A 63,337-nucleotide genomic window follows, 5' to 3' on the forward strand; every position below is an offset into this window, starting at 1 on the left:
ATGCAGCCGCAGAAGGAAACTGATTTGTTTGTGGTACGTTCACTTATCTCTAGTCCGCGGCCACTACTGGTGAATGTTCCAAAAATGGAACCGTACTAAAACAACAATATAAATAATAAAAAATTATAATATAAAGATAAAGAAATGGGTTATAAAGTGTTATTATTTAATAGTATAGTTTATAGCTCCTGTGACAGCAGGCGCTTTTTGGGGAGGAGGGAGTGTTGTGTTGTGGTTTGCGCGTCGGAGCGCATGACGCGCGGTGCGCTGGACAACAGGTTGGATAGGTTTTTGGGGGAAATGACATGTGCTGATAAATGAAATTAGATGAGGCAAAAAAAAAACAAGAACTTTCCAAACAAAACTTTGGAGCAACCGTGATTAAATGTATGGCCTTAATCCTTCTGACCTTTGTGGAATTGCGCCTTTGGACGCATCCAAAGCAGGGTAATTTTGGATATCTAGACACCAGTCCGTCAAAGAAAATTGTGTTTTGTTACTAGGCCGGTTGAAGCAGTTGGGATTGTTGAAATGGTGCTGTTTCTGTCTCTCTCTCGCTCTCTCTCCCCCCACCAGTTCACGGGGCTCAACTTGCAATCAAGGAGGAGCCGAGAGTCCTCCGGGGTTTCTCCTGGAACCCGCTCCACAAATATAAAGCGCTTCCCCTCAACCAGTAGGAAAGACCGAATCACAAATCAAAAGGAGGAGCGGCAGCAGGAGCGCATGTGGTTTCTCTTCTGGTGTCTGAGAGCAGCCTGTGGTGGTTTTAGTGATCTTGTCAGAGTGTCGTTTGGATTTTTTAATTTATTTATTTTTTAATAAATAAGTTTTTTTCTGTGTTCTGAATAGTTTTAAAGTAGAGTTTGAGCGAGAAATTCAACTTTGTAATTGAGAGAGTGAGAAGCGCGTCAGAAGTTTGGAGAGGAGAAAGAGAGAGACAGAGAACGCGCAGATGGCCGCCCTCATCAGCGCGTACTCGTCGTGGCCGGAGTCCTTCGAGTGCCCTCCAGGAGACGGGGACGTGCCCGACGGACACGGCGCCCACAGGAATCCCGTGGACAAAGTGCCGGAGCCGCGCATCAGGCGACCCATGAACGCCTTCATGGTCTGGGCCAAAGACGAGCGCAAGCGGCTGGCGGTTCAAAACCCTGACCTTCACAATGCCGAGCTCAGCAAGATGCTGGGTGAGACCAAAGTTCTTGGAAATTATTATTATTGTTATTATTATTATTGTTATTATTATTATTATTAAATTTATTCTAAAGGCGAGTTTATCCTAACAGGCCTCGGATGTGAAAAATTAGATGGAAGAATCGAAGAAGTGAAAGACTCCTAAGTTGACCTATAGATTATGTTTTATAATTACAGTGAAATAGTAACTTGGAAAAACAAACTCCAAATGTATAAAAGAAGTTAATTGTGAGGAAAACGGGTTAATCAAGAGAATTGAAAAAAAAACTGCGTCCTGCAAATGCAATTTCCAAGTCAGAAAACCATTTCATTCCTGGGTGAGATGAGGACAATGGTGATTAGAATATTGTTAACTTAGGGATATAACTCTTAATTTTCTCTAAATACGTCGTCTGAGGTAGTTATAAAGGGGGATTTAGTGATTTCCAAAATGAAATCTTGAAAGCAACATGCAGTTTGTTTTAAAAAATGGATATTAGAAAAACACAAATAATTTAAATCCGTCCAGACAATCTGTTCCTTTGTAAATGAAAGGATACATTTGTTTTGAAAATAACTTAATGTTATATATTCATCGTACAATTTTTTTTTCTTTATTGCATGGGAAACATTAATTCCTTTTTTGATCCACCTTGTTATTCAGCACTTATTATTAATTTGTAACCGACAATTTCTAATTAAGTTCTAATTTAGTAGTTTACAGATAATTAACCGCATTGCTCAGCTTTTTACAACTGGCATAAAACGGCACGTAAGAAAAAAAAGGAATCTTTATTTGAGTTAATAGTGTGATACATTGCAAACCGGGAATAAAGAAATGGTACAGGACTGAATATTAACAAAAACGTACGGGACCTCATTCATGTTTTAAAACCCTCTGCTTTCTCTTCTTGGCTCAGGCAAGTCATGGAAGGCCCTGACTCCCCCTCAGAAGAGGCCTTATGTCGAGGAGGCAGAGAGGCTTCGGGTCCAGCACATGCAGGACTACCCCAACTACAAATATCGCCCTCGCCGGAAGAAACAGTTAAAAAGAATCTGTAAGCGTGTGGACCCCGGTTTCCTCCTGAGCGGCCTGGCCCCGGATCAGAACACCCTGCCGGACCAGCGCGTCCTCTGCCACCCCCTCGACAAAGACGAAGGCAGCCCTAACGGTGTCAGTGGTGGGTTTTCCAACCCGAGCCCCGCTCTCCCCGGTGTCCGAAGCTTTAGAGATCCCGCCGGTTCTAACAGCAGCTTTGACACGTACCCCTTCGGGCTTCCCACGCCCCCTGAGATGTCACCCTTAGATGTCATGGACCACGAGCACGTGCCGGCCTCTTATTACTCTGGAAGTTCTTCTGTCTCCTGCTCTTCCTCAGCTTCCATGTCAGACGAGCACCATCAGAATCAGACACACATGGGAAGCCCGCCCCCTTATCACATGGACTATACCCAGACCCAAATCCACTGCGGGGGCACGCATATAGGTCACATCCCTCACATGTCCCAGTCCGGTGGAAGCAGTGCGCTCATTCCCGGCCCTCCGCTGACTTACTACAGCACCGCGTCTTTCCCCCAGATCCACCACGGGCTCCACCAGGGCCATCTGGGCCAGCTGTCCCCCCCACCGGAGACGCAGGGTCACCTGGAGACGCTAGACCCACTGAGTCAGGCCGAGCTACTGAGCGAGGTAGACCGAAATGAGTTCGACCAGTACCTGAACTCCACCGGGACCGGGTTCCAGTCTGAGCAGGGCGGCGGCATGACCGTTATGGGACACATCCAGGTATCCTCCACCGCCTCCACGGCGTGTCCCAGTAGCACCACAGAAACAAGCCTCATTTCAGTGCTGGCCGATGCAACAGCGGCCTACTACAATAACTACAGCATCTCATAAGCTTTGCTGCACTCAGGACTGACAGACGACAGGGTTCAGGTCGTGTGAAGTCAAATCGGAATGATGTTGCACTTGACAATTCATAAACTCCTTATTTTCGGCAACTTCATCCCGCGACACTTAAAACCCGAGAACGTCACTGAGCAATAGGATTGTGCGGAGCGGAGGGAAGAGCAAAGAATCAGAGCAATATGAACGAAGGGAAACGGACACCTCAGGGATGCAGACACAAAATACTATTGTACGGCACCTCCAGCTGTCACAAAAAAAAAAAAAAAGAACAATCATAAAAGACTTTTCGTCCACTTGTAAATGTCACCGCTTACTTCTAAGGCCTGTATAGACGCTCATTTGAAGCTAATTTAATGATGTTTTGCAAAAGTTCTGTAATGCTATTATCAAGACTTTCCATTTGAATGTTTGTATTATTATGTTCTCGCTCTCATTCCCATGGGAGTCTTACCTCAATAGTTGTAATATGAATGAGGTTTTAGTTGGACTATTCTTATGCAATTTAGCAAGCACAGTGTATAATGAAGAAAGAAGGCGTTTATACTTCTTATCAAATACTTAATAATATATAATCATAACCTCTACACTGGAAAATAATAATGGTAACTCTAACTGTATGCTGATTTAGGTTTGTGAAAGACAATAATTTAAAGATAAAGCTCAATTTTTATATTGTGACATTTGCTACTTGGAAAAATGCATCTAACGACAACGTGCCGCAAGATGAGGATTTCTTCATATTTCACAATTAAAGCTAATTTAGAAAATGGAAAAATGCATTTTGAAGTAGCAGATGTTACTATTCATGTACATAATTCTGTACAATCAGATACTGAAATAAAAGCAAACAAAGACGGTTGTTCTGTAGTTTTCCATTATGAACAGATGGACCAACACAGTTTGACTTGCTAAAGAGATCCCAAGTGTCACACCGTGTATTATTCTATTTCAGGCTATGTCGAGTTGTTGTAATGCAAGCAGTCCATTCTGACACCCACTCCCCTCTTTGCTTTCTCCACACTCCATCATCCCTTTTTTTTCCATCCATCTTCTCATCCTTCTTTATATCCCAGTTCAGAGGATTAGTGTTGAACAGGCACAACCATTGCCGGCCGCCTCCATCTCTGCCGTTCCTTTGTTGTCTTATTCTGGGGTGCCATTCTTAGGTACTCTGGACCCCCTACCCCACCCCGTAGTCCTACTACCCCACCCCCTCACCCTGTGTTATATCTTGCTGATGCAGACCTTTCATAATCTGTACAAAATAAATTAACAAAAAAACAAAAAGAAAAAAAAAAAATCCCAGGGCCTTGTTAACTATTTTACTCCTCTCCTCTCCTCTCCTCTCCTCTCCTCTCCTCTCCTCTCCTCTCCTCTCCTCTCCTCTCCTCTCCTCTCCTCTCCTCTCCTCTCTTTTCCCACTTTTTTTTCACCTCTTTAGGGCTCCTCTCCTCTCGGCTCTTGTGCATTTTTGTTGTTCAATAAAAAGGAATTCATGGGGCTTTTGACAAATCCTGAAGTCTGGCTGGTCTTCCTGCATTTTTTTGGGAACGGTTGAGTCGTGCTTCTTGTAAAGAGGATGTAGCGGAGGAGCAGTGTTTCCTGACTGATAAGGGAAAAGCCTCTCTCCGTCAGGATGTTTGGGCCTGGCTGGGCCCTGCATTAAAGAGCCAGAGAGAGGGAAGGGAACCCTCTGTTCAGCTAGAGGGAGGAAACACTGCTGCACTGATTAGCATCTTACTTACCCATCTTTTTACTTACCCGCCAGTTGTCAGAGGAGGTTTTGTAAACCTGGCCTATTGTACCTCAACCGCAAACATGAATAAACACTATACAATAAACAACCATTATGGTTCGCATGTGTGTGGCGAACCTCTCAGCATTTCCTTGGTCCCCATCTTAAACCCTGATCCTGTGCCTCCACAACCCTGGCTATGAATGTGATTAAACTGACCAGAATGACAACATCCATCACTTGCAGTGTAAGGGATGTTGTGGACATTCCTCCAGGGTTACATCATTACCATTTGTGGCTGTGGGAATTGGAAACGGTGCAGAGGGTCCATTTGACGTCTGTGTTTTGGATGCAGGCGTAGGGCAGGTGCTGCCCCAGGCACGCTTGGGTAAGAAAGTAGTCTGCAGTCTGGCACCGGCCCGCGGGTCGCGCGGGTCAGACTGGGGGTTTTCGCTGCAGACACCCAACATTGTCACATTGTCACCTCAGGGTAGGACACTGTAATATGGACAAGGACAAGGAATGAAACATGCACTTGGCCTTATCATATCAGAGAATCGTGCACACAATTCATGCCAAAACATCTTAAATATAATTATTTAGATAGTATATTTCTTACTGCGCACAGAAAAATATAATAAAATTATTAAAAGCAAATAAACTAATATTGCACATTGTATGTTATTGTTGTAAATGATGCTGTGAATTTATCCCTGACAAATATGTAACACAATTTAAATATTGCAGTTAATCTAAGCAACACCAGTTTTGTCTTTAATTTGTTGTACAACAGTTGTCCTGATTAATAGAAAAAGTGTTGTGTTATATTGAAGTTGAAGTCTATCATATAGTTATTTTTTGACGTTCCGAGACAATGTCGGTATATACAGAGGATATATATGGATTTATGTAATGTATTAAGAGTTAGTACATCCAATTGGATGTCAAATAAATCACTGCTTTCGAGCAATGATAATCCACTTGTTTTTGTTCGTTTTTCTTTTTTTTGTCAACAATTTATTAAAAAGGAGTTCTCATCGACACATCCAGCAAAACTTCTGAGATTTGAGCCTCCTCTTACTGTGACATATCAAGCAATTGAAGGAAAAACTGAAATTGTCAGCCTCAGTCCTTTTCCTCCCCTGGAAGCCGACTTGTCATTGAAACCGTTGATTTGAGACTTCTTCTGAAAAGCTATCGTTCTCTTTTTTTTTTTGCTCCAATAAATAAACCTAAGAGGAAAAAATAAAAAAAACATATCAAATAAACCGTGTCGTGATACCATTTGGCACTGCTTTATTATAGCACTTTATGCAAAGAGAAGTTCAAACGTCTTCAGTGAAAAGAAAGTGCATTAATTTTTCAAATGAATCTTGAACATGCATGCAGGATCACAAGATTGAATTTGTGAATATGAGGATATAGAGGCTGAACAAACAAGCCCCCCTTGTTTTTTTTTCTCTCTGATTGCTGGCTGGCCGAGTTCCAGTCTCAGGTCAGGCCAGTGGAATGAGTCTGTCAGGTAGTCTGTTATGTTTCCTATTTCCTTCTTTGCCGTCATGTCACTTCCCTGTGCAAACAAACAAGTCAGCGGCCCAACTCAACACCAACTGTCACGGTAACAGAGTAAGTAAGGCTCGGTGAGTGTGGATGGTATCAAGGCTCGCACAGCTGTATAAAGTATTATCCATCTGCTTGGGATGGAGCCTAGTGATCACCTTAAATATCATGTCCTCCAGACGCACGGCGGAGGCTGACTGTCTGGTTGGTCTAGTGTCCATTGTGTAGCCGGCAAGGCAGCGTCCAATCACGTCACGCTTTTAGAGTCATCTATTTGTAGCGTATGAGAGATTCTCTACGTACATACTGTAGGTCAAGAGGAAGGGGCTGATTTGTATTACGTGACTAAGGCTTACTAATACCTGAGGCAGACATTCTCTTGAGAGCAAAATGCAAAGCCATGTGCGATACAAAATATAATGTCAACTGATTCCTTCGGTAATTGCAATATCTAAACCCAACAAAGCAGCGGTTTGAAACTCTTATTTACACCGTTATGTGTTGGCCCAAGTATTTCTGATACGTCTCATCTTGTCATGATGAAAGAGAAAACTTAGATCCAAATGATCAAAATTCATGTAACTTTATTCCAATTTTTAAACTATCCTGTTTGTTGTGTGGATATTTACATCAGTTAATTCGAAATGTTTCTAGAGTGCATTTCCAATTGGAGTGTGTTACAGCAGCATAATAACCTGTTTACAATTTGTACTTGGCCCTAAATCTGGCCAAAGGAGGAAAAGAAGGGGGAAACACACATCTCACAGCAAGGGATTATGGGTGAAGCTATTCTTCATCTCATTGTGGCTCAACAACAGGCAAAGTATGGGGTGGCAGGCAGGCGTGTACGTCGCCGGACGAAGAATGGACCAGACTCGTCGAGGGACATGTGCCATGTGGCAGAGGATGTGTGGGGACACAGATGGGGACCCCTGGAAAACTTGGGGGACTGAATGAGCAGCCAAGGGCCTCCCATCCGTACCTGTGCTGTGAATGCTGCAGCTGAACACGATCCGGCACCTGTTCTAAGAAGATACAGGCGACCAGGAAAACACAGAGGGAGGCCAGCACATGGCTGCCAACCAAGGGAAGGAGAAGGCTAGATTTCCATTTAGCCATAAGCACAGGCTCATTACCAAATCAGCGCAGGCAGGGAAGCTTGTACTCAAATACAGAAAGGATTTGTTTTCCCTTCCAAAAGAATGTATGTTAACTAACAATTCATCCAAAGTCACCTGGATGATCAAACATGGAGTTGTTTACTATGAATGAATATGGAAAGAAAAATACACACAACTGAAATATAGGAGGTGTTAAATTATAGTGCATACATCAATGTTACTGCACAGTTCACACTGTTCTCTTTATCTGTGGCTGCTGTCTGCTGCAGCTCTGTCTGGCTTGTTTTTGACTGCAGCAGATTGTCCCCTGGGTGATGTAACTCTTCACCTCAATGTGGAGGAGGATGTTCCTATTGTGCTTCCTAATTGCAATGTGGTTGTTCCAGTGTGGAGATAGAACGTATTTATCGGCGACATTTGAGATCTTGCACTGTGGAAATAACTGAGAGAGCCCTTGTGACTCATGCTTTAATTTTAACTGATATCCGAATTTAACCCAAAGTATTCATTCCACTGACAAGTGCAAGGACGATTTGCTTTTTTGGACTGCCCTTCTCACTTCCATTTTAATAATCACATCATAACTACACCAGCTATCAATTGTCATATTTTGAAAATTAAACTCGCTTCAATTCATTGTGCATATATAAATCACTGCTTCCGTATTATTTTTAATACTATATAGTACCATATTTATCATATTTAGTATTATTTCTGTAACATAAATGTTTTTTCTTTTCATTTTCAGTTTATAGCCATAACATTTCACTCTACTTGTTGAACCACATGGTATTACCTAAGAATTTTCCTTATATCTTATTTCTGCCTTTATAATTTCTATTAACTAATTTACTATTCTGTTATCTAATCTGATACCAACACAGCGATATTCTGCAATTTGTGTCTTTTATTTGTCTTTTTTAAACACAAATATTCTTGTTCTGAATCCCAACTATGAATCTTAAATAATTTACTTGGAAATGCTTTGCAGGATTCCATGTCAGACAGTTTCCATCTTCACATAGGAAAATTTTAATCACTACTATTGAAATTCAATCTATCCTGCCATTTCTTTTTGCTTTTCTTCCCTCGGTATTTAGGAGATCTAGGGTTCCAGTTTTTTTTTTCAAAAGACCATTTTCCAGGGATTATATAATTTATATCTCATTAATGTCTTCCCTTTTCATTCAAATTGTTGTGAAGAGGTCAATTTTATTAAGGCTGCAGCATCTGACAATTTTTGCTTGCTTCACTTTTCCAGATTTCATTGGTTTAATTAATATAATTTTACAATAAAATGTTGTCCTCATTTAGGTTGTTGCCTTACAGTTGGTTGGCTGAGAGATTGCCTAAAAAAAGAGTGAAGGAATACCTTCAACAGGCCTGTTTTTAATCTAAAAATGTCCCTATCATTTTCCATTTTAGTGGGTCTTTAAAATGTTCATTCTGTCCTGCAGCATCAGAGTTTACTCAGCACGCATCCTGAAACGCAGAGCCACTAATGGTTTTGATGAGTGATATTACAAGTTCTGCAGTGTGAGTGAGACATTTTTCCCAGCTACTGTGCAGGATAGACAAAGCAAAGTGATCATGCTGTCTGCTGACATGAGTTTTAGAATACATGCATGAACATGTATTTATAATTGTCAATAAAAAAATAATTTAATGACAATATAATAACAAGACAACATAACAAGAGGGGAAAGAAAAAATGGTTGGCAACCTTGGAAGATAACAATTGATAAATAGCATTTTACTCATTTATTACAACTCGGAACTGTTATATTGTTTTAACTTACATTCTTGAGGCATAACCCTTAACACAGTGCTTGCTTTTATTTAATTAATACAGAAAATAAAGCAAATTAAACATGCTTTATACAACTAGTATCATGTTTTTCTTTCAAATGTCTGTACAGAATTCTGTAAGCTCAATTTCTTTCAGTAGGCTGAAGGGAGTGTGGAAAAGACTTCATTCATTTTCTAAGGTTAATAATAATAATAATAATAATAATAATAATAATAATGATAATAATAATGATAAAAACAACAATTCTACTACTAATCACAACAAAACAGAAACTATTGCTTTAACACCTACTACTTCTACTACAATCATGATAAAGTTGTTGCTTTGTTGTTGTCACTGCTGCATTTTCTATTATTGTTCTTGTTGCATGTATATCACTATATATAAGAAAATGAGAAATTAGTGGAAAAATGGAAAAAAGAAAAAAATCTTGTAAGATAACACAAATAATGTAAAATTAGGAACATTTTTAAAATGATCGGGTTTTCAATGGGAGCAATTATTGCATCATCATTAATAAATGCCAATGATTAATCAATTATTTGTTTTGGAGAGGAACACTGAACATTTTTGTCCACTGCTTATTCAGAAAAAGTACGTCAGCTATGATACACAGCATTTCCGCAGCCTTGATGTGCTGTTTATCCTTCAGAGCTTCTGCATAGGATGGCTCCTGGGTGACCTTGGCAACAGGTCATTGGCATCATTTCCAAACTCGCTCCCATTCGTCCGACCTTACGTTATGGGTGTAATATTTGGGATGTTGTTAATGTCTTAGCTTGAAGGAATCCCTTCCTGCTTGATGCTCCATCCCATTTCCTTAAAGACTCAACATCAAAAATGAAATGCATGGAAGTGACTCACGCTGTTTTCCCCAGAGTTTAGACACTTCAACTAAAGTACCACATTGACAGGTTCAAAACAGGATATGAGCTGTATGTTCATTGCAGATGGCAGAATACTTGAGAGGAGTTGTAGCTGAAAACTCAGATAAGCAAATACAACAACAGCAGTCACGTATTCACTTAAGGTGTTGGCACAATTCATTATCTTTAGCTCCCTGTGACATGGAGCCATTGATTGATAGCAACAGTAATTTCATATTTAGATCACCGGGACAATCCAGCAATTCCACACTTCTTAAATAATCAGCAGCAAAAGTAGAATCATATGTTTTAATATATATGTACATATATTCAGTGCGGAGAACAAATATTTCCCAAAATGCTTGCAAAGCATATAGAGGTCTATAATTTTGAGCATAGGTACTCTTCAACTGGGTGACGGAATCTAAAACAAAAATCCAGAAAAACGCATTGTATGATTTTCAAGTGATTCATTTGCTTTTTATTGCATGGCACAAGTATTTGATACATCAGAAAAACAGAACTTAATATGTGGTCCAGAAACCTTTGTTGGCAATTGCAGAGATCAGATCTTGCGATACATGGCCATGGCATCCCAAAAGAATGATGTTTCCACCTCCATGCTTCACGGTTGGGATGGAATTCTTGGGTTGTACTCATTCTTCTTCTTCGACTGGAATTTAGACCAAAAAGCTCTATTTTTGTCCCATCAGAGCACGGGACCTTCTTCAATTCCTCCTCTGGATCATACAGATGGTCATTGGCAAACTTCAGACGTGCCTGGACATGTGCTGGCTTGAGCGGGGGGGGGACCTTGTGTGCGCTGCAGGATTTTAATCCATGATGGCGTAGTGTGTTACTAATGTTTTTCTTTAAGACTGTGGTCGTCCCAGCTCTCTACAGGTGATTGACCAGGTCCAGTTGTGTAATTCTGATCCCTCACCTTCCTCATGATCACTGATGCTCCACGAGGTGAGATCTCGCATGGAGCCCCAGACCGAGGGAGATCGACCATCATCTTGAACTTCCTCCATTTTCTAATAATTGTGTCAAAAGTTGTTGCCTTCTCACCAAGCTGCTTGTCTATTGTCCTGTAGCCCATCCCTGCCGTGTGCAGGTTTAGAATTTTATCCCTGATGTCTTTACACAGCTCTCTGGTCTTGGCCATTGTGGAGAGGGTGGAGTTTGTTTGATTGAGTGTGTTAATACAGGTAGTGAGTGGAGAACAGGAGGGCTTCTTAAAGAAGAACTAATAGGTCTGTGAGAGCTGCAATTCTTTCTGGTTGGTAGGTAATCAAATATTTATGTCATGCAATAAAATGCAAATTCATAACTTAAAAATCATACAATGTGTTTTCTGGATTTTTGTTTTGGATTCCATCACTCACAGTTGCAGAGTACCAAGTGGGAAAGTGGGAAAAGCTGAAAAATCAGTAGTGTAAATACTTGTTCTTCCCAATGTACACACACGCATGCACACACACACACACACACACACACACACACACACACACGCACACACACACACACACACACACACGCACACACACACACACACACATGCATACATACATGCAAACATACATACATATATGTAAATGTATATGTATATATATATATTGCTGGATGGTTCTGCTTTTATGAAGTCTTGCATTTTGCAGACAGATTTTCCAAGATTTTTGAAAGTGGTTACATATAATTACGATTATTAAAGTTCTTATAAGATCAATAACATAAAATGAACAAAAACGAAAACATGATTATTATCTGAAACCAAACATAATATCATAGAATGTGATAACTGAGTTGATCATTTTTAAGTGACTTGCAACTCTTCAAAAAGCATTTTGACACACAAAGGCACAACACGCACACACACACACACACACACACACACACACATAGAATAGAATAGGATAGAACGTTATTTATCCCAAAGCAAATTCTTTAATGTATTTATATGAATATACATATCAAAAATCGACTGGTAGTTCTCGAAAAGATTAGGTGTGTTTTCTGTTAATTATTGCCTGAGTAATCAGTCGAAGAAATTAGAAAGAATAATCAGCGCATGCACTGATAGCGTTTGGATGTTATATATTATGTGAATACATAATATAGGCATGCATATATTTTGCTATTTTTCCTCAGTATTCTAGTTGGGGTTGTTAATGTCCAATGTGGTACATAGCGCTTCAAACATGCATTATTATCATTATTAAAGAAAAGCAAGTGTCTTTGGCTCCGCCCTCTTCCAGAGCTGTATCCGGTAGTGGAGTATTGCTGTGCCGATGGAAACGACGACAATCAATCAACCGATTACCGATACCGATACAATACGATAAGGTTTATTATCAATGCACATACCGCGTTTCGTATGAGGTCAGGATGGCCGAGCGGTCTAAGGCGCTGCGTTCAGGTCGCAGTCTCCCCTGGAGGCGTGGGTTCGAATCCCACTTCTGACAGCATCCCTTTTGTGTGAGATGGATAATAACGTCTGTTGTCCCCACCAAAAGGTAGAGAAGATATATACCTTAAATATCTTCACTCAAAAAATAACACAAATATTGAATATTCGATACACATCAATTTTTTTTTTTTGCAATTTTGTTGATGTTAAAACAATGCTTTGAATGAATGAGAAATGAAAACCATGGCCCTTCTATGAAAATAATAGCCTGCTGGAGCAGCTTGTTTGCGGTAGATTATTTAAAAGAAAATAATTAAGGTGTTGAAGGGACAGCAGAATCACATAGTTGGAAAAAAAGCACATTTAAAAAAAAAAATCAGGACAATATGATATGGCATTTTATTAATAAAATATTATTATAAATTATGAAATATTCATCAATAAAATGCCATATCAATGCTAATAAATAGCACCCAAGAAAAGCTATTACTTAAGCATTAAAACATTGCATAGGTTAAATTGAGTTAACATGTGCTTTCTACATAGCAGACAAACATAAACAGTTATTGCTAAGCCGTAAACTTGCATTTGATGATGACAAAGAAGAAATGTTGACTTTTAAAGCATTTAATCTGTATAGCCAACTTCATTTCACATTCCAAAGGGAAGTATATGACTTTCTGCTTAGATAACATCAAACTGAAAATAATTACTGCTAATGTATAAATATAACAGCACAGCTAAATTAAGATTCTGCAGGGGGTTTCTGTACACGTGATCTATAAGTAGTGTAGGATTTTGCCACTGTACGGCTTTATTGAGCTATATTTATACGCACTCTATGTAATCCTGCGCTGACCAGCAGGGGTTAAAGAGCAAACTTGGGGCAAGTCTGTCTGGACATCATGAGGTTGACACAGAGGGAACTTTCTGAAACAGACTTAAGTTGTGAAACACAACAATTATTTTCTGATCGAGCAAATCAAAGGATATTTTGTACAGCATCTTTCACAGAAGACATAACGCAAAGAAATAGCATGCACATTATGTACAGTGCTTTCAAAAGAAAGAAACAATAAAGTGTGAAATTACTTTGAAATAAAAAAAATTATAACCAAGGTAAGAAAAATAGCAAATTGAATCAGTAATATATCGAAATAGAGCATAACTGTTATTTCATTACCACAACTACATTTTTCTGTTGTGATTATTTCATTTTTATATTTATGTGTCATAAATATGAATCAATGTGCGTTGACCAAAATGTTATGTAAAAGTTTAGCAGTTATCCAACCTTTACCTTGTACCCATTTGGTTGTCTCTGTTTGTCCTGGTATAAATCTCTGTACGGCCTGTGACTCCTGCTGTTCAGCTGGTTGGACACTAATCAGTCCTGATATTTTAACTGCGGCCAGGCGGAGGCTAAGCCTGAGCGTCAGTGTCCTGATGGATGTCCCGCTGTGATGGTGATCCAACTGCGTCTACGCAGTCAAAAATGGACAGCTGTAGGGACGCAGAAATGCCCACTAATCATAATCAGTTTAATTTAATGTGATACAGTGTTTCGGGGAAATTCTTTCGGCGTGATGCACCATCACTTTATGCTCAGGCGGGCTGGAAGTGGATGTACATTCATTCACATAGATGGATTGGTGCGTGTTTCAAATGAGAAATTAACCGGTCATAGTGGCCCTGATTAGACAGGCCTCAAGTATGCGTAAGCTCCCTGCTCTGATTCTGAGGAATGAGGGGAGGCACTTTCCCTGCGAGGAGGGCGAAACCACATCCTCAGCGCTTCTGTTGAGTCACTCATTTTCCTTCATGACTCAACAGGGGGTCTTTGCTGTTTTCCTCTGTGAGCCAGGACATAATAAATCTACCAACCTGGAGCTGACTCCACCCCGCCATGACCCATCAAGCTCCTTAAGACTGAAGACAGATGGCAGCAGGAATGGTTGTCTCAGTGTATGTGTGTGTGTGTGTGTGTGTGTGGAGGCTTTGTGGGAGTGGGCGCTCCGGTGATTAAGCACTTCTTGAAACTCTCACCATCACAGGGAGGGATGCCGTCTGCAAGCCTCTGATAAGGGCAACCTCTGCTGTATTTTGTGGCTGTGCCTTTGTCCTTGAAAAGAGTGAGCTGACCTCCCTGTGAAATTTGCACAAGGAAAACATGCCTAAAATAGCTCTCCATATATATGTATAATAAAAACCATCCACATATGAATAGATGTAATTGGCACCTGTGACTAAAAGATAGGGCAAGGGCATATTTGATCCAGAATCTGGGAAGCTTACCACATGCCCCGTCACGCCATTCTGTTTGGGTTGAATGTGCCAGCCAGGGTGAAGCCAGCCAATAAGCTTCAGGTAGTTCCTCTCCTATTGGTATTACAGTGCTCTGGAGAATTAGTAGGTGGTTTAAATGCAGTGATCTTCAGCCATCACCTTGGGATGGAAATTCTTCCTCGATTGGAAATCATGTTATCGCTGTGTACATTCCTGCTTTGATTTGTAGGAGATGATTTGTGACCTTTACTAGGATGCCGCAGTCTGCTGACTCATTTGTCTTTAGAGTCCATTAAAAAGAGAGGACTATCTTGTTCCCTGCTATTCCAAAAATATTTTTTCCATTCCTTTAAATGTATCAAAATCAGCATTCTCTAATTATATATTAGAAACATACAGTACATATTGTAGATAGAGTGTTATTAGTAATGAAAGCAGTAATGAATTTTATTAGTATTAGTCAACACACCGATGCCAGATGGCATAAATGTCTGCATATGAGAGCCCAACGCTAAGCCATAATATATGAATGAACAAACAGTCATATCATAATATTGAAATCTGATAATTAGAAAAATGCAAAAGAATATGGACTGACATGACATATCATATTGGAAATATATCCAAATTTTAAATTCAAATTAGATTTAAATCAAATGGTCTCAAGTGACTTTTTAAGATATTTGTTTTAAGAATATCTAAACATCTCCTGAGGTGTGATATTCACCAATATTTTGCAAAAGAAAGCAAAAGATGAAACGAGTAGATAAATATTTGTTAAAGTTATCGATATCTTTCATATATCTGTATTAATTCCATTCACATGCCAAAGCAAAGAGTGTTAATGTTTTATGTTCTGTGCTCAGGTCAAGTGTGGATATGATGCATTTTGAAGTAGCATGGATCAATGACATGAAGGAACATAAAGGAAACGATGAAAGATGGGAAAATGCCTAGTCAGAGATTGTCGCTGAGCCTTTAACTGCCTTCTAAAACTGTGTTCAACTCCTTTTATGCAATGGCGAAGTCAGAGTCATGTGGCCAAAGCTTCAGCAGATTTCAGTCCAAGTGATTAGCAAGGCTTTTCAGTCTATCCTTAGCTTCCCATCTACCTGATTAGCAGGTAGGCCTGCTCCGGCAGGGGAGCTTTCTGGCTTCTCTGCATGACAAAGGTTTGGCGTTTCTTTGGACGTTTCATCTCATGTTCTCTCGTTTGGTCCCTTTATCCCCTGGATTAAAAGTTCGGATCATGTGAGTATGTATGATTATATCTACTAAACATTTTTGTCTGGATTACTGTGTATCTTGCACGACAAATGGTTTAAATTTCGACACGAACTGTGCGCTTCCCAAATTGTGGCATTGTAGCGGAGAACTTGCTGATATTCACTTGCAAACGGATAAGAAAGTAAATCCTGAAAGAGCCGACAAAAAAGGCATGCGATGGTTTATGTAAACCTGGTGAACTCATTATGCTTTGAATGCAGGATGTCAATTTTATTTTCCTTGTTTGAACTCTTGCAGTTGGCATAAATGACACCTTGGGGATAAACAACATTATTCTGGGGATCCAAGGCCACATATGTTTCCTGGTAATGTTGAATAAAGAAAAAGAAAAATGGCTGTGATCCATTGACCAGGCTCATAGTTTGCTCAGCATCAGTATATACTTTGAATAATTATATCCGTGATGTTTCTTTTGTGGTTACATACAAAACTGTAACATATGACTTCCGTGTTTGAGATTATGCTTTGATACAGAAAAGTGCTTTCTTTTCCCCCCACTGAGTTTTTTTTCACTTAAATCCTCATTAGTACTATTCGAAGCACATATTCATTGTTAATATTACCATTACATTATTATATTATTAATTATGTTCAAAATCTGAGGTCAGTACACTGAAATACAAATTTGACTGGATGATTTCAATAAATAAGTCTCAGGGTTAATAGGCTGAAAATGACGATACTAGAGGAATTCCAGAGCTTCAATAGCTGAAGTTGAGGGACATGTAACCACATAGAAGCATATGGATATTCACAGAAATCAAGGTCTTTTCATTGTCTAAATATTCAACAAGAGTTAACACTTGCTGTTAATACAAAAATGGGGAAAACAGCCAATCTGGTTCTTTATACGTGTCACTCAAGCTTAGCCTATTTTACAAATCAAAAATTTTTAGGCATCTATGCCTTTTATCATGAGGCTGTATTCCTTTCCACTGGGTAACAATGAATCATCTTTACCTCCCAGGATTGTCTCAGTGAGAATGGATTTTGCTTATTGCAGATATCCTGCTTTTTATAGGTAATCCTTGCATTATTGGTTGCAGGATGAGTTGGATCACGTCTTTTCGTCAGTGACAGTGAGAATCACAGGGGTAAAGTCCACTTTCTCCGCTTGTGAAGACGTAAGCTGGTTATTTAAAGTCACTTTGGGGATTTATTTGTGGCTGTATCCTCATTATCCCTGCCTTCATTTACTCTTTGAGCCTCACAGTGGTTAGTACATACTGTAATTTACAACCTGTGCGTCCTTTTATAATACAAAATACTTGGTCTGTTTTTGATTGTAAAGGTGATGGAAAAATGTATTCTATAGCAGAATTATTGTTTCTTGTCAAAATCTGACTAACAACTCAAAATAATCTGCCCTAAATCAAAATGAGTCTTGCAGGTAGATATTGTGCAAAAAATATAAGTGATATAATAGACATGAAGAAATGGGATGCTTCTGGTTTTGCTAACAATGGGTTTGTGGACTGGGTCAACTCACAACACAATTTTAGCATTGCTAATTAAAACAAACAAACAAACAAACAAACAAAAAACAGACATTAAAAATGATATATTAAAAGTTTCCTCTCAAATTAGTTTTTTGTCTTAATATAGTTAGCACACATCGCACATCTCAATGTCTTTAAGACTCATTCAGCTCAGGATTATATCAAAATACACGGTTGCAAATAAAAAAAAAACATTATTAGAACCACACAGTCCTTCTGGTTTGGCTACTTTATTTACAATTACGGTATAATATCTGGAATATCTGGTGATTGTACTCTTGTAATCTTTTACTCAGTGCTATGTTTGACTCAAAATCTCAAGGATATCATTGATTATATTTTCTGTGTATGTGTGTGTGCGTTTACACACATTCATATATGTATATGCGTATATAAATAAATGCACATTTTTTTACAAATTGTATGTACATTTTCTCTTTCAGACCGGTGGAAACATGCAGATATACTGTGCGAGGTCTTCTGGATTGCGTAGGAGTTACCTCAGCATGATTTGTCACCGTTCACACAACGTGACGTGCCACCATCGTCTCTGCTACTGAGTCCATTCCTCATCCACAGGGGACACACTTCCATCGGACCAAAATGTCCTCCCACAAACACAACTTCCAGTGCTTCAATCCTGTGGGTGGTGAGGGCTCTCACAAGTTCTTCTGTCCCAAACCACATTACAACAGCAGACTTCCCAGGATCCCGCAGCATGGCATGATGGGGCGCCATGAACCTCCAGATGAATGCTATCTTTGCTCAGAGTACAGACACTCTCAAGCCCTGGAGGCGCTACAGACACAGGTCCCACCTTTGTATCAAACACCATATCAACACCATCATCTGCAGCAGTTTGCGCTCAGCAGGCCCGCCAGACCCGACGAGCCTCCGGTGGCGCATTGTGGCCACGAGCAGCATAACAATCATCACCGGTACAACAAGAAGATTGTGCTGCTGAAGAACAGCGATCCCTCATTCAAGAAGGCCATCGTCTTGAATCGCAGAGGCCTGCGCAGTTTGGGGCTTTTCTTGGAGGAAATTTCAGATCTCATGCAGTATCACATCAGGAAACTCTACACTCTGGAGGGGTGCAAGGTAAGGCCATGAACATCAGGCGATGAACAGATGTTGTTTCACATTCTTTTTTTTTTTTTTCATCACATAGTCCAGGAAGCTGATTTTTCAGGGGAAAAGTCTCTTTGACCTTGTGCAAAAACTTGCACCTGCATGATGATTGAATAATTTTTTTTCTTTTACTTAACCAGTGTGAAAGAGAGGCCTCTAGTGACAGCAATAGTTCTTAGCCTTATGGTTCAATAATTCTAAGAAGGAAAAGAAGAAGTGGAACAACCGTCTACATACCTAACTAAGTTAAACAAAAATGCCTTTCAATGAATAAATGACAAGATAAATGAATTCTACATTTATCAAAATCAGTTAACATTAATAACATTTATTAATTAATATGGAAATGATAGAGGGATACTCCCGCTCATATAAATTCTGCTTGTAATTCTCTGTCTCATCCATTAATCTAGGTCATGCCAGAGCTATTTCTGCAATAAAAGAAACGGGTCAATGTTAAAACTCCCCTGCCTTGATATAAGAGGCATCTCAGATATGTGTTTTGTACAATGGCAATAAATTATCTTCACCTGAGTGCCGTGTGAACAGACCTGAAGCCATTCATCTGCCTTTATCAACAGTTGATTTTAAATACAAAACTGCATTGTCATCAAACTGAATACAAAAGAGCAAAATAGAATCAGCAAAACCCTCAACATTTAGGCCCAGGTGTTTTCTCTGAGTTTGTTAGTTTTCTGTTAGGAGAGGGAGCACAGGCAGCAACATCCAGTCTGAAAATATAACTGCAGTTTTTTTTTTTTTTATGTTATTTTTGTGATTCTTTTCTGAGTTAGTGTCAGAGTTTGTCTTCTGAAGGCCTTAGTTCAGGATTTGGTTCTCACTGAATGTCAGCCGCTGTATTCGTTTATCAACGCTGTGGCGAGGCCTGCAGTTGTTGTCGATTGCCCGTATTAGGGCACTGGATAGAGAAGCCGCCAGCTGTCGGAAAACAGGTCAGCACACACCCTTCCCACTGGCAAGGCTAGATTAGAATCAGCAACTGAGGCTAATCATCTGTGAGACAAACGGATCAGCAATTATTTTGCTTCATTCCATTGTAAAAATTATACTGATGATTAATCTCTCATTTTTTTCATATCGCTTCATAAAAATGTCACATCGACAGGAGGGGGAAAAACGTCCATTTGGTGTTTATTTTTCAAAATGTAGCTTACAACACGGAAACCGTCTGTCCTCGGTTACGTCACTGTATTTGCAAAGACGTTCTGAAAACTTGCAGTTCTGCTGAGTGACGTACAGCACGGCTCCTTCAAGTAACAATGACAGTTCAACATTGCAAGACTGCACTGTCATCTGGTGGGATTTCTCAGGGATCATCCTGGATTAGGACATTTATCTTGTCTTGACTCACTGCTTGACTCCCTGCCTACTTTTGCATGGAATTAAAGCGCTCGTTTGCGAAAAGAGGAGACAAAGCCTTTAGAATCTTGATTTATTCTTAAGACCCCCATCATTTTCATTGATCACTGTTCACTTGGTTTGATTTTGTATAAAGTTTGTCTTTATTCATTTGTATGTCCTGCATTTCTCACTAAACAATAGAAAGTGTTGAATTTATTAGAGGAGCATCAAGATGCGGCCGATTAGTCAAAAAAACTGGCAAAAGGAACCACAACATTTGATTTAAATAGCATTTTTTTTCTGTGTTTTATTTTATTTTTTTGTCTAAACTCAATCATTTCTGTCCTGTTTTAGATTGAAAGCGTTCAAAGTCTCCTGCAGTGCCCGAGTGTTCTGGTCTGTGTGGGACGCGAGCCGTTTCACCCATCGATCCTTGAAAAGTTTCATATCCCTTCCGACGACAAGCTTCCAAAGCTCAGTGTAAAAGCTCGATCCACAGGACACAATGAAGGACAAGATGGTAAGAAAGAGATCGTTATTCAAGAAGGGCGTAATATAGGAATCACTTTTATAGTGATTTTATGACTATGTTTATGTATAAAATTGCAAAAGTATTTCTTTATTTCTAAATTGTGTGCCAATTTCCTGTGTTGTGCTTTTCTTTTTGTCTTTTCTGTGTTCCGATGGACAACCAAGCACTTTCTATGAAGAGGCAAGTCATCAAACCAAATGTGGAATCTGGCAGCAGCTCCATCCGACGCTCGGTTTCATCTGACAAGTCATTGCCGGATGGAACCGAATCTCCCGATGATCTCGCCTCCTGCCCTCACACTAGTGACGGAGTGATGGATGACGATATAGAAAAAGTCGTGCGAGTTAATAAGGATGGCAGTTTGTCCATGAAAATGAAAGTGCGATTTCGGCTACAAAATGCCGAAACATTGCATTGGTCAACAGAAGTAAGAAAGACCGTAGACAGAAACTGTGAGCACGTCCAAGGGCAAGTTAGTGATAGAAACCGTTCACAATTTCAATACGTCTCTCCTTGTGATCCTGAAGAGGCAAATGTCAGCAGGCAATATCAGAGCTATACTCAGGGGCTTCACTGTCCTCATTGCTGTGGTCACTGCCAGGAGTATGACATCTGGAAAAACATTCCTGGCACACATGGAGCGAGTCGTTGCATTCAAACCTCCAGCTCTAGCGCATCGTCACACACAATGGTCACCAGGAAGACGGTGGTCGAAGGCAGGCAAAGTGTGGCTCGATCGAGCGAGGACTATACAGAGCAAGTGGTGGAGGAGCAAACTTGCGTCCAGCAGACTCAAACGGTGGAGTGCTGCACCATGAGGAGCGAGACTGGCTCAACAAACGAGCTGCCACCTTGCGCACTGGAGAAATTTGAGGATGGTAAAGTTTCTCAGAATGATCAAATTAGTACCAAAACCGATGAAGAGCAAGAAGAAGGAAGCGATACAGGAAATGTTGATGTGGACGGAAGACCACAGAGTCAACATTCATCCGTCAGCCCTGTCAGTGGAGAATCAATGACTGCGGGGCAGTCCGGCAAGCTGAAGAAATCAAAGAAGTTACATGTTTGTCAGTGTGGAGCATCTGATGATACCGAGGGAGAAAAAGCAAACAATGCACAGAATGTAGAGACAGATGAAGTAATAAGAGAACAATCAAGTGCCATGTCAGACAAATCATGTGTCTCTGTCAGGTCAAATAAGTCTGAAGAAGTAGGGAACATGGAGCCTGAAAACATAGAAGAGACAAGACCCAAAAGTGCCATGTCAGTTCATTCGAATGCCTCAACAATATGCAAACCGGCTGTCTTAGATGTCGAAGAGAACGGAAAAGGGATGTGTGATGACAACGGTGTAGAAAATAGACCGTCGAGTTGTAAATCTGAGAAATCAGTTGAGACCGATTTGACCACTGAACAGCCTAAAACTGAGGAGGATGTTGACGAAGAGAGAACACCAAGTTCTTTTTCAGCAACGTCTCTTGCCTCTGCTAAATCAAGAGGATCTAGAGTCCATTTTCTTCCAAACAACGAAGAAGGTGGAGAAAATACTGCAGAAGAAACAACGAATGAATCTGGACAGAGAGCACAAAGTTCAATGTCAGAGAAGTCAAATGTTTCGACAAAGTCGAAACTGTCAAGAACCTCTGAACGGACACCTGAAGATTATTCTGAAGTGAGCATACATACCCCTGTCTCCTTTAAGTCAAAAGGATCGAATGAAATATCTGATGAAGAGTTGGAGACCGAGGAGGCTGGAGAAGAAGAAAATAAAGCGTCCAGCATCATATCGAATCGTTCTGGAAGGTCTCGTTCAAAAGCAACCAGTCCTAAAGACGATGGAAATACTGAAGAGAGGACATCTAGCTCACTGTCAGCAAAATCAGGAAAGTCTAAAACCCCTGAAAATGAGGAGTTATCAAATACAAATGAAGGGGAATTTGATAGTACTGAGGGGGCAACTGAAACTGTGGTGAGATCTCATAGTACTTTGTCAATAAAATCTGGAAAGTCAAATGCGTCTGTGAGGTCAAGGCAGTCTAAAACCTCGGAGTTTCCTGCTGAGGTTGGAAATGCTGAAGAGGTGACTGAAGAAAGACCACAAAGCTCGGTGTCAATCCAATCGGTAAAGTCGATGACGTCCTGTGTTTCCATTGAGGAAAATACTATGAAACATGATGAAGTTGAAGAGAGGCCATCGAGTTCCGTGTCACAAAAATCTGCGATGTCAAAATCATCTACACAGCACAGCAAGTCACGCAAATGTGAAAAGACATCAGGACGAATAAACGACGACGAGGAAAGAGCAAAAAGTGCAATGTCTGCAAAATCTGCAAATTCTAATGCCTCTGCAGTGTCTTCCAAGTCAAAATCTTCTCAAGTTGTTTTAAACCTTGATGATGGCATGCCTAAGGAGGGAGACGCTGAACATGAGGCCAGCCAGAGATCGCCAAGCTGCACGTCAAACAAATCAGCCAAATCACACACTTCAAGTAAGTCAAAACGCTGCGATGTCTCAGACCAAGAAGATGTCACGGAGCACGAGGAAGAGAGGGGGCCTAGCGTGCTGTCCGTAAAATCAGAGCGGTCGCACAGGTCGGCCTCGTCAGCCAAATCGAAACGGTCAGGTATTTCCACCAAATCTAATATGTCAAAGCCTGGTGATATTTCAGCAAAAGAAAATACTTTGAGTAATGCAGAACACGAAGAAAGACCCCTGAGCAAAATGTCAGGAAAATCCACTAAATCTCGAGCATCTATGAAATTAGCGACTGATTCTGAAAATATTGTTTCGGGGGAGGCGACAGAGGAAAGAGCGCAAAGCTCGATGTCGGCGCAGTCAGCTGAGACGAATGTATCGTTGAAATCAAACAGGTCAAAATGCTCCGCTCGCGTTCCAGTTGAGGAAAGCTTCGAGAGCTTCAACGAAGGGTGCGACATTGAGCAAAGCGAAGAAAGACCCGCAAGCTGCTTGTCGTCCAAATCGGTCCAGTCGAGTGCGTCGGACATATCGATCAAATCTTCAGAACGAGCGGCCAGTGCTCTGTCTGCGAAATCTGCGAAGTCACGGGTCTCTACAAAATCTGTGAGATCAAAAATTTCAGATTTTCAGATGCCAGAGGGAGCTGACGTTACCGAAGAGAGAATCGTTGAAGGGGAAAGTGAAGGCAGAGCAATAAGCTCAATGTCCGCCAAATCTAATAATTCAGTGAGATCGAAATGTTCTTCTTCTGTTCTAATGAAAGACGTGTCCGATTGCGTTGGTGAAATGGAGCAAATCGAAGAAAGAGCTTCGAGCTGTATGTCAGCTAAATCGGACCAGTCACATGCTACTGAACTGTCTGTTAAATCTGCAGAAAGAGCAACCAGCGCTTTGACAAATACATCTTCAAAATCACATATCTCAACTAAATCTGTAAAATCAAAAACTTCTGAAAATTGCTCAGAAAAAGATGCTTCCATTACTGACGAAGTTGAAGAGATAACTTCAGACAGAGTTCAAAGTAATATGTCAGTCAGGTCAGAAAAATCAGCCAAATCAAGTGTTTCTGTAAAATCGAAAAACTTGAAAGTTGCTGACATTTCCTTGGAAGATGATGCTGACATTCAAGAGAGAATTGTTGAAGGAGAGAGTGAGGGAAGAGCTGCGAGCCCAATGTCCGTCCAGTCGGTAAGGTCGACTGTATCTGCAAGATCCAGTAGATCTAGACGCTCCGCTCAGGTTGAAGCCCAAGACGTGTCAGAGTGTTCCGATGGAACGAACGAGAGAGAGCAAACTGAGGAAAGAGCATCGAGAAAATCAGCCGCGTCACCCGTTTCTGAAATATCGATTAAGTCTGCAAAAAGTACAAAAAGTGCTTTGTCAACTAAATCCGCGAAGTCATTGAAATCGAACGCATCGGAAAATCGTTCGGGAAAAAACACGGATGTTTCTGATAAAGACGATAGCGTAAAGGAAAGTGATGAGAGAGTGATCAGTTCCATGTCAGGCAAAACTGCTGAGTCAGCTTTGTCTACGAAGTCAAAAGGACGGGACGGCCCGGCTGCGGAAAATACATCTGATCATGAAGAACATGAAGAAAGAGCGCAAAGTAATAGATCGGTCAGATCGACAAAATCGGCAAAGTCAAATGTTTCAGTGACGTCACAGAAAGATATTTCCTCCGACCGCAACGCTGAAACCCTTGCGGAGGATCAGGAGGATAGACTCAGTGACATCAGGTCAATGAGTTCAATGTCAATTCATTCAGTCAAGTCAAATTTGTCTGCAAAATCAAGGAAGTCTAAAGCTTCAGTTGATGCTTCGGCTGACGATGGCTCGGCCCGGCCAAAGTCGCAAGTCTCTAAAAAATCAAGGAAGTCAAATGTGTCTGAAGTTCTTTCTGATGCCGATACTCCAATGGAGGGAAACGATGAAGACGAAACCTCTGATAGAGCAGAGAGTGAAATGTCGGCTAAATCTGCAAAGTCAGCCATTTCGTCAAAATCGAATAAATTGACACCCTCAAATGTTCAAAGCGGTGACACTGCTTCCTGTGGTGATGATGTAGAAAGAGCTCCGAGCAATAGATCGGTCAAATCTGCAAATTCGTCGAGATCCAATGCGTCTAAATCTTCTAAGAAATCAAAGGTTTCTGAAACGGTTTCTGAAAACTGCACAGAAATTGCTGAGAAATTAGGGAGCACTCAATCAGCTCCATCTGAGGCCGTGGCTGAAGAGGAAAATGAAGACAACACAAGTTGTGTGTCGGCCAATTCGGCCCTGTCAAATTTGAAATCTGCTATTTCTGAGGAAAATATTTCTACGGTTGGAGGAAATGAAGAGCGGGTACCTAGTGCAATGTCAGCAAAATCAAATTATTCAAAAAAGGACTCTCCAGCATGTGGCAACAGTCATGAAGGAGAAACACCTGAAGAAAGAGCTGAAGTGATATCTCCAAGCAACGCATCAACCAAATCAACAAAAACTAACGCTTCTGCCTCATCCAGAAGTACAACAGCCCATGAGAGTCTTTCACAAGAAAACAAAGCAAACCATGAAGAGACAGAAGACAGACCGGTGAGCGCTTTGTCAGCGAAATCGAAAAGATCCGCCAAATCAGCGCAATCGAAAACGTCCAACATAGGTGAGGAAAATAATGACGATCCAACGGAGAGAGCCCCGAGTACTGTCTCCATTAAATCAACAAAATCAAGAAAATCTAATTCTACAGCAGTATCAAAGCAGTCTGCAGCCTCTAAACCCCCCGCGGCAGATGACGCTAATCTCGCTGGTGAAAACGCGGAAGATAGAGCAATGAGCTCCATGTCTGCCAAATCAGCAACTTCAGTTGTGTCATCAGTCTCTGCAAAATCAAACAATAAAGAAAGCGGGGTTGATTGCGCAGTAACTGAAGAGAGAATAGCGAGTCCTGCGACGGCTGAATCATTCAAGTCGGAAATATCATCGGTAACGTCAAAAAAATCCAAAATATCTGAACGGACGGCCGAAATGCAAACTGAGGATGAAACAAAAAGCATAGTGTCGGTAAAATCAAATCTCTCTTCTAAAACGAAAAAGTCCAACATTTCTGCAGTTGCTTCAGGATCGGGGCGGGAAATCCCCGCTGTCGCAATTGAGGAATCTGATGACAGATCAACAACCGCCCTGTCGTTGAAGTCCGACTTATCGGAACGCTCAAAAAAGACTTCAGAAATCAAAGGGAAACAAACTGAGGGACGGACAAAAAGTTCCTTATCCGTAAAATCGAATCTCTCCAAGAAATCTAGGAAATCAAAAGAAGCCAATAGTGTAAGTGATGCTGATAATCAATATATGATAAAGAAATCTACTGGCAGTGATGTTTCTGCTGACAAGAATACTCCTGAAATCATGCATGAGGAAAATGCAGCTACAACTAATTTATCCAGTGATGATGTTGTCAAAGAGTCTCAAGCCACTGAAGATAAATCTAACACAACAAATGGTCCTTTAGAAGCTGCCGATGATAACAAAAGTGGTTCAAGCCACAGAGGCGACGCAGACAACACAGAACTAGTTCCATCGAACCTACCTAACGCTTCCCCCGCTGAGGTTGTCAATGAATGGCTGAAAAAAATTCCGGCGGACAGTGAGATCTTTAACATAGAGGAATTAGCTGAGAACAGCGATGGACAAAAAACAGCTGAAAAAGTGGAGGAAACAATCAGAGGGGAGGATAAAGGCGACGATAACTCTGAAGCTGGAAATATAAACGATACAAATGAAGAAACTGTAGAATCTGATCAGAAAAATGAATCTCAAACGACCACAGAAGCACCTAAAGAAGATAACGAATCCGAGAGGGACGAGTACTCAAAAATGTTTCAGTCGTCTGTTCAGGTAATGAAAGTCTTACTGAATCCAAAACTGGACCGATGTAACAGTTTACCGGAAGTTTCCTCAGTTTATGGACGCAAACTAAGCACCTCGGCCAGAGGTCTCTTGGATTGCCTTGTGAAGTTGCAATTAATAGATCATGACCCTAAAAATGCGAATGAACAAAATGAGCGATACCTAGAACTAATGAATATTCTTCAGTCCCTTTGGCTCTGCGAACCTCAAGACAACGGACATTTGATACACAAGGACGATCACCAATCCACCAACGATGAGTTCAATCAGACTTCGTCTTCTGGCGTGGACGTCAACAGCGGCTCCACAGGCTCGGGGAAGAGTAGTGATGGCGTGAACGGCGATGTGACTCAACTCCAACATACTACAGATACATTAAACAGAATACAAGAGCTTCACGAGGCTGAAGCAGATCCGGACGCTCAATGGACATCTGAGCAAGAAGTAGTAGCTTGTGAGGAAAAACAAAAGGGAGATGATCAAGCAACAGATGTGACCATTAGAAGTAATGAGAGTCCAAAAGAGCTTCCTGAAACTCCACCGTCCTCAAACAACAGCTCTGGGAACGACAGCAGTAGCCAAAAGGTTGTCGAAACAGAATGTCCGGGGGACACCAGCTCCGAAAATACAGTAGATGCTGATAGATTGACCGCTGAAGATACCGATCCTATTTGGGTGTTAACTTTGTTGACTAATATTGAAAAGCAGTTCATGACACATTATGTCAACGCAATGAAAGAGTTCAAAGTCCGCTGGAATCTGGATGATAACGAGCAGCTCGACCAGATGATACATGAACTTAAAGATGAGGTCCATCACAAAATTCAGAAAAGTATAAAGAGAGAACTGTCGAAAATACAAAGAAAAGTAGGTTTTCCGAGACCCCCGAAAGATGCGATGCCTTCATCGGAAGCAGACGACAGGAGACGAAGGCTGAAGACAAATCGCATACGAACAGAAAAAAGTGATGATTCAGCAACGGGCACGTCATACAGTGACCAACGCAACGAAACTGAAGACGAATCCTGTCCGTGTGACACGTGCATAAAAAATGAGAGTGACGCAAAAGTTGCGGAAGCTGTCGTAGAAAAGGTTATTTCCATCGCTGTTCATGAAGTGAAAGAGGATGCAGTTAAACGTAATAGCATTGTTGAGGAAGCTCAAGAAGAGTCACCAACCGAGGACACCGAGCCCGTCGAAATCGATGCAGGTGTGTTGGACGAAGACGCTGCTGAGTCGGCCAAATCTGAACAACATCAATCTCTCGAGGAAGAAATAGGAGGTGAAGAAGTGGGAGAAGAGGGTTGTGAAGATGATCTTCAGGAATGTATAGATGCCTCCTCAAATACAAATGCAGAAGAAACAATAGAAGTCACCACAATATTAGAAGATACATTCCCACAACAAGCAGATGGCAGCATTCCTGCAGGAGATAGATCTGACGCAAGTGATGACAAGTTGACCCAAAATGATGATGAAAATGACGTCGCACTAAATGAGGCTGATGAGGTTCTAGAAATGCTAGATGGATCTGATGAAGGAGAGGATGCGGATAAAGAGGTGGTTGATAATGAGGATTCTGTAGATGCATACTCAAAGGAACCGGACGAAGATGAGAATCATCTAAGTGGAGAAATTACTGCTGCGAGTGAAGATGAAGTTCAGGCAGGGGAGGATGAAATCACTGCACCCGAAGATATGAATGCAGAAGAGGATGAAAACAGTGAGGAGGAGATTCTTGCCACCTGTGCAGATGAGAGCAATGACCCCATTGAAGAAATATCAATGGAAGCCACTGAAGAGGAAACCGCTGAAATAGCCGAGGAGAAAAACATGGCTGTCACAGATGAATCTAAAGAGGACCCTGGTGACATCAGTGAAGCTGAAGACATGATAGACGTGACAAACACAGGTCAAGATGAATCTTTCAAAGAAGAATTTGATGATGAAGGAGAGACTGCTCCTATGGAACAGGAAGAGGAGGCGTCAGAAAGCGAGGAAGAAGCCGTAGTTGAAAATGACGTCGTCGGTAACTCGATAGAAGAAGGGGATTTAACATGTGCGGATGAAATCAACAAAGACGAGGATGAAGAATCAGAGGCGGCCGCCGATCGTGATAAAGATGAAGCTGCTGAAAATATCGAAATGGATGAAGCTGAAGATGATACCGCAGAGGAAAATGATATTACTGCTTCAAGCGAGGATGAAGTTGAACGTAATGACAGGGCCGAGGAGACCTACGACGAAGCTGCGACCCAAAATGAATCTGTTCGAGAGGTGGGGGCAGCAGCTGCAACTGAAGGTGACACAGTTTTAACAAAAGAAACGGCTGTCACTAGTGAAGATGAAGCGAACGAAGAGGCCGTCGAAGCCGACGAGGCCGAACAGTCCGACGTAGCGGCTACGAGTCAAGAGGAATCTGAGGGCTCGGCAACGGCTGATGACGCAGCAACGAGCGATGAAAGTGAAATCGTGGCTGATGAAGAAGAAGCAGACGCTGAAAATGCTGAACAAAATGACGTTACAGAGGAACAAGAATCTGAGGAAGAACTGCCGGCTTCTAGTGTAGATGAAAATGAATCCGAAGAGAAGGAACCGACAGAAGCGGCAGAAACAGAAGATGAGGCAGTTTCAGCCAAAGAGGCGGATTTAATAAGAGAAGAATCAAAGGAGGAGCCCGATGAAAACGCAAAAGTTGAAAACATGGCGGCCACTAGTCAAGATGAAGCTGATGAAGAGGAGCCGGAAGAGTTTGGAGAGAGCGGGGATTCGGCGACGAGTGATAAAGGTGAAGCAAGTGAAGCAGGAGACACGAAATTGGAGACGGAGGAAGAAAATGACATCGCATCGGAAGAGGGTGATGCCACGGCTGTTGATGAATCCGAGAAAGACGAGCCCGTCGAATCAGGGACGGGCGACGATCTCTCTTTGAGCGACAACGAAGAATCTGCAGAGAACGATGAGGTTGAAGAGACGAAGGATGAAATTGCAGTAGCGAGTGACACAGCTGTCACAAGTGAGGATGAAGCTGCGGAAAACGCGGAAGAGGAAGCCGATGTCGCAGCCGACGGAGACGCAAATGAGGATGGAGACTCTCAGGCCAGCGGTGAAGATGAGGCTGGATCGGATGGAAATGAACCAGAAATAACGGCAACGACAGAACACGAGCCGTTATTAACTACAGATGAGGAGGTCATAGATAAAGATGAATCAAAGGACGAGCCGTGTGAAGCCACAGAGGCCGAACAGTCTGACGCGGCAGCGACGAGCCCGGAAGAATCCGAAGAAAACGAAAATGATGATAAAGGAGAGACCGAGGATGAAAATGCGTTAGAAGAAACCAGTGTGGCTGACACGGATAAAAAGGCAGCTGTGAATGAAACCGAATCTGAAAAGAACGAACACGAATCAGGGATGTCTGGTGATGCTGCTTCACTCAGTGAGCATGAAACTACAGAGAGGGATGATGAAGCTGGAGAGAATGAAGATGAAAATGATGTTGAAAATGACAACACAACGAAAGAGGAGGATTCAACAGCTTTGACTGAACAGGAAACCGACGGCTATGAGCCTAATGAAACAGACACCGTTGAAGACGTCCCAACGAGTGACAACGGTGAAGACGATGAAACGGAAGAACCCGAGGATGGAAAAGGTGTTTCAACTGAAAATGAAGATGAAGCTGAAGATGACGATGCAAGTGAGGATGAAAATGCAGAGACGAGTGACTGTCCAGCAGAGGAGGAGGATGCGGCGACTCTGAGTGGAAATGACTCTGACAACAATGAAGCGCAACCAGGGGAGGCTGATAATGTGGCCGCAAGTGACGAATGTGAAACAACAGAAAATAATGAAGGGGGAGAAGATGAGGATGAGAACGCTGAAGGAAATGACAACCCGGCAGAAGAGGATGAGACAGCATCTGGGACAGATCCTCAGTCCGGAGGGCATGACAGTGAATCAGGAATGGATGATGATAAAGCCAACGCTAACATGGATGGAACCTCTGAAAATGATGATGCAGAAAAAGAAGATGGAGTTGAAAATGACAGTGAATCTTTATCCGAAAACGCAGTGGAGGAGGATGACAAGGCCGATCTTGCAGGGCATGAAACTGACACAGATGCCGCTGCGGAAGAAGACGAGCCACATGAGGAGGACGCCGGTAAAGAAAAACACGCGTCAAGTGAAGATGAAGTGAAAGAAAATGAAGAAGTTCCCATAGCCGATGATAAAAATGGCACAGAAGACAAAGAAAACACATCGGAGAATGAATCTCAATGTGAATCTGATGAAGAGCAGTCTGAGAAATCGGCAGACATCGAGGAACCTGCAATCAATACAGACAGCGATTCTGCCGAGAATATAGAAGAAGTGGACACAACGGGGATTGATGCTTCTACAGAAAAAGAGACCACAGATGAGGACGTGGGCACTGCTGACGCCGTCTCAACAACAGAAAGAGATAATTCGAGCGGAGAGGAAATCAGCGGTGCCGAGGCAGATATCGAAGAAACCACGACAGAAGTTGCCGGGGAGCAAGAAAGTGCTGGCGCGACGTCCGACAACGAACCAGAGGAGGGAAGCAAGACATCAACCGTAGATGAACAGGAGTCTGCCATCAATGAACAGGATACGAATGAGAGCGATGGAGAAGATCCTGCAAAAAATCAATCAGAGGAAGATTTGCTGGAGGGCAAGATTGAAAATGAGATCTCCGATGTTAAAGACGATAACGCGTCGGTGGAGGCCGAAGCGTCCATCGATGAGAATGTTCGGGAAGAAGCGGTGTCAACTGCTGAAGATGAGGACGATAATAAATGTACTTGTGAGGAGGAATCATCGGGAGAAGCATCGGGTGAAAATGAAGAAGAGGGAGATGCTGAAAATGAGAGTGCAGGTGGAGATTGCTCTGAGGCTGCAACAACAGGAGAGGAGCGAGATCAACAGTGTGAAACGGAGGGGGCAGAGCAACCTGAAAAGGAAGCAAGTGAAATCATTGAATGTGATGGTGGAGAAGAAACGGCATCGGACAGCTTATCTGGTGAGGAAGAGGTTGGGAAAGCAAAAACAGGAAGAGGAGAAACCTTTAGGAGCACGGAAGGTGAATCTGATGGCAAAACTGAAAGAAAAGACGAAGAATCTGTGAAGTTTCAAAGTGAAAATGGGGAACTTCCAGATGGAGGGTCTGAGGAGGATGAAGAAGTTGAGGAGAATTCTAGCAATAATCCTGATGAAGATCAACAAATATGCCGGGAAAATGGGACGACCGAGAAGCATCGTGAGGCGGAAGACCGGGCAGATTCAGAGGTGGATGGGGAGAAAATATCCTCGGATGAAGATAATCAACAACCAGACATAAATATCACACAATGTGAACACATCAACATTCGAAATGGAAGTCAGGAGAACGAGGGCGAGGTAGAAGTATTTGGGAAAGAGAAGGAAAAGTACGAGTTGCCTATTAAAGCCTGGAATGTGAACCAGGGAGAATCGGCTGATGGAGAAGATGAAGCAGAGGATTCCGAGGAAGAAACCGACGACGGCGAGAAAGCTTGTGTCCCTGGCAAGGCTGAAAATCAAGAAGCAACCGAAACTGAAACTAAATTAATCCCTTTTAATACTTTGTCTAAAATTAGCGCAGAATCCGAGGAAGGAGTTTATGCTGATGTAGAAGATTCGGAGACGGAGATAAACAGTAAAGAGAGTTTGAGTCAGTGAACGAGCGCGAGGCTGAATGTTGCACCCTCAGGAACTGAGCGTCTCTCTGCCAAAGCTCAGAAATTCCTCTGTTCAGAGAGCGAGATACAGGAGGAAGTGGAGTGAGAAAATGATAAGGCAGCTATTACTGATGTCATTCTGGTTATTGCTCGATGAAGTTGACTCGTCGGGAGAAACACAACCGCTGCTCGTTCAGCTGTGTGGAAACGGAAAGGGGACACTTTGAAACTTGAAATATGACTGTACTGTATGTAGGGTATTTCTTTACAGTTTGTGCAGAACTTACTTTTCTTTCATCCATATTGAATAGATTAGTATATGTTACAAATTGCCTACTGCAATTTTGATCAATAAATGCAACTGGAATAAAATGATTAAGTAAACTTTGCTTTGAAATATTCAGAGTCTGCAAATGTTAAAATAATATCATATATGTTCAGATGTAATAGACTCCTATATACTTACATTAACTCAATATTTCATGCAGGATTGATCAAAAGTACTTTAAGGACATTTGAAAAGTAAAGCCAATAATTATAGTTAATGGTGTACCTTTATGTAAAGCCATTGACATTGAAGAAGACATTGAGACTATTTCTTTTCAATGTTTCATTATAAGTTGTCATCCAAAGTATTTTACTACTGGATGCAAAGAGGCAATGGCGGTTAACAAAACGAGACATTCAATTTTAATAGAAAAAAATATTTGCAAACTACATGTACATATAAGATAATAAGCCAAGGTCTTTGCACAGTAGTAAAAGTCATGACAGGGTTTTAAGCATCAGGACATACCCCATTGTTCTGTGCTGTAGACCATTCAGCAGTGTTTATCAGTAAGGGAAATGCATTCTTTTCTGTTGTACATGGGTTATTACTTTTCCTGAATGTACCGTACACAATGTGTGAAATAAAATGCATAAAATGAATACCTTATACACGTTATTTGCTATTCCTTTAAAGCACATTACAGACATTCGCCAGGTTTTAATGTGGTTTAAACTGCAAAATAGCCGAAAATTTAAGTCACCCTATGTATAACCAGCTTCGGTGGAAAAGTAGGGTGGATGGGTGCATTGTGCCCCATTAGATGGACCTGATGGATGTTCCTTTCTCTGACTTTCTAGCTGCGGTCTCCTGTGTAGGGGTGACATACATAATTGGTGTCACACTGACTGAATGCATAACAGCACAATAAAGGTGCAGGGATATCTTGTCATGAAGCTTTTCGAATCTGTGTGACTGCATGTGATCACAACTAGCTACAACTCGCTGCTCACGTCGTCTTAGACTGAAAATTTGTTTTTTTTTGTGCTCCAATACAAATACATAAAAATAATTTAGTAAACAATTAAGGAAAAAAAATCCACACTGAACTACACCATAACAGATGATAACAGATATTACTTTATGAACATTATGAAGGGCAACTGTCGGAGAGCTAATAATATTAATGATAATATAAACAGTAGTTTTACTCTTGTAGTTTTAAAATTGATTTTGTATTTGCCATAATATTTCCTGAAATTGTACTTTTGAAGCTTGTTAATTATGATTTAAGCAGTATATGCAATACAATAGAAAGATGATATAAGTTGTGAATGTGTGTGTGTATGTGTGTGTGTGTGTGCGTGTGTATTCAGTTTATGTGGTCTCCATTTCGGGGCTACCATAATGCTGATGTGGTTGATTTCATTGATCCGGTTTTGTTTTGTATACAAACGTTAACTTGTTTATGCTGCCCTCAAGTGGATCCCCAAAAAACCAACTGATCAGTCCTGAGAAAGGTCTTTGGTCCTGTCAGGCAATTTGTTATAACTTCTGAGTGGTCAAAATATGGTTACGTCTCATTCATTCTGGATTTTGATATTGAAATGTACCAAAGTAACTCCAAAAACGCCGACAGATCCGGTCACCTATCACTCTGCACTCATCCCCCGAATGTTATGCGGTAATTATATCAATAAAATACTGATATTTCATAGCCACTATCATATAAATGCTTTGGTAATGTTGAAGAGATTGTGAGGAAGCACCTGCTTGCTGGCAGAGGGTATTTTCCATGGTAAACACTGAAGGAGTGAGGAACGTCATCCAGAACACAATAATGAGGGGCTTTCCCTCCAGCCGTGTTTACCTCAAAGCAACTTGCTTCTTCAACAGCTGCATTGACTGAGGACTTGCAACATTACATCGGTATCAAACTACAGATGTGTTGAACAAATAGTACTTAAATATTTTAAAACTTCCTCAATGAAGTCAAGGGAGAATCATCTGAAAGTCTACAAATGGATTTATCCCATCTCTTATCAAGCATGTCATCTATGTGTATGTGCTCTAAAATGGCTGTGAACCCCATAAATATATCTTGATGTGTATTTTGCTGTGCTGGCAGTTTATTGAAGCAAAAGTGAAAATCTACTAGCACTCATGGATATCCCAGAGGAACAGCTGAAGTGCCTGTTGAACACATCAGGGAGCTCAATTGTTCCTTGTTTATTGACAATCAGTTACACAAATGCAGGATTGAGACCCTCTCTTGGTCCATGTGTGACAGAGGATAGAAATGGTTCCCACACTGACAGGAAGTCAAAGCGAGGCCTCTTGTAATGTAGAGGGGAATCAAAAAACGGGGGAAGTGTGTGTTTATGGATTTGTATGTGTGTGTATGATAATTAATCAAAGTTTTGATAAACACATTAAGACTAACATTGAACAGTGTCAGAAAAAGCCTATGGCATATACTTAATTGGCAAAATGCCTACACACACACACACACACACACATACATGCGCACACTCACACTCTCATGCACAAGGCACGTGCACGCAGTCATGCACACACACACACACACACACACAAAAGTAATGGTGGTTAAGGCACTCACTGGCAGCATTTTTGATTTGGCACAGAGGTGACCAAGACTGCCTTCCTAAAGAAGACCCCCGCTCTTTCTCTTTCCCACCGTTGTTCAGGTTATCCTGTGGGGCCACTTATGACCCTCCTACAGGCAGGATGCAATGTCTGGGGACCCCAACAGAGCTGTACACAAGCATCCGCCAAGCCCTGGGAAGAAAACAAGAGCTGATGGAAACCCCGAAGAAGGGAGAATAAAGAGGAACAGCAGTTAGTAACCAGGACACACTCAATAACACTCACCATGCACCTGCAGCTTTGTGTGTGTGTGTGTGTCTGTGTGTGTGTGTGTGTGTGTGTGTGTTGTGAGCTGAGGATGTTCCTTCAGAGAACTACAGCACAATCCCCACACACAGCACAGGTGGTCCAAACAAAAACCTGTGAAGTGTTGCCCAGAGAGTAATATCCCCACATTGCGTGTTGTATAAAGCACCCCATAGGAAACAAACACTTCCGGTGTGGTAAGATTTATTGTTCCCTGCATTTAGAGGTTAGAGCATACTCTGAAGGATATCTTCCTTAAAAGGCTCATTGATTCATTTTAATTTTGTTTGATAATAATTCAGAAAACCACAAAACAAAAGGGTCATAGTTAGTCCTAGATAACTCAAGGGTATATTGTTTTGTGGTGATTGTTCCCATCACATAGGAAGAGTGGTGAATTCCCTCCTTGGCAGATTGTGCGATGAGAAGAGGAAAGACCTGGTTAACTGCGTTATATGGTGTGAAAGAAAGCAAAGAGCAAAGCATTGTTATACTTTGATTGATTAACTACAGATCAGCTTAAGATTTTATTTCCCGGTGAAACATCTTGGCATGTATTCACATCCACAACCAGATACGGCTCGACAATACCGCGTTAAGAAAATCCCCTGTCAGTCAAAGCAAGGGTAATCTATTATTAGGGATAGAAGGAGTGTATCAGAAAACAACATGACTTGAGGTTGTCAGTTTGAGGGTTGGAGATGATTTAAAATGTGACTTTCTACACCCTCTGGTGTCCAGATTCAGGAACTACCACAAGAAGACGACTGTGGGTACAAATGACTTCATATGGATTAGTGGTATCTCATTAGATACATCATTTTCATAGAATCTTTATATGAGGTATCATAGGTCCTTCAGATAAACAATTATGGGGGATGACACTTTTGTGATGGTGGTTATAAACCCCTTACTGACCTTAACCTCGGTTCCTTTGAAACTCGTGTCAATCTGCAGGTGAATGGAGAACAAATTTGGCACTGGTACCAATGGAAACTCTATAGTAACTACAGCCCGAACCCCAACCCTAACCATGACCCTAACCTTAAGTCCAGCCTAAACCTCAACGCTTACACCTATTTTAATTGTCTAACTGAAAGTCAGACAAGCTGGGTAGTGGTACTGTGGGAAAGCCGACACAAGACATTATAAGGGTAGGTCAAATTTCCATCGCTCTATCTCATACGGTTTTTCAGATAAATGATTATGAGGATGCAACATTGTGATGGTGGTTATAATCCCTTATCTTACCTTAATTCTAATGACCACAGTTTTTATTTATCTTTTTAAAAATCCTTCAAAACTAGTGTCAATCATCTATTTAATGGAATACAAACATTGCATCTCTACCAATGGAAAGATGATATTTACTCGAGGCCTTATCCCAACCCTACTTCTAACCCTAACCCTCGATCCAGCCTTCTCTCTAACCCCAATACCAAACCCAACTCTCCAACTTAAAGTCAGACAAGCTTGGAAGTGGTGCCATTGGGAAGCCCACGCAAGACACTGTGTGGGTAGGTCTAATTTCTATCCCTCTATGTCATATGGTTCTTCAAATAAAAGATTTTGAGGATTCCCACTTTGTGATAGTCATAACCCCCTTATATAACCTTAACTTGAATGAACAGAACTTTTCTTGTTTTGTTAATTCTTTGAAACTTTTGAAGAGAAAACACCTTTTGTGTCATCAGTTACATTCATGCATATGTTAAAATGCATAAAATGTTTCCATGGTCAGGGGCAAGAGGAAATAAAAGAGACGTTTTTACAAAAGGTCTTTGGGGAAGCAGGGAAATTGTGTTTGACCAATTCCACAGAAAATATGTGATATAACATGTGTGGAAACTCTGGCTGAATAAATTGTGAATAGTAGGGAGATTGCAATACTTATATATATATATATATATATATATATATATATATATATATATATATATATATATATATATGATAATATAATCCTTCATTCAATCAAACTAGTTAAAGATGAATTATTTAGTTTTATTATATGATTCTGTGTGCAGGGCAAAAGAGTAAGACAGTACAGGAAAGAGAGTACAATATAAATTTAGAAGTAAACTAATTGTGGTCCCCCTGGGAGGTTGTGGTGATCACATTTAGAGAGAGAGAGTGGAAAAAATAAAAAAGGAAAACCAGAAAGAGAGAGAGAGAGCAAAAGAAAGACTGATGTTCTGTGAGAAAGTAAAAGAGTGAGTGACAGGGAGGTTTTCAATGAGGAAATTGAAGACGTGTAGTGCGTGGAATAATTTTGAAGACGGAGGACGAATTCGTGTATGTACGCTTCTATTTCTTTATATAAACCAACCAATAGTTGTGTAGAATAATGGTGATAAGAGAAATAATGTGCCGAGAGTGTGTCAAGCGTAGAATTAAAGTTCTGCATTCATTTCAATAGAAATAGACAATATTTAGAGAAAGCTGAAAAACAATATAGTTTTGTATATTTATTGCCCTCTCGCTTAAGATATTATTGAAAAAAGAAAATTATCACTTGCAGAAAGAGGTGCGAACAAAAGCTAGCTTAAAAAGATACCACTCTTTCAACTACTAACCTCAAATTTTGTAATGTTCATTTCTGCTTTCTCTATGTCCCTAATTATAGTTCTTGTCAACCATTCAGCTTTTATAAACATACTTATAATGTGTGTATGATGTAAAGGATTTTTCCAAACTGTGGTTTGTGTCTCGGCATGAGTGTAAATAATTTTTTTGTTAATAATCAACTAAAGTATGCCCTTTTCTATAAGTTTGTTATCAGAAATGCATATAGTCACCAATGAAATTGTCACAAAACCTGATGCTTTCTGCATTCAGCGTTGATGCCATTCTTGATAAGCACGCAAAGCATACTATTATTCTTATTGCTGAAAAATCAGTGAAATTAATGGGAAAAAATACATGTCAATAATAACTGATCAATATTTATATAATAATATAATATGATATAATTATTTTGCCGTTTTTTTTTTTAAGATAGGTAAATAACATTTTGAACAGACTGGTTAAATCACCCTGAAAATTCAACAAGAAAATGTGACAATACAATGATAGTCAACTATCCCATGTAATAAATGTTTAAAATGTCTCTGTAATCTATTCAAATACTTAGTAAACCATTCATAAAACTGTGTTGAGTTACAATATGAAGTTTTGAAGCTTCCAACGACACAAAGCGTTCACCTTCAGCTGCAGCATCATGTGTGACATACTTTGAAATGCAAATGAGAATCCAAAAACATTTTCAACTTCTTTGTAGAACAGCCTGTTTCGGTTGGAGCACAATAGTCAGCAGAATATGAATTGAAACATGAAAATATCCAAAGGATTAGCTGTTTGATTACTTCAACTTCTTTTAAAAACAGGGAATGAAGTCACGAGCCAGGCTTCTCAGTGGGAGAAGATCTTGAAACATTCTTTGTAGAGCACATCTCTTTCATCAGGTAAAAATGGAAAAAAAAAGCGCGCATGTGCATCAATTAAATCTTTTAACAAGTTTGCAGAACACCAGACATTTAAGACATTTGTTTCCTTCACACGGTCAGGATGGGCGCCACTTGTTGTGGCCAGAAACATTCAATAGATGAAAACTTCTACAAAGTAAAACCCGATTCATCCAATCATGTAGTGAGTATACAGACATTATATTTTCCTCCAATATAATTCAAAGTTGGTTATGACTCAAAGCAGTTTAGGTCGCCACTGATGTTTCGCTAATAACTATTTTACATATATTTGTCTTTTCCAGGTACGAGCAGGAAACACCAATACTGATTATGGTACTTAAAAGCCTCCGAAAATTTAAGACCTTTTTTTTTTGTATAAGAAAAACACGCTCACATGCAGGTGACTACTGAAACACAAGTAGAAATAAGAAGATGCTGCATCTTGTGATTGTAATATATGTTTAATTTCGTCATTCTTTCTGTGGGACCTCGATTAGGCATTAAATAAATTTACATCACTCTCACTTTAGCTCCATGCTTATGCTGCGTTGTAGAAGGTACCATGCTGAGTTTTGTGACTGTCGCAATCAAACAGAAGAATTTTATTTGTTTAATTACTAGCCAGAGCTAAATCAGTCAAATAAGCTTACAGTTATCTCCTGCTTAGAGGAAGCTGTGTTTGTGGCACAATATGACTACGCTGCGAGCAGTGACAGTTATCTACCTTTCAAAAAGGGAGACAAGTTCAAAGTGTTGCAAAAGTGGGTATTACTTATTGTCAGTATTTTACTAAGAAATAAATCAAGTCAAATAAGTAATCTGATATTTCTTTTTGATTTGCAAGAAATGGAGAATGGTGGCTGGCTCGATCGCAGGCGACCGGGGGGGAGGGATTAATACCGTGCAGTTATGTCGCCCGTGCTGATACACTGGAGATGGAAAAGTAAGGGGCCACCTGAATGGAAGACTATTCAAAACATTCACCACATTTAACATACACATTTCAAACAATCCCACGGGGTGTGTTTCTTTTCCCTGCAGATGGTTCTTCAAAGACTTGAGTAGGAAAGAGACCGAACGTCTGCTTTTAGCTCCAGGAAACAAACCGGGGGCCTTTCTTATAAGAGAGAGCGAGACCTGTAAAGGTGATGCGTTCACAATATGATCGTACTGGTAAACTTGGTGATGCTGTATTTGAAAAAGACTAAACTGGTCAATCTTCGAACCTCTCTTTCTACTGCTTCCTTTTAATGCATATTGTTTTCCTTCAAATTAGGGTCTTTCTCGCTCTCAATCAGAGATTTTGGGCCCGAAGATGGTGATGTGGTAAAGCACTACAAGATCCGCTGTTTAGATAAAGGTGGCTACTACATCTCGCCCTCCACTATGTTTTCATCTTTACAGGAGCTGGTTAAATACTACACATGTAAGTAATTTGCAATGTGACGACAAACGGTCAAAGAAAAAAAGATATGAGATGAGATGAGATGAGATGAGATGAGATGAGATGAGATGAGATGAGATGAGGACAACTTTATTAATCCCGAAGGAAATTGTTATGCCAGAGTTTCAAGTAAAAAACATAACAGTTATAGATAATAGTAGATATATCTGCAGGATTAACGCAAATTCAGTAAACAGTAATTTTGTTTATACGTAGGAATTAAGAAGTTATGTTAATTTAAATCCGTAAGTAGATTCCATGAGATATTCACTAAAAGTCTCAAGAAAGAGAATATTTATGATCTGCATATTGGTATTCTAACGTTTTGAAACCAGTGACTTTTGAGCTGATCAACTAAATACTTATAAATAATCTTTCATGTCAACAGTGCAAATAATTCTAGTTTGATAAACTTTTTAGTGATTCAATTGTTAAATGTGCTTGCAAGTACTGAAAAAGGAGGCTTAAACTTGAGTCCACAACTCATTGAAGCTTGTTGGTGCTGATTAAGGGGAAGATAGGCCCCAGAGAAGAATTGCGGATTTCCTGCGAATGAGATGGCTCATATACCGATGAAGAAAGCACAAGATGGGAAAAAAAAGATATGTTTTGAAGAATGACACATGTACACCTGCACTGTTTGAATAACCATAGTAAATGTATCCTACAAATCCTGATTCATTCAGGCACTGCAGATGGTTTGTGTAAGCGACTGTATGCTCCATGCAAGCAAAAGGCCCCCCAGCAGCCGTGGGCGCAGGACGAGTGGGAGATTCCCAGAGAAACCCTGAAAATGGTGAAGAAACTCGGGGCTGGACAGTTTGGAGAAGTGTGGATGGGTGAGAGAAAGCTAGGGATTCCCATTTTTTAATTTATTTTGTTATTGTGTCATATTTTAATAGCCCCGATTAAATTAATACAATAGGTTACTATAAGAAAACGCAGAAGGTTGCTATTAAGACGTTGAAGGAGGGAACCATGGAGCCTGAGGCATTTCTTCAGGAAGCCAACCTAATGAAGCAGCTGCAGCATGAGCGCCTGGTGCGACTCCATGCGGTCGTCACCAAGGAACCCATACTTATCGTCACTGAGTTCATGATCAATGGTAAGAAAAATATGAAGAGGAATCTATCTTTTAACCTGAAGTAGATTTTGATATAAATTAGGCTCCCAACTTTAAATATGTTTTAGTGCTGTTAAATTTGGGTGCTGTTTCCATCAACGCTCAGCTTAGTTCCCTGTGTAATAACACTATAATTTCTATTAATTGAAGGTGTCTTCTATTTCAGTTTTTGCTTCTCATCACATTTGCAGGATGTCTTCTGGACTTTCTAAAGACGGAAGAAGGACAAAAGCTGACGTTGAACAAGCTGATAGATATGTCTGCACAGGTCTGTAAAAGAGCCTTGTCACACTGTAAATGTACAATTTTCTGAAATATGAAAAACAAACCAAAAAAAACTTATGTAAGCAAATTGACATTTTAGAGCTTTCCTGCTTGTTTACAATGTTTAAGTTTTGTTTTATTCTATGGCAGCTGCTTTAAAGCAATGTGAGGATTTTGGCATCGGTTGTAAGGTAAACACACGTGGAAACTGTCAGCAGGGACTGTGTGGTTCTTGTGGTGAGGTTCCTCTGTCTAAAAGTTGGCCCCCATTCAATTATTAACTTCCGGACGGGAAACCGTGCCTTTTTTTTTTTTTTTTTTGCTGCATTGACTTCCTCCAGAAACCTTTTGGTCTCCAAAGAAGCATTTTGACTTCCTGTGAGTTGGCACATCCTGTTAAACTCACTTTTTGGCCTTTATGATACACACGGGTCACACACATGTTGTGTTATTGCGTGTGTTTTGTGTGTGACAATAATGAACTTAGCGGCAGACAGCAAAAGACATACTGTATGTAGCATGTCTTTGCATTTTATGATTCTATTATGTTTAATCATGTATATTATTAAGGTGTAAAATTTTTATCACTTGTAAATGAATTAATCACAAAGTTCATATTTCACCACCTGCAATTCTCAATACTAGATTGCTGAAGGTATGGCATACATCGAGAGGAAGAATTCTATCCACCGAGATGTACGTGCAGCCAACATTCTTGTCAGCGAAACCTTCCACTGCAAGATAGCAGACTTTGGCCTGGCCAGGCTTGTGGAGTCAGAATATACAGCTCAAGAAGGTGTCCATCCTTGTTTGTTCCCTCTAAATTTTGTTATTGCAAATCTAAATCAGCTGTATTTTATTTCACATCGGATTAAATTCCATACTGAATATGGTAACAGTGTGAATATGTTTGGTAAGAGCTTGGCAGATATTGGATTTTTGGAATTAATATCAATATCTAAGAGAATGTAGATCATAATTCAAATTATATTTCAGCTCGCCATTAAAGCGGCTATAAATTTCCCAACACTGATGTTTGAACTCACATGTGACAAATTCTAAAACCAAAACAGCATTCATGTCCAGCTGCATCCCTGACGGGCAGGGATACACAACAAATGGATTGTAGATTTTACCTTAGAATTATAAAGCTTTTGGCAGCCAAAAGTGATCACAGGATGATCTTTGATAAGACATACAGGCTAAAAAAAATAACCTGGCCTCTAGTTCACAATGTGAATTTAAAATGCCAACATGCCAATAATCTGATCTAAAGTGTGATATTAAAGGAACAACAACCTCTGGATAAAAAGCCAATTATCCAGAAGTGATTGTTCATTAGAAATCCAGTCACTTTCTCAACATATAACACAATTTTCCACTCTTCCTTTCATTGCTTTCTGATAACCAGGGGCTAAATTTCCCATCAAATGGACAGCTCCAGAGGCCATCAATTATGGCACATTCACCATCAAGTCAGATGTCTGGTCTTTTGGGGTCCTCCTGACAGAAATAGTCACCTATGGAAGAATACCTTATCCAGGTATGGGAAGGGAAAATCAATCAACACAAAAATAAAGCCGTGGCAGTAAACTTAATGAAACATAAATAAGATGAGAAAATGTCCCATAAAATGTCGGGTATATTTTTCCTCCTCTTAAGGGATGACCAACCCGGAGGTGATCCGCTCCCTAGACACGATGTACAGAATGCCGTGTCCAGACGGCTGTCCACAAGAACTCTATGACATTATGATGATCTGCTGGAGGCAGAAGCCAGAGGACCGGCCGACGTTTGAATTTCTGCAAAACACTCTCAACGACTTCTTCATCGCCACAGAGGGACAATATGAGATGCAGCCGTGATTAAGGAAAATATCATGCCAGAAGGAGAACGAAGTCTTGAATGCCTGAGGACTGACGTCTCTGCCCGGAGTTATATATTCTAAAACTACAGGAACTGAAATATTTGTATTTTTATGTTATGTATAAATGTGAAATATATTTATGCGCTCTCCTGGAACTCGTAGTTGTATACATTCAAAGACATTGTGCGTCATTATAAAATGAAAGAGGAACATTTGCAATTTTTATCTTGGTGACTTTTTGTTTCTCCTTAATGGCTGCTTTTTGTGAAAAAAAGAGCATTGAAGACAGGAGACATGGTGAAACAAGGGTTTACTTGGGTTGAGAAGCTGACAAAGGTAAAGTAACACACAAAAATGTATATTGTACAAATGCACATGCACAACACTTTGCACTTTTTTTCCTCATTCATTCATTCATTCATTCATTCATTCATTCATTCTGCAGATATACAGGAAAAAAAGAAGAATTCCTAGTGTTTGAAACATTTTAATAACTTTTGTGTATTTTACATGAAAAAAAGATAGCTACATTTATATTATGCACAACTTTGGCTTTATTAATTTGTGTCTGATACAACATAATTATACAATTTTTACTGGTATTCTGATAGTATCTGTCAATAGCTCTAATCAAAACTGTTATATTTTTATTAAAAATGGAAGTGTATTTTTTCCATTTCAATCAAAAGAGGGACCGTTCTATTTTGAAATATAATTTTTGTAATTTAAAACAGCTCTTTCCCAGAAAGGACATCACAATGAACAAATGAAAATAATAGATAAATGTAGTTTTCAAATAGTATGGGGATAAAGTGTTAGGATTTTGATCTATTTTTTTTATTACTAAAAGCTAACACGGTAAGTTGAAAGTTAACGTAGGAACCAAATGTGACGGTCCCAAAATGAAAAGGAAGCCTGTTACAGCCTCTGACCCGTCTAAATTACAGCAGTTTGAGTCCTGGACTAAATTGTCCCAGGAGGCCCAGACAGTAAATACAAGATAACACCGTGGAATGGCTGCGGTAGCTAGGGTTAAACCCTGCCATTTCCTGAATGGACAGGAAACAGGAACTGTGAATCAGCATTCCGTAAATGCCACACAGCAAGAACGCCCTCACATGCCGATCGGGTCGAGGTGCGGACAGTTTTTCCTGCGCCAGAATGTTACCTGATTATTAGGACACATCTAGTGAGGGATCTTGTTTTGAATGGCCATAACTTAAAGGGGAAACTTCTATTATAAGCCCTCCAGAGGGTGTATGTGTGTGTGCACACATTTTCATGATCATTTAATATCTTTCAATGTTATGTCCTTTTACATGTGATGTTATTTACACTTTAAGAAGCTGCTTTCCACTTTTTTATATGAAGCCCCAGAGGATTTGTTTGACCAAAACAAAAATTATTTAAGAAAGAATGACCTGGGGGCTTAATTTTCGATCACATGCAGAAGTTGGAAAGTCCTGGTTATCATGGCAACAGAGGACGGGGGGCGTATTATCTGAGAGTCGAGAATATTTAATGTCCTGTATGACTAACTTACACATACAGTACATGAGATAAAGGTAATTGTATCAGTGTTGACACAGACTGTTAAATAGAAGTTTAGGTGTTTTAGAAATATATGATCACAAGTAAATTCTCAAAAATGTATCAGACTTTCAACATCGGATACATTAATTTGACAGTCCTTGGAGAGCCTAAAGAAAACCAGTTACACTTTCCTAATCCAGCAGGGGTCAGTGCCACACAGGTTCAATCCTCCCATCTCAAATGGCACGGTGTTGATAAAATTCAGGACCCCAAAAAATGACTGAAAAATCTGAAGAAAAATTTGCAGCTGTGTATTATTTTGTATGAAAAACAATCAGCTGGGGAACCTTAAATTATTCTATATTTCCCAGAGAGCAATATGTGTATTTATTCATTGCACCCATTAACTGTAACTTACCCACAAACTCATTTTAACCAACCCACACACTTACTGTAACTGAACCACAAATACACTGTAATTCTGTAATTAAATCATACTCATGTCCTGTGGGGATTTCATCACTGTCAGTGCTGACACCAGTACTGGTTCCAAAATTACACACACACACACACACACACACACACACATGCGAACGCAAACACATCTCATCTATATTTCTAGTTTGATTGATAAACAGATAGGTACCGGTAGATGCATAGATATAGATATAGATACATAGCCAATATAATTTTCTTGAAATTGTAAGGATTGTTTTGCAATGTTTAAGGAAAGAGATGTTCCGCACCGTATCACAGAGAAATGTGTCACAATAAATCAGTTGTTGTTTTGGTAGTAAATAAGCTCCTGGCTGGAGCTGAAAGTGGCCTATTTTTTTTTCTACTAGACATTTTCTACATTTTACTTGATTGTTAGATGAGGAAGATAATGATGAATAACAGTTATGATATTAAGCCATTCATTATCCTCGAGCAATATCTTTTACTTTATTTGCGTATTTGATGGGCAGCATCACAAACTATTCCAGATGAAGAAGAATAAATCTATTGGGGAATATCAACTTTATGAAATGTGTTTATTTTGAAACATATGAGAATCAAAGATAAAATTGCTCTATAGGATAGAGTTAATATTTGCTTGCAAAACATACCTCCCAGACAATGTTACCATCAGCCACTGAACTGTTAAAATGAGAGGGCAGGTAGGATAAAGACTTAATTACCCACTCTTCTGTTTATCACTGCTGTTTTTGACAGAAAACCGGGCTGATACGCAGATTGATGACTGATCTCTGCAGAATGCAATGGATCATTAGCATCTTCTCAGGATAACCCGTCATGGTCCCCTGACACAAAAATGAATGCATTATCACAAATGAAGGGACATGTGGTTTCATCGTGCAATGATGTTTCTCTCTCTTTTGTGTTCTTTCCAGCATTGCGCTGCTCAAAAAATATCTCACATCTCCTAGGATGTGATGTCATTAAATTGATGGTCTATATTATTCCTGAGTGTTTGGTCGAGTATACATGAAAAAATTGACATAGGAAAGATGTCAAAAATAAGCATTTGTAATGACAACCCTGCATATGCATGGTGCCAAACAAGATAAGTTAAGATAATTGTAATAAGCTTAAAGATATGATTAAAAATGAGTCACACTTAGAATTAATTTGGTATTTCGTGTGATGTTTTGTACAGCTCTATTTGAAAGAAAGAAATTATGATTATAATTGCTGCTGCCAATAACACAAACAAATAAATATGACACATTTGTGTCCCCTTAACAGGTGACATTAAACACAACAAAGAATAAAACAAATCACCCATTAATGAAAAACAAAATTAATGCGAACATTATGCCATAAAACTGGAAAGAAAATAATGAAAAAGCTAATAATACTGTCTCTGAAAATTAGCAAGATATGGCCTGTGCTTTTAGAATTTTTTGAATCTGCATTTTTAAAATCAAAAAGGGACCTCCCTGTTGATATACATTATTTCACATTTTGCAGAGCACGACCGAGATCCATGTAATGCTTCAAAGAACGTTGATGGAAATGCCCCATGACATTTTTATTTTTATGAGTTTTGACATGTAATGACCCGCTGCTTTATTGACATTTCTTTGTTGGAGTATGCTGTTATGAATGAGCGCAGCGGCAGCCTCACACATAGAGTGGACTGATCTCGTGGTCCAGGCAAAGACTCCTACTCATTAATCAAACTAATACATGATGAAACAATATGTTTAATCAATTGGAGCTTGATTAACAGAAATGCCAGTCAAGTGCTAAGTCCACATTAGAAGAGTCTAACCAGCCAGTAGGAATCTGCTCAATGAGGTAAAGATTCAGATGAGACACCTGTCAAAAAATGGCTCATTACTCTAAGACTGTAATTGATATTACCTAGTTTTTCTTTCTGAAAAACAGAGGGATTTATGTGGGTGTTTTTCAAAATGGAGAAAGTAAAGACTGAAATTCCTCCTGTTAGTTTCTCTCGTAGAACTGCTGGTCTTAGCACTGGAGTTGGCTAAGAGCCTGGAATATTACATTGTAAGAAAGGAGAGAGAAGTGAAATGAAGTGAGATTTTCCAAATGTTTAAAACCCTTTCCAACTCTGTGGCAGTGATATGACATTACGAGCCATGTAATATTAAAGCAGTGGGTTTCTATATTTTTTTTTATATAAATGTTCCTTGAAGAAGCTGAAGAGAACTGTCTAGTAAACCATAATTCTCAGTGCTTCCATCCATTAAATGTATTAGGACACAGCGCTAAAAAAACCCAAGTAAAATTCTATGAAATTATGTCGATATGAATAAATCAAGTGGATAGAGACATAACTCAAAGCTATTTTTGCTTTAACTCCTCAAACATTTATATGTCATTTAGTGTGACATTTAGATTTCCCTGAGTACTAAAATCCATTATTGCTGCTCAAATATTGACCAGCGATGCCCTGTGGGAGCACTACTAAACACATTTTAACAATTAACGTCTACATTATAATCAAAATATTCCAAAGTTAAACACAGAATCACAAACAGAAGAAAATCTACTATGATACTAATGTATTAAACGCTACAATAGCTGACATTCCTTCAGGATAAATAAAGTATATCTATAAATAAGGCCTAATCTTCTTGAGTGGGTGGGGTTAGTTTCATTGACAGTAAAAACTTGTAGGAAATAGAGATGTTACAACTGACATTAGTGTCCTTGACAAGGACTTTGCAGGATGTTGTAATATTCTGCTGTTACGGAGAAAAAATACATTTTGACATTTTTCATTTAGTAACATTTAAAAAAGAAGAAAAGAAAGAGGGTTTACAAAAAAAAGGCCAAACTCATTTTTAGCTATAGAAATTAAATATAGTGCAGTTTACTTTATTATTGAGTCTTGGGGCTCAATAATAGTTCTAACAGGGTTTTCCTTGAAGGTATTACAAAAGAAAACTGCATGCATTCCCTGTGGGAATGGGTGAGTGGGAAAGATTTAGGTAACCATCTACTAGATTGATATTTTCTTTTGATCTATGAGTCCTTGTCACTTCATTTACTGTAAGAAGCCTTAAAGCCATGAGGTAGCAGGAACTGCGCCACCCCCACCCCACCAAATGTATCTGGTAATTGACCGCCATGTTGGGCTCAATGATGAGTCAAGGGCACCAGTAACTATGGCGAAATTTAATTACATGTGTGCTGGTGCAGTAGAAAGTACTGAGGGAAAACGCGGACTCGTACTGTAACCATTCAGTGGGCTCTTGGCATTTGTATCTCCGCTGTAAGATGTTTAAGCATGAAATGATCGCATTAGTGGAAAGCGATTGGTCTCTTATAAAGAACCAACTGAATCAATGGATTCTGGAGGGAAAAACATCTGTCTCTTGACTTAATGAACTCTATATAATCACATAAACCTTTCATCGGGGCTGTAAAACATTTAGCTCTACTCCCACTACTGATCACACAGTTACAGAATTATATAACAGATAGTACATTTTGTCACAAGTCTACCAAAGAACATGGATCATCATCTCAGATCAGTATGCATCACCAAGGTCCTCATTTAAAGAGCCTCGCTGTCGCTTCTCTTTCCGTGTGGCCTGTGCACCTCGTGTTAATAGTAGAGGTGGGTAAATAGTCATATTCCATATTGCTGTTTCCGACATTTGTTATATTCAGCCTGTGAATCACCTTTGACCTCCAAGAGAGGATCATGATCATGACGTGTTCTCTGCCAAGAGAGAGAGCAAGTGGTTTTTGACAACCGCCTTCTTGGTCCAATGACTTGATTTCATGTTTTGTTTGGGGAAGTTTGGAAGAACCAGTAACTAGACCGTATTAAAGGGGTGATCTTGGAACGATAAAAACAAAAATTTTGGTCTGGTTTATTATTCATACCAACATGATATGATCTGACACTATTACAGGAGGTTTTGCATACTTCAGGATTAATCTTGTCTCATAAGTTTTTCTCTTAATGGTTCATTTCTACAAGTCTGGAGACATACTTCAAGTTTTTGTTGCCAAAAGTGTGTGAAAAAATTGTCAGTGCTCTATTAAAGAACCAAAAATTTTTCTAGTGAAGGCAGTTCACGATGTCAAATGCCTTGACATCTGGCAAGATTTTCTTCAGGAAAAGAAACTCATATAAAACAGTTCTTTTTTTATCACTGGTTTTGTTCATAAATGACAAAAAAAAACCTTCATGCTTCCATTTGGAAATAATAGAAACAAAAAAAATCTTAGCAGCATAACTTTGGCTGTGCCGTCATCACTGGCTCTCACTGTCGACACAGTTATTAAACGTTATGTTCAAGCCAGCAAACAGTGTTTTCTCCAATTGTCTGGTATCTCCAGACAAAGTCTAAATAAGTTCCTGAGCTGCACAAAGTGGTATTTCATGCAATTCATGCTTATTTACCGCTTGAATATGAAGGCAACTTTTTTACCGACATTATTAAAGTCAACATACTGTTTTTTAAACAGCAGTGTACTTTCCATTTGACATTGACTCTCTGCCACTCACTGAACAGAATTAAATTTAAGCGACTTTCCCTTTCATTTCAACTTTAAGTGACACAAAGAGACAACGCGCCGAAGTTACAAATCATTATTCATCTATTTAAAGCAAACCAGATAGCATATAGGAGTTAAAAGCACCTTAAAGAAAACAGAAGACAAATGATACAATACTTTTTTTTACTTGTTTCCACAGATATTTGTCTGGTGTCAATAATTTGGCATAATATATGACGACATTATTATTTTCCTTAAAAAGGATCCAAATGCTCCTGTTGGCCATGGGCAAGAGTTCATTCTTTTTCAGTCTCATATCAACATGAGCATCTGAACTGAAGAAAATTGATATTTTATGCACTGGCTTGCGAGTCACATTCAAACAGCTATGAAATCCGGCTTAACTTTATTTTTTCAACCTGCTCAAGGAAAATAATTTATTGAAAATACAAAAGTTTCTGGTTAAGTTGCACACACACAGCACAACTCAAAATTCCAAAGAAAAGTGAAGCCCAATTCTATAAAATATGTGTCTTGTATCCATCCATCTTCTGGCACGTATTCTGCACTAATAATAATAATAATAATAATAATAATGATAATAATAATGATGATAATTCAATGAATTCCAAAATATTTGCGCAAAGATATATTTTTCAATTAATCCTTTCAATCTGGACTGATGTGTTACATAGCCATTCATAAGTCTGATTTTTTTTTTTCGTTTTGGAAGTTGTCCTCCTGGATAAATATTCCAATCTTTACTTTAAGCCAAAAATGTTTCCGCGGACCAGTTAGAGGCGCAGGGGTTCAAATAATAAAAACTTTTTGTCAGCAATAGTCCTACACAACAGATCTGAATACAACAATTACACTTTATATTACGCCATTACAATATTAAGTATGGAAGTGAGGCAAGGCAGAAACAGTCGTTTTTTAAAAGAAGATCCAGAAGTTCTGGTGAAAAAAAATACAATTTCAAATGATCCATTGACTGGTACCGGTCCAGGTAACGGGGTTTTGGAAACCACTGCTTTAAGCATAAGAGTCATCAGGAGGATGGACTACATCCTATATCTGTGCTCTTTTGCAACTCCACTGCTTGACTGTTCGCTTTCTTATTACTGATGACACACTGAGCAATTAACATTTTTAGTGTCTTCTCCCTCCAGGTGAAACAGTTTTAGTATTTTTAACCAACCATGCCCTTCAGGAATACTGTTGGAGATAATGATAACTGACACATTCAGCATAAAATTAAAAGGGATTAGAGATAGAAATGCTTAAAAATGCACATCAAAACTCCAAAGAGCTTTTGAAGTGAACATCTGCCTTAAAAATGCTTCCCAGCAGAATCTTTTTTCTTCACTTGATTCATTACTTTCAATTTATTCTGTATAAAAATATGTACTGAAAAGCTAAGTATTTCACCAGCCTCTTCCTCTTCAGCCAGTAATATCAATGTCCCAGTTTATAAATGGGCAAATGTGGTATATAATCTCCAAATCAATTCAAATTGACAAATTGAGCACAACAAATGGAGACCAGGGACATTTGAGTTAATTTGAAAGGGATTAAAGAAAAAAACATCTGCTCACCCGACAAATATGCTGTTTGATTGTACTTTCTGATCATGTGTATCTCATCCCTGTTTTGCAGAATTAATGGTGAATTAATGGTGAATTAATGGAACAAATGGTGTGTCTGCTACTCCATCATCTAATCATATATACAGTATACTCACTCACGAAATTTACCAGATATTATATATTTCATTGACAGGTGACTGTACTATTTCATCACACTGCATTTGAGAATTTTTTGGGAGGCATATTATTAACATAATAATTTTTATCAATTTCTCATACAGTCAGAGAAACCCATTATTGAACAGTTGTATTTTCATTTGTTATTTTCCTCCAATACAAAATGCAGGACTGTCACAGAAAATTAGAATATTGTGATAATGTTCTTTATCTTCTGTAATGCAATTGAAAAACAAAAATTACTTTTTCATATTCTAATACTTCGAGATAGGATTTTTGAGTTTTCTTAAGATGTAAGCCATAATCAGCAATATTAAAATAATAAAAGGCTTGCAATATTTCAGTTGATTTGTAATGGATCCAGAATGTATGACATTTTTGTTTTCGTAATTGTATAACAGAAGATAAAGAACTTAATCACAATATTCTAACTTTCTCAGACAGTTCTGTACATATGTGGAAATGGAAAGGAGTTGCACCTTAAGTGAAGGACTACTTTCCATATTGCAACACACTGACACACATCATGGGCTGCTGGTGCAATCAAACAATGTTGTTAAAATTAGTTAGCAGAATTGTGCAACAAGAAAAATCAGAAGACATGAAGTAATGCAGATATGTGTGAATTATCTTTATTAAAGGCTAATAATGAACTAACAGTAACAATAATTAAATACCTGGTTTACTTGGAGTTTCTCTAAGATGGGAATTGAAGGAGAAGAAGCAAAATTTGCCAGAAACTATTTCCTTATCCTATCATCCCTTGAGTTATTCAAAAACAATAAAAATGTTTTTTAATTGTTTAGGGCCACTGCTTCAGACAGCCATGGCTGCAGACAATTTTGTTTGGGGGGCACACAACTATCTCTTTAAATTGAAGGATAAACTGATTCAATTTTACTGGTTTTCTCATGAATTCAACATGTCATTAACTTGAATAGTTACATAATCATATTTAGCACAGGCATCCACATGGAGATGATTAGAATGTGAAGGTCAAAGGTCAAGGACACTGTAAACATTTATTTTTTGAGTCAAAATTCATTCCAAAAGGCATGTCACAGGATTTTCAATTGGGTAAAATGAAAAAATAATATTAAAAAATCACAGGCAAGCTTCACTGTGACATCCTTTCACTGCGTAAAAATTATTCTATTGCCATTATCTGATTTCTTACAATCTTTCACTGTCAGATTTTGGACAAAAATGGTTGTGAACATCTAGTGGCTGAATAAAATTTCGGTTTATATTCAAACTGATTGAATTCCTTTCCACTTCAGCTCCATCTCTTTGTCAAGTCTAACCTTAAAAATGATTCGTCATGTTGCATCTACATGAGCAATTTGCTTCTGGGGAGATTCATGGCCTCTTCCTGTTGAAAGGACATATTAAGAAAATAAGGAAATGAGTAATGGTGCCAAATTATTTTATTTATATATAAATCTGGCACATACTACAGCAAAAGACCGCAGCGCATGCACTTCATCAATACAATATTTCTATTTTATGTGGGCGACTGAAACCATTAGCACCTAAGAGAAATAAGGGGGTTTTGTACAAGCCAACAATTCATCCATGTGGACAACCTCACAATGTACAATGCAAAGTTAAATAAAACCCATAGGGCCAAACATCAGTGCAAAACGATTTTATACGAAAGTGAATAAAATGAATAATCTATAAATAGACTATTTCATTCCATTAAACTTAGCACCTGAGCACCTCTTATGGGCATTAAACAACTGTGCAACTTGCTAAGTCACTGTACGGCTTGAATAGTTTTGGAGTTGAATTAGTTGATTTGGATATGGCTTTTCTCATGTCTTTCAATTGTTATGTATAACTCAAACCTCCTTGGAATACAGTTTAAGTCTCTCTTTTGCCAGCTTAGTTTAATGCCCTCTATGATATTGATAGTCATTTGATTTGTAAAAGTTCATTCGAAGCAGCCTTCCTGCTGTTTGACATAACGTCAGACAACAACAAATACATAAAACGGTCCCCACAAAGGCGCTTTTAGTTTGCAGACTATTTTAAAAGCCTCAACTGTTTTCGTAATAGCATATTAGTAGTAAGCATTTTCAGAGGGAGGTCCACTACATAAATAATGTAACATTCTTCCACAATCATTCACTTAGCCTCCTCCTGAAACGGTTTTAGCCCCCAGGGGAGGTTCTGACTCTAAAGAGCTGTGGTGACAAAAGTAACATGTCTTGAACGACAACCATTTTTACGGATTCCCTGGTGATCATGGAAAAAAGTGCAATATGTAGGTTGATTCATTTCAGTGAAAATGCAAGATGAGGCTTCTTTAAAAATACCATTAAGTTGTGTGTGCATGCAAACCTGCACATTTTTGCGCTCAAATGGCTTGAACTAGAAATAGTTAAGGGAATGGATACAAACAGTAACGAATACAAAAAAGGAAAAAGGAATTTCTTTTATGGCAAATATGTGTCAAGCTGATCACAGCCCAGAAACACCAATTACAGCTGATCAAAACACCCAAAAATTACTAATTGATATATTTGTTACAAGAAATATGTCAATGTCAACAGAAAAGAAACGGTATTTACCTAAACATCTTAATTCTTGTTGTGACCACAATCTGAAATAAGAAAGAAAACAAAAAAAAAATCCAAAAGTCCTTGTTTTATGTCTACATTAGACATAACCGGATGCATGATTCGATATTGGATCCTGTGCAAGTTTAAGAAAAGTAACATCACCATTACTGTGACTGTGAATGAATCGGCCAGCACCACTTTGGCAGGCTCCCCGCAGAATCGGTCCCAGGAGGCACTGCGCTCATTTCGGATATCAAAACGATGCATCTTGCTGATAACCCCGTGCGTGTCGGTGCTGTGGCCACAATGCAGAGGCAAACAAAGCACTGCATATTTGGAGGGGGGGCGTATTTCAGCACCTGCTGTCACCAAACCCATATAACAGCAGCTTTATGATGATGATGATGATGATGATTATTATTATTATTATTATTATTATTATTATTATTAAGTGCCATCACAGTCACCACAACACGTGGACGGCGGACCGCGTCTGAGCGGCGTCCGCGGCGAGGTCACCTGGCGGACGGGGGGGAGGAGGAGGAGCTGTCCATGGTGCTGAATCGCCCGTACGAGGGGGCGCGTCATCTCTCCCACGACCCCCATCCGCCCAGCCCACCACCACCACCATCACCCACCCACCCACCCACCCACACCCCCTTCTCCCCCTCGTCAGATATACCTGAGCGCTCCTGGACGCCGATGAACGGCGAGGGCGGTAGAAGCCGCCGGATGTAGCCGCGCATCACGGCGGAGGACTTGTGGAATTTTAAAACCTCGAATGGAGAACCGATGACAATGGAGACGTCGTGTGCTCCGTACTTGGACAGGTTGACTGTCTGTTGACTCTCATTCATTCATTCATTCATTCATTCAGACAGACAGTCGTTGCACAAATGCACCGCAGCAATTTAGTTGCCCGGACCTGCGTTTTCACCTGAGAAGAGCGACAGAAAATCCGCCTAAAGCCATGACTCGCCTGCTTATGTTCATCAACTCCGCGGTCCTGTTGCTTTTTGGGAGCGACACCTTCCTGGTGGGAGCGAGTGAGTAAAGAGTCTATTTCTGAGCAGTTTGTAGCTTTGTGATATGCGACATCAGTGTTACGAGTGCATACGATTCTCCCTCAGGTCCGACACACACACGCACACAAATGCCCATATCAACACATACACGTAAACATACACACACATACACGTACAAATACTGATACACATAGACAAACACACACGCATAGTCTTAGAATCTGCTTTTAAGGATCACCGATTAAGTCTTTACTTTTCCAGGGGAAAAAGAAATGAAAAAAATCATTTTAATTTGATTATTGATTAATCCTTCAATTGTTTTTCAATAGCCAGTGACAACATCTTAACAACGTTGAAATAACTAGAAAAAAAAGTAAGGGAGTTTTTTTTTTTTTTAATGTAATGAGTTGAAATCAAAATGTGACTCAAATATCATTATTCAGCAATGAAATACTTCACACTTCATTCAAAAGTTGGCGACTTCTTATTTGTGTCTCAAGAGCATCTAAATGAAAATTCTGAACCAATCTGCACAGAGGTCATGCAGCTTTTGTTTAAAGTCCATACTCACTTCCTACATTAATGGTGTAAGAATAGCCTTATTTCATACACATATTATTCTTCAGCTGGAAAACTATGACTTTACAAAGTTCATGGGTTATATCACGTCTAAATCTATAACAGTTGGAGAGGAGCGAGTGTACTGAAATCTAAGTCGACGGTCTTGTTTTGTGAATGAGACAGTGTGCGGGTAAATCTTTCGACTGTATTTGAAGTCATGTTCTGTCGTTGTAACAGAACAGCTCTAAAAGAGTAAAAATCTTGTTCTTCCATGCAGTCTTTTTATCCCTCTGTCTACAACTATTACTCTCACATCTAAAAGGACAGAATCCCACATGGTAAAGACTCTTCAGAAAATCAGGGTGGTACACCAGTGTCAGCATGTAGGTGTGAACAATTGTTCATATGTGTGTGTGCACACTCGTGTCTAAGACAAGCATTCGCTGCTTTTGTCATGTTCTACTCTAGCATGCAAGAACATCGCTGATGTCAGTGGAGTTTTTGCATGGAGTTCTCAAGAGAAGAAAAGCTTCTATTAGAATAGTAAACAGGACTCATAAATATGGATACGGTTGCTCAAATAGGATTCACAATAAATGCAGATATACATGTGGAATACATCACACCCATTGCTTTCAACGTTGTTGTAATGGAATCCGCAGTGACATGTCTGTCAGGGGGAAAGTTTAAATCAATTTGGGGGTTTCTTTAGCTCTTGTTAAGACTGCTCAAGACAATTTAAGCTGCACAAAGAGGCAAGGAGTTGGAGCATTATTAATAAGGTCTCAGGCAGAGTAATTAGATTGCTCAAAAGATAACAGAGCTTGTTTTTTTCTGTCATCTGATAAACCAGAATTTTGGATTGGATTTTTGGAATAATGAACATATTTTGATTGCTTTGCATCAGTTTGATGAACAGTTTTTATTGTCAGAATCCTCAGAGGCGGTTATTTATACAGATATTGATACAGTGAAATATCAAGCACAAGGGGCAGCCAGTGTCAAAAATGAATGTGAATTAGAATTTCAAGGTGATTTATGATAGAACCAGACTCATGTCTTTTTTTGTAGTCTGCTGTCCATGAATCTGTTGACACTCTCAAGACAAATACACAGTATGAATTAGATTTAGATCCATCAGAATGATGCAAGTATTTACTCATATCAGTTCTTTTTCCTACTGACAGATGTGACACATTGTGCAAATATACAAAAAAAAAAAAATCATTTTCTTTTGAGCTATTGTACATGTTTGGGTATTTGGAAATGAAAAATAATGCCTGCACCTGGACATTACTATTCACCTCATACAGCTTCTTCCTTTTTTGTAAATATAAGGACTTTGCTTTCCGCTGTGAGGGCTTAGCCAGTGATTACATTAACCTTAGCCTGCCACTTTACCCCATCTGGTCCCAAAGCTCATTCACAGCCTTACCATCCAGGAGAAATATGACACAGTGTACCAAAAGCATGAAATATGTGTTGCGGGAAGTGTGATAGTGTGATGGGTAGTTGTAAACATGTAGAGAAGTGCATGGGAATAGACAAGTCCTTTCATCCTCAGCTATATAGTTACTTTGTATTGTTTACTTACTGGGTGCATAACAGTGTAAAGTCATATCCAAGATTATAAAGTCAGTGCTTTTGTACAAGCGTTACTTCCTGTCCATATCTCGAGGCTCATATAGAAAAGAGCAGTGAAGATTCAACTGCTAAGAAGCAGATGTGTAAAGGTGATCTGGTGCTGCACAAGTCTGTAATACAAATATAGGCCCCTATACACCATGGGATAAATGAAAAATAATTACATACAGTCATACCTGCCAGGTTTGATGAAAGAGCTGGAGTCCTGGGGTATTACCTGGTGTGCAATGTAAAATTTTTGATTTGCAATTTACTCTCCAAAACATCCATCTACCTCCCCTTTGAATCCAGTCCTTTTATTACAAGGATTGTCACGGCTCTGGTAGCAAAACAAATGTTCAGAATAATGTAAGATGTATTTGATTTCTGTGAAAAGTGAGCTTCATTAAGCTTGAAATTATTAACGTTATATGAAATTATAATGTTTCATATAATTAACTTCTGATAAATTAACTTCTGGAACAATTGCAAGCTGATAACTTTAATATTGACATCATACAACTCTATCAGACACATGAGACAAAGACACATCACAACAGTGCAGGCAGAGGAAGGGATGAGAAGGACAAAATGAATATTTAGAAACAATGTTATATGGTTCAATCAATAATGGAATACCTCATCTCTTTTTGCTTTTCCACAAGCTGAAAATAACGTTTGACTGAATCAACGTTGTTGCTCTCCCCAGTTTTTTGTGCTGTTTACATGGCAGGAAATAGCAGCAAAATATTAAAACGAAAGACTCTTTACAGTCTGGCCAGTCTGTAAGTTTATTGTGTATTTTTCTACTCAGCATGTATAATTTACATTTGACAGTGAATGTGTGTCTCACCATTCCTAATTAAAATATTTCTAAAGATAATCACTACAAAATATTATATTACAAGCAAGACATGACACAAGTTTGTAAACTAAAAGTAAAAGTTGTCTTGAAATTGAGCCCGGAAGAGAAATGCAGTTTGGGGATTCAAAGCAAAGAGACTTCATTTAAAGTTTGAGTCAAACTATGATAAAGTGCATTTCAGACAAAAAATAAGCATGACCCTGCACGTGGAATTTCAGAGGCTGGTGAGAACAGCTGCAAACTAGCCTCCTACTGGGCTAGGGAGAACATCTTGTTCTCTGCATTTTCTAAACCTGACTTTACAACTCATATATATGAAGCTTTTTGAAGTGAGTAGCATATTAAATTTAATAGCACTTGTAATAAATTATTGCTTTTTATTTAAAGATGTCAGTGAGTATGACATCTCTACAGGGACTGGGGTATCATAACCATATGAAAACAATACAAGCAGATCTTGAACATTATCATTGTCTTAGAAGTAATAGAGACTGAAATATGATTATATCATGGTATTGTGTGATATTTGTTTAATCATTAGCAATGCATCATGCAAAGACGGGTATGATTTGGGCCAGCTCTTACCATTTTGTTATATCAAAAAGTGTGCATCCCCCCGATATATATGCCAAGTCAGTCTCTTAAGATTCGTGGCCAATATTATCTTTAATAATATTTTTTGTCAGTATAGCTTGTCTATTGCAGTCTCTTTTTTCCCCAATAGTTTTGAAGTCATCTTAAATGAAACTATGTGCAGTTATTATTTTTAGTTATTACTTTTATAATGTTTTCATCATTGCAGTGTTAATATGCAGCAACAGGCAGAAAGAATTAAGCTGGAGAATTAACATGGAGAAAAAAACATGGACCATATTATAAAAAAAATATCACATATTACATTTTGTAAGGTAAGTATATAATGAACTATTATCCTGTAAGCCAGGGCTATATTGATCAATAATACAACATTCATCACAAGTCAATGTTATGCCTGCCAAATATTTCAACAGATATTAATCATGCCATTCAGTTCTGTGAGTTATGCTGTGTATTTTTTATGTTTTTTAACTGGAGTGCTTTCCTTCCAGCAATGGCTAATTCACTGGAGAGGCTTCTGGGCAAAATAAAATGAAGGTGACATGTAAAATTTTGATTATGGTAAATCTGACAGGTAATACAATCTGATGTGTCATTTCTCAACGACTGTGTAATCAATGTGTCACACAGAACTGTATTGGTAGACCATGAAATGATTAATGCAAATTATTTCAATATTTTAAGCCCTTTAATTATCTGTGGTTAGATGGTGAGGTGGCGAACATGCTGTGCTTTGGCTATAGGCTCTGGTTGATTTCAGCAATATGCCCATTTCCCAAGAGGGTCTATGCATTTGTTTTTTCCTACCACACTCGTTCACCCCGTGACCTATCCTTGTTTGTTTTGAGATCTTACATAACATAACATTCCGTGGAGTTGGGCTCACTGTTAGCAATAACAAATATTGAAATATTCACAATGACACTTATTGCTGCAAAGGGGAACATCAAACACACCAGAATGGAACATTGGACAGAAGACTGGATTATATATCAATGACTATATTTGTGCTATGAAATCACTGAGGTATAGTAGTGTTTGGCTCATGAACCCAGTGAATAAAACAAAATCAATGCATCAGAGGGAATTTGATAACTCCAAAAATGTACATTAAAAGTTACACACATGCTACATACATTACATGCTGAAAGAATTCACATCCACTCAATTGCCTGCAGTGTTATATAAGAACTGGACACCTACACATTACAGATGATTTACACCAAATGTCACCTGAACCGTCACTTGCACATATACCATTAGATGAACTTCCAACAGCATATCATGCATATGGCTGCTTTTTGTCAGTGCATGGACATCTATAACCCCGATCACCCAAAGGACAATGACTCTCAAGAAAGCGAAATGGATCTCATGCATTGGGAGATACATGATAGCGAGGCCAAATGTTTTTTTGTGAAAAGTACCGCAGTGAAGTAAAAAAAAATCAATTTATTAACATAACAAGAAAATAGACTTTGCATGATCTTCATGTATTATTATAAACGTATACAACTGATGGTGCTTTCAGTTGCTATCACTATGTCTAGTGGTAATGGTATCATAATACTTGTATCACACGATGAAACTTGTTTTAGGTCAAACGCAAATGTCTGCAAAGGTCCATTTGATGTGTACCTTGAAATCAAAGAAATGAGTTGAATATTTTTCCAAGCCTGTGAGATAATAACCAATATAGTATCAGAACTCTGCTAGAAATATCCCCCATCTTATACTTACAGCAAACGTGAAAAACGTCCAGAATCATTATCCATCTGCTGTAATCTGATTGGTTTTCACCAATAATGCACCACTTAAGTAAGGTCTTTGAAAATCAGCCAGCTATTTTTTATGCTAATGACAGTCAGCTTCAAAAACATAACATCCTTGACGATAGCAATTATAAGATCATTACCATGATCATCAAATCAGCAGGAAACAAATTGGCAATCGTTTAAACACTGCCAAGGACCAAGGGCACAGGAACCATTAATGTAAATAAATGTATGACTCATTCTCCACACTTCCAAAGATCAAGGTCTTCCTGAGTTGTCCCCTCTCTTAAGACGCCGTACATCTCAACGCCGCACCTGCTTCCGTAAAGGATTTTCCAATTATATAGACAAAATGAGGCAGACATGTCCTGCTGACCTCATGCTGATACCGGTGTTAGTAACGGCCAAAACGCTTCTCTCCCCAGTCTTCCTACAGTTGGAACAGCAATTATTTTGTCCGCTCCCGAACGCAGAGGTTTGTATTAAGATCCCAACAGGGCTCTTGCAGTGAACCGAGTAAGATCTCTATGGGTGTGAGGTTGCAAAATTTATGTACTGTCCACTGCCGTTCAGGTTACACTACTTTCAGAGAGCAGTGGACGTAGTAGACAATTAGTCACAAGCTCAAAAGAAAGGTGCTCCAGGGGGGCAGCGGGAATGGCTGACATTATGGTCCCTTGAACATAGTAACTCTTTGTTATGGTTTCAATTTCTTTTCCTCAATAGTGCAGCATTTTGGACATAAGGTGATTCGCCATGCTTTATAGGGATCCTATATATTACAAGTATGTTTACAGCACAATTATAAAACCCTTCCTTGTCAAAATGTGTTTGTGGCAACTGGACTTGAATGTCTTCCCTTGAAGTGACACCACCATTAACACAACAACCTCTTTCCTAGTTTCTTCAAAACAAATCTCTTTACAAGCCATCGCAACTTAGACCAGCCCCCAACAAACTCCCCAGTCTATTTGAAGAAGTCTCTCACATGACAGGTGGAATGTGTTCAAGGGAAGAAATTTAAGTCCATTCCAAAAAAAATTTGATGAGAATTAACCATAACCAGGATAACTGAGAATCTCTATAAATAGATTGTCATCTGATTATCTGCATTTTTTTTTAAAATAGGGAGAGAATGATTCTGAGGTGTCACCGACCCACAAGGTCATCTAAAAGCCTCTCAGATTCAGTAACCTTTGGTCTTTTACATCTTGAAGAGCATGGATCATGTGTGAGATCTGGTCTAAACAGTCAATGTCAAAACAGATCGGCTGAGATTTGTCGACGTGAACTTTTAAGAATCATGCACCTTGCTCAATCAAATCTCTCAGGACAAATTAATCTCTGAGCGTTTCAAGACCTCAAGAAACTTGTATGTGACCTCGACCACTTTGGTTCACAAAGTCGGGTGACTGATGGCAGTGCCTCAACTGCGGGTCTTGAGCTTTGCCTCAATGTGACCTCCCATAACAAACACAAAGGCCGTCATTGATTGTTTTTCAGATAAAACAGACAGAATTGCAAGTAACGAAGGAGAGTAAAAGAGGAAGAGGGAGATAAAAGGAGAGACAAGATGAGATAAGAGAAAAGTGATGTGAGAGGAACTAAGATAGGAAGCTGAAAAATCCTTGAAAACACGGTATAATTTTGTAATTTTGTCTTTCACTTCTCTTTCAAGACAACTTTTAGGATTTAATGTTGACCCTTTACAGCACAGGCATTTGGATGTTATCACAGAGCAACTGACAAACACATTTATGGATTATGTCTGTCTCTTCTGAATTAATAAAAGCCACTGAACTACAAATTGGCGGTACAACCTTTGATTACCATTTTCTAGACATATGTTTTATTTCAAGTTCATTGATATTCACAGTTGATGCACCTTTAATTCATATTTATATTCTCCATTCTTTCCATTTTAC

At 39.4% G+C, this 63,337-nt stretch overlaps 4 protein-coding genes and 1 non-coding gene across 5 annotated transcripts in view; all 5 read left to right on the forward strand.

Annotated features, from left to right (window-relative positions):
- Window positions 1–827: 827 nt before the first annotated feature.
- Window positions 828–3,257, forward strand: sox7 (SRY-box transcription factor 7). Its single transcript, XM_086166761.1, has 2 exons — window positions 828–1,184; window positions 2,091–3,257. Exons 1-2 carry the CDS (start codon window positions 953–955, stop codon window positions 3,065–3,067), a joined length of 1,209 nt encoding a protein of 402 aa, XP_086022887.1. The 5' UTR covers window positions 828–952; the 3' UTR covers window positions 3,068–3,257.
- A 9,296-nt stretch (window positions 3,258–12,553) lies between these two features.
- On the forward strand, window positions 12,554–12,636 carry trnal-cag (transfer RNA leucine (anticodon CAG)). Its single transcript has one exon. It is a non-coding gene; the product is annotated as a tRNA-Leu (tRNA).
- Window positions 12,637–18,256: 5,620 nt separating this feature from the next.
- Window positions 18,257–33,693, forward strand: rp1l1b (rp1 like 1b). The gene is made up of 4 exons (XM_086167586.1): window positions 18,257–18,754; window positions 20,501–20,680; window positions 20,857–23,365; window positions 23,444–33,693. The coding sequence occupies exons 1-4, from the start codon at window positions 18,257–18,259 to the stop codon at window positions 32,767–32,769; spliced, it is 12,513 nt and encodes a 4,170-aa protein (XP_086023712.1). The 3' UTR covers window positions 32,770–33,693.
- Window positions 33,694–38,128: 4,435 nt separating this feature from the next.
- Window positions 38,129–44,333, forward strand: blk (BLK proto-oncogene, Src family tyrosine kinase). The gene is made up of 14 exons (XM_086166951.1): window positions 38,129–38,244; window positions 39,336–39,413; window positions 39,516–39,597; window positions 39,719–39,749; window positions 40,084–40,177; window positions 40,261–40,359; window positions 40,458–40,561; window positions 40,693–40,842; window positions 41,547–41,699; window positions 41,786–41,965; window positions 42,175–42,251; window positions 42,893–43,043; window positions 43,659–43,790; window positions 43,910–44,333. The coding sequence occupies exons 3-14, from the start codon at window positions 39,517–39,519 to the stop codon at window positions 44,110–44,112; spliced, it is 1,455 nt and encodes a 484-aa protein (XP_086023077.1). The 5' UTR covers window positions 38,129–38,244; window positions 39,336–39,413; window position 39,516; the 3' UTR covers window positions 44,113–44,333.
- Window positions 44,334–55,670: 11,337 nt separating this feature from the next.
- Window positions 55,671–63,337, forward strand: part of fndc4a (fibronectin type III domain containing 4a) — a 25,704-nt gene continuing 18,037 nt past the window's right edge. Inside the window, exon 1 of the mRNA XM_086166847.1 lies at window positions 55,671–56,012. Within this exon, the coding sequence (XP_086022973.1) occupies window positions 55,937–56,012 (76 nt within the window). The 5' untranslated portion in view covers window positions 55,671–55,936. The remainder of the gene's footprint in view (window positions 56,013–63,337) is intronic.

Source organism: Fistularia commersonii, chromosome 20, assembly GCF_037954325.1.
Source record: "Fistularia commersonii isolate RoL2024-O1a breed Wild chromosome 20, RoL_Fcom_v1.0, whole genome shotgun sequence".
Lineage (NCBI taxonomy): Eukaryota > Metazoa > Chordata > Actinopteri > Syngnathiformes > Fistulariidae > Fistularia > Fistularia commersonii.

Coding starts and splice junctions, on each gene's coding strand:
- sox7 (XM_086166761.1), top strand. CDS start 953: ATGGCCGCCCTCATCAGCGCGTACTCGTCGTGGCCGGAGTCCTTCGAG. Junction 1,185..2,090: donor CGAGCTCAGCAAGATGCTGG/GTGAGACCAAAG, acceptor TTCTTGGCTCAG/GCAAGTCATGGAAGGCCCTG.
- rp1l1b (XM_086167586.1), top strand. CDS start 18,257: ATGTCCTCCCACAAACACAACTTCCAGTGCTTCAATCCTGTGGGTGGT. Junction 18,755..20,500: donor ACACTCTGGAGGGGTGCAAG/GTAAGGCCATGA, acceptor GTCCTGTTTTAG/ATTGAAAGCGTTCAAAGTCT. Junction 20,681..20,856: donor AAGATGGTAAGAAAGAGATC/GTTATTCAAGAA, acceptor CTTTCTATGAAG/AGGCAAGTCATCAAACCAAA.
- blk (XM_086166951.1), top strand. CDS start 39,517: ATGGGCGCCACTTGTTGTGGCCAGAAACATTCAATAGATGAAAACTTC. Junction 40,360..40,457: donor GATACACTGGAGATGGAAAA/GTAAGGGGCCAC, acceptor TTTTCCCTGCAG/ATGGTTCTTCAAAGACTTGA. Junction 43,791..43,909: donor TGGAAGAATACCTTATCCAG/GTATGGGAAGGG, acceptor CCTCCTCTTAAG/GGATGACCAACCCGGAGGTG.